We start from the raw sequence: 72,089 nt of genomic DNA, 5'->3' as shown, positions 1-72,089 counted from the left end.
CAACTGAAGGCCTCCCATGAGTTAAGGCAAAAAAGTACAGCATGTTGAAAACGTGGCCTCTTGCCACCCACACAAAGTCTCAGACCGCATTGTGCAGCTCCCTAAACCAAGACTGAGGGATATGTACTGGCAGTGTCTGGAGAAGATACAGGACCCTAGGGAGTACATTAATCTTAATTACACTGAGTCTCTCCAGCCAGGAGAGCCTTATGTTGCCTCAGTCCCTAAACTCTGAGCGAAGTGTGGCAAGTAGATGTTTGAAGTTCTCATCAAAAAGGTATGCAGGACTGGAAGGTATTGTGACTTTCAGGTACTTAAAGCTATTGGGGTGCAAAATTAATTGAAAGGACTGTTTAAGACCTGCCAGGGATTGAGAAGGAGCTGACACATTTACTGCCACTGACTTAGAAATTTTAATTTTAAAATTGGACAGGGAGCCAAAATGATTAAATTTGTGGATGAGTTGGGGATCGAGACTAACAGATATGAAAGAACAACCAACAGATCATCTGCAAATAACACTAGTTTGTATTCCCTACCACCCACAACAAGGCCAGAAATATTGGGATTACATCTAATAGAACCAGCCAAACCTCCATGCAAAGAATAAAAATGAGGGGCGAAAGAGGGCAACCCTGTCTGGTACTGTTTCTAATTAAAACTGGTGCAAATAAGGCCCAATTAATTTTGAACCTTGCCGTGGGGGAGCTATAGAGCGCCAGAATGCGGTTAAGGCTAACCGCACCTACTCCTAAATGTCTCAAAACCCTTTCAATGAAGACCAAGCTAATTCTATCAAATGCATTCTCGGCATTAGTAGACAGCACCACTGTGTGATTATGGCCCGAGGAGGCTAGGTGCATCAGGTCAATAATTTTAGTTGTATTGTCTCATGCCTCTCTCCCAGGGACAAATCCTACCTGATCTGAATCAATGATATTGGGGATCAACAACTTCAACCTTTTCTTGCTTAGAAATACCCCTCCCTTTCGAGCACCTGAATGATATCACTAAGCTAATTGAGCATCTACCAATATATATGTTTGTTGTGAGAGGCAGAGAGGTTCCTGCATTAGGAGGAGGTGCAGGCCCTGGCATGCCACAAGGAGCATTATGGGGTTGCTCCAAGGTAGGTAGCTCTTAGCTTAGACATATTGTAGTAAGGAGCCATTATCATGTGGCTCCTTGCTGGTTAATCTTAGACCCAGATTGGGGTAATGGAGGTGTGAGGTGTGGTGCCTCTGGACTGGCTGAGCTGGATGGCCTTAATGTGGCATACCTTTACATTCTATTAACACTTTTCACTTATTAATTTTTTAACACTATTTCTCTATTTTAATTGCATTTCATTTTTGTATCACTTTCTCTATAGCTTCGGCTTTCTAAATACTAATTTATTAACACTATAGTTTTTTCACTGGTATGCTACGCTGGGCTTTCTGGCTTATGCTGGTGTTTTGGGGTGCCACACCCTGCACCGAGATATAGCGCTAGGGACCCCAAATATACAGAGACGCCTTGATGCGGCTTTGGGGCTTATTCACACATTTGCGCAAATATGTGTAATGAAGATCTCTGAATTCTATTATCATGTGGAATTTATATCTGGTTACGGTTATCATTCAGTGTGCTGGGGGAAACAAATGCCTTTTTTTCTTGCTCAGAAATACCCCTCCCTTTTGAGCACCTGAATGACATCACTAAGCTAATTGAGCATCTACCAATATATATGTTTGTTGTGAGAGGCAGAGAGGTTCCTGCATTAGTAGGAGGTGCAGGCCCTGGCATGCCACAAGGAGCATTATGGGGTTGCTCCAAGGTAGGTAACTCTTAGCTTAGACATATTGTAGTAAGGAGCCATTATCATGTGGCTCCTTGCTGGTTAATCTTAGACCCAGATTGGGGTAGTGGAGGTGTGAGGTGTGGTGCCTCTGGACTGGCTGAGCTGGATGGCCTTAATGTGGCATACCTTTACATTCTATTAACACTTTTCACTTATTAATTTTTTAACACTATTTCTCTATTTTAATTGCATTTCATTTTTGTATCACTTTCTCTATAGCTTCGGCTTCCTAAATACTAATGTATTAACACTATAGTTTTTTCACTGATATGCTACGCTGGGCTTTCTGGCTTATGCTGGTGTTTTGGGGTGCCACACCCTGCACCTAGATATAGCGCTAGGGACCCCAAATATACAGAGACACCTTGATGCGGCTTTAGGGCTTATTTACACATTTGCGCAAATATGTGTAATGAAGATCTCTGAATTCTATTATCATGTGGAATTTATATCTGGTTACGGTTATCATTCACGGTGCTGGGGGAAACAAATGCCTTTTTTTCTTGCTTAGAAATACCCCTCCCTTTCGAGCACCTGAATGATATCACTAAGCTAATTGAGCATCTACCAATATATATGTTTCTCGGCATTAGTAGACAGCACCACTGTGTGATTATGGCCCGAGGAGGCTAGGTGCATCAGGTCAATAATTTTAGTTGTATTGTCTCATGCCTCTCTCCCAGGGACAAATCCTACCTGAACTGAATCAATGATATTGGGGATCAACAACTTCAACCTGTTTGCCATAAGTTTAGCAAACAGTTTGATGTCCATATTGATGAGTGAGATTGGGCAGTAGCTGTCCCATTGCATCGGGTATTTTCCCTCCTTAGGTATGACTGTAATAAAGGCCTCCAATGTTTGGGGTGAAGCTGTCTGGACCTGGACTCTTCCGAGAAGGCATCTCTTTAACCACTTGCCTGGCATGGTCGCATCAAATGCGACCATGCCTGCAAGTGCTCTATCTGACCTGGTCGCACAGGATGTGACCAGTCAGATAGAGAGTGTTAGCAGTAGCAGGGATGAGAAACTTCCCTCCGCTGCTGCTGTCAGAGGGACCGGAAGGTCCCTCTGCCTCCCTTCACTCTCCCCCTGTGTCTGCCATGCTGCCGATCACTGCTGATCGGTCAGCACGGCAGGATCACCCCCCTCCAGTGGCTGCAGACAATGGCAGCCGCTGGGGAGAGTAAATGAACCCTCCCAAGCCACCCCCAGACACCCCTTGCATACCTGCAGGCTGTCCCAGCTTTCAAAATGAAAGCCGCGATAGTCGCGATGTTTCCGATGTTCCAATGGTCATGATGTTTCCGTTCGATGTTTTGATATTTTAAAAAATATTTTTATAAAAAATATTTTTTTTCCTTTTTTTTAACTAAAATCATTTGGGATAGGGTTAAAGTCATGTTCTTCACTTAATTCACTCATAAAAAAAATGACAATTTTGGAGCGGTTTTTGGCAAAATAAACTGTCATTTAAGTGGTTAAGGGTCTGATCTAATTCTGGCAGGAAAAATGGGGAATCCAACCAGGCACTATCATCGTCATTCAATCGTGGAAGGCCTGAATTGCAAAAATATTTATCTACCAGGTCTTTAGTAGCCAGTAAGGTCTCCGGGGACTTGGGGTCTTGGAGGTTATACAAGCTAGTGTAGTAAGAGTGAAATGTGTCATCTATATATCCCTGGTAAGAGTATGGCGAGTGCCTTTCGAGTCTGCTTTTGTTTGAATATATAGGGAAGCTCTTTGTAAACGCAGTGTCCTTGCCATTAGTTTCCCCAGATTTTTACTCCATTGAAAAAAAACGGTTTTGGAATATCCTATAGTCCTTTCTGACATCCTCAAAAAGCAAGGCGTTAAGAGCTGACATCGTCTTGTTCAGCTCAGTTAAGAGTTGGGAGGACAGATCTGTTTTATGCGCAGTCTCCAGAACTTTCAACCGCTGAAACAGGGCAACTTTTTCCCCAGTTTTTCCTTTTTCCTCAAGGAATCTATTTGAATGAGTTTACCATGCAAGATGCATTTGTGCGCCTTCCAGACAGTGACTCCACTGACGTCCAGACCCTCGTTGATCTAAATATAATCATTGATGGCCTCAGTTAATTAAGGAGCAAACTGTGAGTCCATTAAAAGTTGCTCATTCAGTTGCCAAGTACAGTGTTTGGAATGAGGGTAGGATGTCTCCAAAGTTAGGGAGAAAGGAGCGTGGTCTGACCAGGTGATCAGCCCTATATTGGTATCCCGAATAAGATGCAAAAACCGATAGGGCAGCAAAAAGTAATCTAGTCAGTAGTAGATATCATGTGGCTGGGAGTAAACGTATAATCTCTATCACCTGAGTGCTGGAGCCACAACGTGCCAACCAATTGGTGTTCATGGAGCGCTCGACGGATTTTGCGATGTGAAGCTAGTGATGACCTGACCAGTGTGCCAGAGATGTCCACCTCCAGCTGGAAAGACCAATTTAAATCTCCACCCAAAATCTGAATACTCTCATCCAGGGCAACAACCCGATTCAAGACTTTCAGCAAAAATTTAGGTTGGGATTGCGTGGGAACATACAGGTTGATAAAAGTGTACAATTGATCAAACTGTTTACATTTAACTAGGAGTGTTCTGCCTTCCTCAATGACTATGGATGTCATGTCTGAAAATGGTAATCGTTTGGACAGCAGGATTGCAACTCCCAGGGATTTACTTTTGCTATTGTTATTATAAAAAGAAAACGAGTAGTGCGGTCCTTAAGAGTAGAGGCAGCACTGGCCTTGAAGTGTGTCTCATGAAGAAACGCCACATCGGCCCTGAGAGCAAAAAGGTCCTTGATTACGCTAGAGCATTTTTCATAGACATTTAGGCCTTTTGCATTGAGGGAAACAAATTTAATGACCACTGCCTTGGAATCAACTGCCATTATCTAAAGCAGGGGTAGGGAACCTTTTTTCTACCAAGGGCCATTTGGATATTCATAAAATCCTTCGGGGGCCATACAAATATTATAAACCTAAAAATGACCCTATAGTTATGCTCCTTAGAGGTATGCGCGTGCGCCAAAAAAATGGGTGTGGCCAATTAAAATGGGACATGATACACATATGCCCCCAATAGTGCAGTGCCAAATACACATATGCCAGTGCAGTGCCAGATGCACAAATGCTGCCAGTCTCAGATATACAAATGATCCCACAGTGCAGTGCCAGATACACAAATTCCCCATAGTGCCAGATCCACAAATATCCCCACCTTGCCCCTCACCCCACTGTGCTGCTCCCCACTGCTGCTGCTCCATCCAGCAGCAGTGCGTCTCAGCTGTCAAGGGGTAAAGGCAGGAAGGAGAGCGCGGTTATGTCAGGCAGTGGTGGTTTGTAGGATCTCAAACCAGCAACCGGTTTGTTAGAAAATCAGATCTCGTGGACCGGCAGCAGTGGCTCCTGATTGGCTGCCAGTCCGTGAGCTCTGATTGGCTCATGAACCAGCAGCTGGTTTGAGATCCTACCTGATGCTGCCTCCGGACATATACAGTAGCTGCGCTCTCCTCCCTGCCCTGACAGCTGAGACACGGCGTGTCGCTGACACACAAGCAGGTGGGCCGGAACAAATGGCCTGCAAGCTGGAGGTTCCCCACCCCTGGTCTAAAATGTAGAGAAAAGGAGGAAAGTCATTGAGGAAGGCATAAGCTCTGATAGAGCTATGTACCACACAGGAGGAGGGAAGAGTAGAAGAAAGAAAAGAAAGAAAAATAGCAGAAAACACAGTGTAGAAGAATAAGACAAAAAAATTAGCATCATACACATTATACTAAACAACCTGCAAAAAAGAAAACAAGAACAGCACACAACCACCACTTGGGAGGTCGGACATGTGGAACACATTGGAGATCAAGAAAACTAGGGCAGTGAGGGGGTAACTGGGGATTGGTGATGACATCAACCCTTATTAACACAATTTATAGAACTATAATAAAATGAAGTAACTTCTCAAATACGTAACAGGAGGGGGACAGAAGGTCAAGTAATGTGACTCAGACCCTTCGAGACCAATTGTGCCATATGGACTGACCATTCAAGGTAATACAAAAGTCACGAACAAGTCATATGAGAAATAGCAAATCTTCGTACTCCTATCAGGAGGACTTCACTTAGTGACCGACATTGAAGGGGTTAGCTGTTCCCTAGGCAGTTTTGGATTACACTGGACAAGGTGCCAATTATTGTCGGGATGAGAAAGTTCTGGTGGGACAGAGCAGATCAGGGGTTCCTGCCAATCTGGAAGGGAGATTTCCGGAATACCAAGTGCTTTGAAAAAAGGGGGCATGTCGACTGAGTCCTTAAGTGTGAGGAACTTTCCATTATGCGAGACTTGAAGACTGAACGGAAAACCCCATCTATACTTAATTCCCGTCTTACAGAGTTCCAAGGTGAGTGGTTGCAGAGCTCTGCGTTTTTGAAGGGTTGACCAGGATAGGTCTCGAAATATCTGAATGTGTTGATCGTCAATCTCTATGATGTCCAGACTGTGTACCTTATGAAGAATATCCTCTTTCTATGAGAAATAATGCAAGCAGCAAATAATGTCTCTTGGCCGGTCAGAGGGAGCCCCTCTAGGTCTTAGTGCTCAGTGGGCCCTGTCAAACTCAATCATGGAATAAGGGCCCTGATCCAGGAGCTTATTGAAGGCCCATGTTAGAAATCCAATAGTGGACACCACGAAATGAACAGCGGCTATATCCGAGCTTACTGTTACTCCGAGACTACTCTCCAGGCATTCAAAATTTTGCTTTGTCAACATCGAGTAGAGTAGGTGCAGGATCTGAGAAACACCCGCCATCTCTGGCACCATATTCGAGGAAATCTCTTGATCTCTGACTCAAGAGGGTGAATCTGAGCCAGGTGAAAGGCATGGGGTGGAAGGCACAGAAGTATCATCAGCAATGAAGACAGAGCCCTGAGGGAAGAGAAACTGCCTCACGTCAGCTGAGGAGGGGGTTAAAATGAAATGTGCTGGAGTTCCCCTGTGTGCGGAATTCCCAACCCCTGGTGGGCCCTTCTTTTTACCACCCCTTACCATGAGGCAAATGAGTACCACCAAGAGAACACCTGTATGAGTTACGTGATTAGAGAAGTATGCAGGCAGGACCAACGTCTTACTTTCCCCCAGAACAAATCGTGGCTAGCAGGGCATCATACATGGACAGACGTTCCCTGGAGAGCAGGATAATCACAGCCTGTCACTAGTCGGCATCAGCATGGTGTATGTGAGGAACTACGGCCCATGTAGGGAGAACTCCAGGATGCAGTAGTTTACAGAAATGTGTACGTAGCAGGTGCCAGGATTTTTATGCACCAAGCAAAGCAGGAACTGCGCCTCTGAAACTGCCCGGCCATGTTTGGATGGAGCCTGGTATCCCAGGCTGCAGAGGCCAAGGTATGCACCTGGACCCTCCTCAGGGCTGCACGGAGACTGTTGGAGACAAGATGCCAGCCGCCGCACCTCACTGGGAGTCTGGCAGTGGGGCGTCTGGATATCTGCTAGGTGGCACAGGAGGAGTGAGTGGCGGGCGGTCCGGGCAGGAGACACAGAAGGAGATGTCCATGGAGTAGGAGGAAGGACGTCCCTGAATCCTAGACTCAGCCACGATCAACACGGGTCCAGCAGGTAATTGAGGCCCCAGCTTCCCCTGGGTTGGTAGGCCGCAACCCGCACAGACACCAGAGGTGTCTGCCGGCTCCGTGGCCCAAACTACCCAATTCAGAGAGGTCTCAGCAGGTAGGGATTCGACCCCAAAACTTCCTGGAGATAGCAGGAGAGAGGGATATAGGTGCCCAAGGTAGGAGCTCCAGCTCAGCACGTCTGCCTTGGTCTGTACCAAACCATGCCCCTCACAAAGTATATTTTTATTACACAGATTCTGTCACAGTTATCTTCTCTGTATTTTTCTAATCATTTTATCCTGAAAATGAAGCCAAATATGGACGGGAGTCACTGACAGCTCAACCTCCTGCTGACAATTGAAGCAATGGACAGAACCAAGCCAAGGGCTGTAAAAATCCATAAAAAAAAACGAGAAGGCAGCACCTATTCATCTGCCTTAATGACAGAGATGTGCCTTCAGCCCACATGAAAGTACGCCCTGTCAGTCAGGAAGATGTGATGGGACAGCGGATCCAGTTCTGGATCCACTGTGGTTAGCAGGATCTGCTGTAGTGTTGGGACACGGTGGAGGTTGTGGGTGTTACTGACAGCAGGACCCAGTGGAGATAGCTGGCATGGCAGCAGGCCTGGATTCAAGAGGATGCAGTTTTGCAGAGTTTGGCAATGATTCCAATTTAATAAATGATGCCTCAGCTTCATTTTCTAAATTCAAGATGGCCACCCAGAGCCGATCACAACATACTGTACTGTGACATCACCTTGCCTCCTCTGGCTGGATTATATATGCCAGCGTGAGGCAGTATATGCCAGTCTGCCAGTGGGGAGGGAGCAGGAAAGAGCTCCTGAAGTGAGAAGATGCCCAGGGGTGGCAGTGGCCATGCCAAAAAATTTAAGACCATGGCACACCAGACGAAGATGCTGTATAATAACTATTAAAACATTAAGTGTCTTGTTTTTATTTTAATATTGTCTTTACAGGTGGACTACAGGTGCCATCAGGGCCTTAATGTCCAATCATACTGACACTTGTGGTTCTCAAAGTGCTGGCATGCTGGGGCAAGTTCGCTGGGACCTGCTGGCTCCCTGTAAAGAACAATATTTTCACACCATTTTCCCAGCACCCACTATCACAAGGGTTGCGTGGTATAGCAAAAAGGCTTTCTGCCCAGTGCTGGTTGTTGCATGAGAGGATGGGACTCCATTTTATTTTTTTGGGGCTGGGGTTACAGCTGTTTTCCTTGCCTGAATAAAATTAATGCAATTAAAATGGGTGTGGTATAATAGTAAGACAATAAAAAGATAGTCATTAGGTTGACACCATATGGTCGACAGTCAAAAGTCCGACAGGGTCAAAAGTCTGACAGTCAAAATGTGAACAGTCAAAAGGTTGACAGGGGCAAAAGTCCAACAGCCAAAAGGTCGACAGGGTCAAAACGTTGACACAAAATTACATATTTTTGGGGTGTTATTTTGTATTTAAACATTTTTTTCCAACTTTGTTGAAATTCATCCCCTCACGGGTTCACTTCGCTTACCAAGCATCGGGCTTGGTGGCTCACTCCGCTTTACTCGCCACAAGGTACCTAAAGGTTATATTTTAAAAGTAATCAAAGACTCCTTAGTGTGCACCATAAAAGCAGCTATGTTGTGTGTTATGTCATATAAGGGTACTCTCCAACCCTTCACCAGTATATGTATATCACAAAAAGAATTGACTGACACACATCAAGCGCTATATGTATCAATATAAATATCACCGTCTCCTTCTCAATAGATTGAAACGTTTTATTCCTCGTATGCTCATATGCAGTTTACCAAAAAGACAAGATAAAAGAAATAAGCATATAGTGAAGCACAGTTTTAATGAAAGTAAAAAAAAAATCACAAGTATAAAACATTAATAAAACATCCACAACGTGGGGATCCTAAAGTGGCCAAATGTGACAATTACCGGCTATTCATCTGAAATGAGCACACTAAAAATAACAAGTACTCTATGTACATCAATTGGACATCTACACCGTGGGGATCCGAAAGTGGCTAGGTATTGCAATTACCGGCTGTTCATCTGAACTAAGCGTGTAAGCAGGATTGCTCCTGGGTCCCTATCAGCGGCACACTCTGATCGTCGGCAGTCCGGTCCTCCTCGGCAATCGCCACTAGTCCTCTACAGATTAACCAACGCATTTTGACCCTATAATACAGGTCTTTTTCAAGGTCCAAGGTGACTGTCCTTACTCCATGCAAATCCCCCCCGGTCTGATTTTGGTGGTGGGAGCAGCTGGTTCCTATACATCCATAAACTACATGTCCCGTGAACCCCTGCCGTGCCAATCCTTATTACCTCCATTAATACAACTTCCATTGTTGTCCAGGAGACCAAATGATGCTATGTCCCTTCCTTCGGTTATTATAGTAATATTATATACACTCTTTACCCTTGCTCCGTACTCGTTGGGATCACCTTTATATTCCCAGTTCATTACTGCGCTCTGTCTCTGTATAATCAGGCCGTGATCCATCAGTCTGGGATTTTGATTTTAAGTTGTTATTAATTAAATAGGTGCATTCATTAGTCTCTTTCTCACAGTTACCTCAATAAAATAAAATATAGTGTAAACATCAGTTTAACAAATAGTACAAACAACTTATATTGACAAAAAAACATTCTAAGTTCCCCTTCTGTTACAGGCAAAGTGCACAGTGCTCCAAGGTGAAATGTAAAGTGACAAGTGCAAATCTTTTTAGAGCCCCTTACAGAATCCATTTTACTTCAAAATCAAGATTCAGACCACCTGGCTTTAGGGTGCCTAATTAAAATATTGCTTTCATTTCTGCCTTTGTTAATTGGCTGGGTAGATTTTTTTGTCGCCAGTGTCAATTTATCCACCATAACCCTAAGAATTTTTTTATACCCGTAATACATTTATTATTTCTTAGGTGTTCGCTGATGTGAATTTTCAGGGGTCTGAACATTCGTCCGATATAGAACAGGCCACATTCACATTCTATCGTGTATATTACGCTTTTGGTGTTTCATGTAATGAAGTCCCTAATAGCAAATGATTTATCATTTATTGTCACTTCATTACATTTGTTATTTCCATCCCCTTTAATTTGTCAGCATCCATGACACATTCCACACCTAAAGAAACCTTTTGACTTGATTGTGGTGTTACAGGGTATATCCTCATATCCATTTTAGATGTTTCAATATTTGTATATTGTATTTTGATGTTGCGCATGGAATGGGCTCTGGAGGTTGTAAGTGTTCGGGCTGGTTTCCCACACACACAAAGACTGTCCGACTCTAATTAGCATTTAAACAAGCAAGCCCAGCTCACTGATACAGCTATCTCACATGGCCTTAAGATAGACAATAGCTTCCGCACACTTCCTGTGGAAGACACACCAACCCACAAATTGAATGTACTACCTGAACAGCTGAGAGACACAGACTTCCTGTAGCAAATGTAGCTGGACACAGCTCACAGACACATTCTACTAGAATGCAGCTTTAATCACTGGGCCTGGATGGCTAAGTATCAATCTCTCTAAGCCTAATTGATAAATGTCATAGAATAGCTAAATTTGTGTTTAGAATAGATTGTGCTGGTTTGTGAATATTATATCTTGTTAATCATGAATACCACCATGCGGTTACTTGATTTCTATGTGTTTCGTAGCAATGGCATATGATGTGATGATTCCTATGACATGGACAGCATTTAATACACTGTGTAGGTTCTTGGAATGTAAAATATACTTGAATATGTATAATTAGATGGATTGGAATGTGAAATTGAATAAGCTGGTTCTTGGAATGTTTGAATAAATTAGTTAAGTTGGATTGGAAGGTGGAATATAATTAGTTAAATTGGACATGGAATATAATTAGTTGGATTGAAATGTGCCTGAATGAGTTAGTTGTTTCGTACAAGATGGTTGCTGGCATTTGTTTCCCCCACAACCATGTGTTGCAGACTTTAGAATCATGGGAACTTCCCAAAATTGAGTCTAGCTTGTGTCCCATGTGGTTTGTACAAAGGAAACATGTGGCCTGAGTTCATGTTGACACTCCTCCGACAATCCACACTGGCAATTACCCCTCTAGGCATACCTCTGTCTCTCTCTCACTCTCACTCACTCACTCACTCACTCACAAACACAAATAAATGTTCTTTAGCATTTGCCAATAAGTCTAGGATTAATATTAATAAGCTTATGATTTGCCGAGCGCATGAAATTAAATTTTCCCAGTAATAAATAAATATACACACACAAACATACATACACTTCTCACACTTGTCTTTCATGCTATTCCTTTCTTATATAGTTTAAACTTGTGAAAATATAATAATGTATGGTGATTTACAATGTGCAAATACTGTTTTATGAGTATCAACTGTACATATATTCTTACATTTTACATTCCATATGGCTGCCATGCATTCTTTCATGAATAGAATATTCCTAGTGATTTAAATGTGTATTTCTATGTACAACCCGTTACGAATATGTTGTTAAAAGGTACATAATTTGTGATTATTATAAAGCACTAAATTGTTAAAGTATGCGTTTGCTTTGAAAATATGAAAAATAGTAATACAAACAAAGGAACAGCAAGAAGGAGAAAAAACAACCCCTTTATCAAGTGGGTAAAAAAATTGATTTGAGGCAATGTACTCCTCACCAGACCTGAGCCCAAATTCGGGGCTTTTTTATAGATGCATTTAGGTCTTGAGGGAAGATGCTGGCCTGTTATGGGATCCTTCCTCAGGATTCCCCAATGCTTACATAGAGAATGTTCAATATCCTTGTACTGACTATTAATTATAGTAACCAAAGCCCATTCATAAGGTGTCTGCTCCTTTCCATTTGTCTGTTCCATACCATTTCTCAACAATTTTTCTCTTAGTATATTTTTCACCAGTTCAGCTGTTTTACTGGTATTCTTGTAACTGGATGCTGTAAAACGTAATTGCACCTCAGCTGCTTTTTTATCTTATATCCTCATGTCGGTGCAGTTCTATTTAAGCCTCCCCATTTGGCCCCCTGGAATGGATTTTAACCATTCTGGGTTATGGCAACTGTCCTGTCTCAGGAAAGCTTTGGAATCTGTAGATTTACTATAGTTCTTTGTGTGTATCTTGTCACTCTCAATGTATACACATATATCAAAAAATTAAGACTTTTTTCACTTTTCTCAAATGTGAAAAATATATCCACAGTATTTTGATTTAGATAATTAAAAAATGTTTCTATAATAATCTGTCCTCCACTCCAAATAAAAAAGTAACTGTTGATATATCTCGAACAGGACACCAGGTTCGTTCTGATGGGGTTGTTGTTCCACACACATTCATTTTCACAAGCCCCCATAAACAAATTTGCATAGCTCAGAGCGAACCTGGTGCCCATCACAGTCCCAATGTTATGTATATGAAAAAACTGTCCTTTAAGGCAAAATAATTATTAATTAAAATTAATTATACACCTTCCAAAATAAAATCTTGTAGACCCTGTTTAAGGTACTTAATGCAGAAGAAAAAAAGGGATTTGGCTTTAAATAGCAAAAAAAATTGTTTCCCATCATAGGAATTTTCTTTTTATATCATATATTTTCAAGTATCATCTGCATAGCTTAATATCTTTTAATTACTAATTGTCACTCAGATTGATTCTAATTAGCTGCTGTTGGTCGCAGTGTATGGATTCATAATCAATTACACTCCTTTTTTCTTTTCTTTATTCTATATACCCAATTTATGCCATATTGGCATTTATTGCTATCAATATTCTTTTCTTGTACTCCTGCACACCTGTGCTAAGGTGCATTCTCATCCAGTTTTGGTCACTATTTGGTAAGTGACCATTTTTCAGTGAAGCCTCGTTCTGGACAGCAGAAGCACTTTTCTATTTATCGTGAATTAGTATTCTCTCATCCAGCTGTTTACGGCCATACTCCACAGGAGACGCCTAATTCCGTCTGATCTTGGAAGCAAAGCTCTGGTAGGCCTGGTCAGTACCTGGTGGGAGACTGCCAAGGAACACCAGGTGCAGTAAACTGCACTGGAAAGCAGAAGGAACATTCCCTTACTTTTGTTTCTTTTCTTCCTTCAACAGTGCTAATAGATTAATCTTTATAGGGATTATAGGAGAACATTTTAGTCTCTCTTTAATTTATGGTGGCTTTAGTCCACTCTTCATGGCTCAATCAATAATCTGTCAATAATTATTACTTACCTAGCAGGCTATACACCTCTGTCTATCCTGCTGCATCAAAACACCTATGGTGACACCACTGTCAAATATTTATACATTAGGTGGACCAATACCACATTAGGCAACAAACTATCTAATCCATTGGTTCCAATATTGACATGTGGGATATCATTATAGGAGATTTTTAGCTAATTGTTGTCAGTGAACACATGTTAAGCTACTCCTGCCATTATACAAAATAATTTATCACCTTGGCAGTATTTACTGTCCATCAGTCTTATATATTTTTTATTTTAGATTTTTCTTGTCAGTCACACCTTATTTTATAAGATTTATAATAAAAGTTACATTTTATTGTCTATCAATTTTTCAGATAAGAGTGCCCCAGCATAGAGTCTTTCTTTTTTCTTTTTCTTTCCTGACCCTGTTTAAGGTCACTGGTGCCTTATTGCAATCCCAAGCATGAAATTCAGATTTGAAATCCGAATTCTGGACCACAATAAAATTCAAACGAGGACTCGGATCAGATCTCAGATCAAAACCAGACATGTTTTATATTGAACAGAATTGCCCTTTAAGATCCAGCAGCTGAACCCACTGAAGATATGCCTTCTTTGAAAATTGTTGCTTAGTACATTTAGCACATAGTCTTAAAACAGGAAAACATGTACAGTATAATCCTTAATTATCCATTACCTTTAGGCATTCACCCCTACAATAGACTATAAATTAATATTTTCCATTTTCACTCACTCTAATCTGTCTGAGATATTTGTCACTTAATACTGTAAGTCCTTACACCTTAAATAACCTATATAACAATTACAGTATGATACAGTTGGTATTAAAGGGTTAAATTTATATCTCCTACCATCAGTGTCGGACTGGTGGCATGGAGGGCCCACTGGGGAATGTAGTGATGGTGGCCCATACTTAGGGGTTTGGCCAGCCACCACAGAGGCTTGGCTAACTATTAAATATTGTATGATGTGGGTCCCTTTATAAATAAATATAGTAAATAATGCTAGTGCATGCATGATAATGTAGCAGATTAATCAGAGCAATGCACTGTAGTGAATATATTGAACCATAGTCCTGTGCAGTATAATGTAACATACAGTATGTATAATGTATAATTTAAGTGGTGTCAAAAACCTGATCCCTAGAGAAGAGGGTGTGCACTCAGGCAGTGGGGCACACCCGGGGTTTCGTCTGCACTATGGGCCAGTCCGACCCTATCTACTGTATACCTCTTCTTCTGGAACTGAACTCTGCAATTATTGTATCATGCTCACACTGCATTTTTTTTAGCATCCATATTTTTTATGAATGTACATGAAATGTGTCTCATTTATTTGTATAGAATCATTCACAACAGTTACTTGGTTCACTTTTAAAGAAAGCAAAATGATGGTTCTGATAGGTCCCTGACTCTCTGCAATAAATGTTTATGATCACAATCATTAATATGCTAAACCCTGTTTTTTAATATTTGGATTATAAGAGGATATAGAAGAGGAGACATTGGTTTGCAAACACTATGCACTCTTTATTTTACATATATTTCAGAATGATTACATAATGATTTATTTTAGATTTTGATATTCAATTAAAGTATAATCAACATAATTTGTATAATCTTCCTTTACTAATTAGATTCAATTATACACAGAGAACATGCAAATTTCCTTTGAAGAAAAATATTGTTTTCTTGACAGAGAAATATTTAAAGTATCATTGTAGAAAGTTGAAATATGATTCTTTTTTCTAGTGTACTACAGCATCAGCCTCCATTAAAGCCTCTCCATGCTTGCATCTCCTACAAAATACATAAAAGAACATTTATAGGGATATTTAAAATATTCTTCTGATATTGTCACATATGATATTAAAAAAAGCTTTTCTTTACAGCTATGCTCAGTGTCAGACTGGGTCTTGCAGGGGTATCCAGTAGTAATTGGCCATGATTAAGGGTGTTGCTATTCCCCACTAAGGTTTGTCAAGCCATTAGAGACCATGTAACTGACCATCTTACAGAGTCCCAATGTATAATTTAAACACAGTCTGGAATCTTAAATTAGTGGAAAGGTTGGGGACCTCAGGCAGTAGGGCCCACCAGGGATGTCCTCGGTATGCCTTTGGGCCAGTCAGATCCTAGATATGCTACCAGTACATTCCCCTAGATGGCGTTGCTGCAGGCACCCATTTTTTTCAAGAGCTCCTCCATTTTTATAGAAAGATCTAGATGAAAACTAAGGCTGTATAAAGCAATATGTCAGGGATATGTGGAGTGTGAGTACTAGAGAGAAGTCACAGCTAAGGGAGTCACCAAGTTACTAAAATGTAGGTGTATAGGAGCAATAACACTACATTAATATGTTGAGGGAGCATTAGACACTGAGGTACTGATTCTGAGCCAGACATAGCCAGTTTGATGTCTGCCACTACTGGTGGTTTCCCATTTGAGAAAATGCTACTACAAAGCCCTTCCCTGGTGTGCATTTGTGCATCCAAAAGTAGTGATATGCCCACTGTCAGTGACAGTGGGGGTCATTCTGAGTTGATCGCTAGCAGTCGTTGTTCGCTGCGTAGCGATCATTGAAAAAAACAGCTAATCTGCGCATGCATATGCACCGCAATGTGCACGCGCATCGTACGGGTACGAAGTCCTTTGTGGTTTTGCACTGGTATTAGCGATGATTCCAATTGCACAGCCGAACACAAGGAGATTGACAGTAAGAGGGCGTTTATGGGTGTCAACTGACCGTTTTTTGTTTTCTGGGAGTGTTTGGAAAAACACAGGCAAGGTCAGGCGTTTGCTGGGCGGGTATCTGACGTCATTACCCTGTCACTCATTGCAGCAATCATCGCACAGGATAAGTAACTACAGAGCTGGTCTTGTTTTGCACAAAATGTGTTTGCAGGTGCTCTTCTGCACAGGCGTTTGCACTCCTGCAAAGTGAAAATACACTCCCCCGTGGGCGGCGACTATGCATTTGCACGGCTGCTAAAAACTGCTAGCAAGCGATCAACCCTGAATGACCCCCAGTATACACTGGAATACTGATTGTTGCATCTTTAGACATACCACGGTTCACATCATCAAAACTTTCACTAGCCCTATGGCAGGTGCAGTTTCTCCATTTGAGTATGGTCTCCTTTGTGAGCAGTCCAGCATCTATGTATGTAACCACCTTCACTGACACACACAATATTCCAATAACATTCCCATAAGAAGGATCATCATTGTGTGTTATAAGCCACCTCCCTATCCCTATCCCTGCTCAGGAATGCTCAATACAGTTTGAACATAAGATTATGCGACTCAATCACAACTCTGAATGTGCACATGCTGCAAGAAGAATAAAATATCTCCACTGCTTACTACAGATGTAGCCATGCTCATTATGGCTGAGATCCGACAGCACAGGTAGTCCCAGCATGCCTAAATGCACCCGTGCCTTAGTATGCCAGGCAGCACTTTTTCCAGCTGAATGTAATGTCAATGTGGAGCAAGTGCAACTAAGATGCACATGCATACTGATGTGTGTGCCATCATGCCAAATGAGGTGTACCCGTGCCTAGTCACAGCCACAATGAGCATTGCTACATCTTTACATTGTCAGGGCATGCAACTCAGAGGATGACACAGTGCTAAAAATCACAAGGTCCATGGACAAAACTCTCAGTCAGCCCTTGAGTGTCTACATATGTATTAATTCATTTGTTAAATGAAAGTAAATGTTCTTTGTGATCTACAGACAAGATATTGTATGTTATGACATCCTGTGGTGAGCTGCAGGATCTGCACAATCATGGAATAAGATTTCTATAATGGGCGTAGGGATGGCCGACATCACTGCACGATATGAATGATCTCATTCATTAATGAACGAGATAACGTTCATATCGTGCAGTGTGGAGGCACCAGTGCTCGTTCATTGCTGGTGCCCTGTCGGCTGTGCATGCAGGCCAATATGGATGAGATCATCCTTATTTGCCTGCACGTCTACGGAGCCAGGTGACGGGGGAATGAAGAAACTTCACTCCCCCCGTCACTGCCCCCCCTACCCCCTCCGGGTCACCCGTCTGCCATATCGGTGGTCGGGCAGCTCGGCGGCACATCGCCGAGTCTGTGGGGCCCATTATTCACAAAATGATTGAGCTGCTAATTCACAGATTTGTGTGCGCTTTGGAATAAACACATGCAGTCTATGCAACAGGGAATTTGAGTAACTATGTATCCTACATTAACCCACTCTGTCCCAACATACATGTCAGTTCCTACTCAAACTAACATTGCACTACATATTCATCACATTAATCCCAAAAGCATCCCACCCAATTGCAAGAACTACTTCCCTTTGTGAACCAATCAGCAGGCAGAACCATTTTACTCAATTACCACAACTCCTTCCACTCAGTCGGAACTCTTGCTCATTAAGTCCAACACCAGTCCTCATATCTTAATTAATGCATACTTCTCAACTTCCAATGCATACTTCTCAACTCCCAATGCAAACTTCTCAACTGAGATGCTCTGAGAAGTCTACCCTACCATGTTTTTCTGTAAATTCTGCATCTCATTTGCATTGCTGTGCCTGCAAAACACCATTCACAGTGTAATAGAGATGCTGGGCTGCGACTTTAACAGCATAGCATAGGAATTGGTTGTAAACATGTACAAAGAAACCTTGATGGGCATGATCTAAGTATGTCTGCCTAAGGAGTATGCCCATTGGTGTGCAGCCTATATTTGACCTGGTAATGGAATATTCTGCCTCAACATCACACCTCTTCACAACTGATGAATGCAAACACGGAGTGGAGTCCACTACTTGGTGTTCTCTACAGAAAATAATTGTTTTAAGATGTAATTCACTAATGAGGTTTTTTCTTTTACATGTGAGAATAAAAGAAGCTGCTGCTCTCCTCTCTCTCTCTCTCACTCTGCAAAACAGCCCCCTCCCCCAGATCTGCCCCTGGCAGAGCAGCACGCACTGTCCCCCAGACTAGTGCAAGTTACTGGTTTTAAAAAGAAAATTTGTAGGGGCCATGGCCACGCCTATCCAATCCCTGCAATGTGCATGTGTAGTATGTGTGGGTTGCCATGCAAGAATGCCCGTGGTTTTAAAGGCTGATTTGCCTTGTAAAGGATTGCTGCTATAAAAATGTGGCCATTATCGCAAGGTGTCTCTCACTTCCGGCTTCTTGAACCATATTATATTTACCCCCCCAAGGCTGAAGAACAAACTGTGTGTTCACAATTCCCTGAGGAGAGTCTAGGGGTGTCCATATTAGCTGTGTGTGAGTCTGACATTGCTAATACTGTACTTGTAGAGATGCCTCCTTGAGGATAATATTGTGGAAGTGGGACAGGATAAGGGGGATATTTGTGCACTGTCTGATGCTACTGAGGATGGAGATGATTATAATGTTGTTTGTGCAAATCAACCACCAGCAGCAGCAGTTCTTGTCCTTGATAAAAAGAAAGCCATTGTGATGCCTGGGTATAAGACCTAAAACACCACCTCTTGGGTGTGGGATTATTTTTACCCAAATTCTGACATTTGTGAAAGCATCTGTTCCATTTGTGAAGTTAGTAGAGGTAAGCACATTAAGCATCTAGGCACCTCTTCCATGTTATGTCATTTTATTTTACAAAAGTATAACGTAATTAACACCATAATCATCAACTTCCTTATTAGTGATTGGAGGTAGTCCTTCCCCAAAAATTTTTTGTGGGGCCACAAACAAACCAAGCACTTAAGCCACAAAAGTGGCAATCTCTGTTATTAAAGTGCTTGTTAGGTTAAACTGTGTATGTTTATTTTTTAATCTATTTAAAATTGACTATTTTGCAGTAACTGAGGAGACAAAAGTCCATAACTGAACACTAGAATGATTGATTGATTGATTGATTGATTTAAATTAACATGCGAGGCCTCATTTGAGAGCTGTGGCATTTTACAGCAACTGAGGTGAGAAAAGACAATACAATTTGAATGATCAATACCCTTCCCAATGCCCTCCTTGATTAAGATTTTTGGAATTAAATATTTACAGTAAATTCAATTAACTTCCAAAGCAATCCTTCCTTCCTACTGATCTCTTATATAATGTAAACATTATTGGTAACATTTTTGGTGTTGTATAGTTTATTAAACTAACATCCTGTCTGACATTGCAGTAAACACCAGGAATCCTGTCTCAATTTCTCCCTTCAGCCAGTGCTCCAGCCAGTAACGGAGCTGCAGGCTGTAGCTGCACACTCCATTGGTCAGCTGAGCTGTTGCCCAGCAACCCAGCAAAGGTCTGCAGTGCAGGCAGCTGTTACAGCACTGGTAAACTCAAACCTGTGGAAAGAATCTGTAACAGTGATCTAATCTGTGGCTGGTGGCAGGGGGACCCTCTTAGACCAGGGGTACAGACCCCTGTAGCCCCCCCTTAATCCAGCTCTGACTATTATGTGTTTGTGCCGCCCACTGCTGTTGCTTAGCTTAGTCAGACAGCTAGCTTGGTGCAACCTTTAGGCCTAAACTGGATGAAAACAATATTGTAAGCTGTGAGGTAGTCAAAATTGATTGTAAATGACTTTAAATGAATGATATTAAGGGTAAAATTCTGTAGAAACAAGAAAAGGTCCAAATTATGTGATTTTACCAATTTTTTTCAATTTTTTGGGAAAAAATATAGATCCACGGCCAAAACCAGCCAAGGTGGTTTTGACAGAACCAGAAGCCGACAACAAATTTGAACTAGAGATAAGTGGGTTTGCCTCTCAGAGAACCGATCCCCCCCCCCCTCCCCCCAGCCCAAAATTCACGATCCGAGCTGGGAACCGAGTCTGGTGGGAAGTCCCGAGAATGGGGCAAAACATCATCATCCCACTGTTGGATTCTCACAGGTTTTGGATTCCATATAAAGAGCCGTGCATCGCCGCCATTTTAACTCCAGACTTGGAGAGTAGAGGAGACAGACCTCCGTCTCTTTCTTTGGGTGGTGGAGTCAGGTGGGGTCAGTGTGTGCTTTCTAGGGGTGCTGTCCTGTGTGCTGTTAGGCGTGTGGTCCTGTCACTCTGCTGTCTTGTACTGTTGGGGGTGCTGTCCTGTCACTGGTGTTTCATGTGCTGTTAGTGGTGCTGCAGCTGTACATGGGTGTTGCTGTCCTGGCTGGCACTATGCTGCACAGGGGCAATGTCCTATATGCTGTGAAAATACATGGGTGCTGGTTCTGTTCTGTATGCTGTAAAAAATACAGGGGTGGTGTAAAGGTACACAGGCCCTATCTTGTATGCTGTAAAATTACAGGGGTGCTGTGAAAATACAGGGGTGCTGTCCCTGTCTTGTATGCTGCAAAATTACATGGGTGTTGTTAAAATACAGGGGAGCTGGCCTGGGTGCTATTGTTAATATATAGGTACACTGGCCCTGTCTTGTATGCTGTAAAAATACAGGGGTGCTGTGAAAATAAAGTTATACTGGCCCTGTCTTGTATTCTGTAAAAATGAAGGTGTGTTGTTAAAATATATGGGTGCTGGCCTTGTCGTGTATGCTGTAAAAATACAGGGATGCTGGTTATGTCCTGTATTCTGTAAAAAAAAATACAGGGGCCCTGCCTTGTATGCTGTTAAAATACAGGGGTGATCTCAGGGGTGCTGTGAAAATAAATGTACACTGGCCCTGTCCTGTATGTTGTAAAAATGCAGGGGTGCTGTGAAAATAAATGTACATTGGCCCTATATTGTATGCTGTAAAATTACAGGGGTGTTGTTAAAATACAGGGGTGCTGGCCCTTTCCTGTATGTTGTAAAAATACAGGAGTGCTGTGAAAATGCAGGGGTGCTGGTTCTGTCCTGTATGCTGTAAAAAACAAAGGGGTGCTGTGAAAATAAATGTACACTGGTCCTGTCTTGTATGCTGTAAAAATACAGGGGTGCTATGAAAATAAATGTACATTCTCCCTGTCCTGTATGCTGTAAGAATACAGTGGTTCTGTGAAATAAATGTACACTGACCCTGTCTTGTATGCTGTAAAAATTCAGGGGTGTTGTTAAAATATAGGGGTGCTGGCCCTGTCTTGTATGCTGTAAAAATAAAGGGGTGCTCTCAGGGGTGCTATGAAAATAAATGTACACTTGCCCTGTCCTGTATGCTGTAAAAATTCAGGGGTGCTGTGAAAATAAATGTACATTGGCCCTGTCCTGTATGCTGTAAAATTACAGGGGTGTTGTTAAAATATAGGGGTGCTGGCCCTGTCCTGTATGTTGTAAAAATACAGGGGCACTGTGAAAATACAGGGGTGCTGGTTCTGTCCTGTATTCTACAAAAAATACAGGGGCCCTGTCCTGTATGCTATAAAAATACAAGGGTGCTCTCAGGGGTGGTCTTCAGTATGCTGGCTGTTGGGATCCCGGCACACAGTATTCCGGCGCTGGAATCCCGACAGCTGGCATACCAACGCTTTTTCTCCCTCTTGGGGGTCCACAACCCCCCTGGAGGGAGAATAAATAGCGTGGGCTGTGTAGTGTGCCACTGTGCCTGCAGCGTGGCGAGTGCAGCAAGCCCACAAGAGGCTCATTTGCACTCGCCTAGCTGTCAGTATGCCAGCGGTTGGGATTCCGGCGCCGGTATGCTGGCCGCCGGAAGCCCGGCCGCTGACATACCCTACTACACCCGCTGTCAGGGGTGCTGAGAAAATAAATGTACACTGGCCCTGTCCTGTATGTGGTAGAAATTCAGGGGTGCTGTGAAAATAAATGTCCACTGGCCCTGTCTTGTATGCTGTAAAATTACAGGGGTGTTGTTAAAATACAGGGGTGCTGGCCCTGTCCTGTATGTTGTAAAAATACAGGGGTGCTGTGAAAATGCAGGGGTGCTAATTCTGTCCTTTATGCTGTAAAAAATACAGGGGTGCAGTAAAAATAAATGTACACAGGCCCTGTCTTGTATGCTGTAAAAAAACAGGGGTGCTGTGAAAATAAATGTACACTGGCCCTGTCCTACATGCTGTAAAAATACAGGGGTGCTGTGAAAATAAAGGGGCACTGTTCCGTGTCCTGTAATAATAAATGGGAGCTATCCCGTGAAATGGAAAACAAAACTTTGGAGGAAAAAATTGTGAAAGATCAGGAACCACTTCCAGTTCCTAGTACTAGTGCTGAGGCTTCTGCTGCCACTAGTCATGACATTGATGATGCAATTCCATCAACGTCATCTGCTACCGGCGATGCCTAATGTCATAGAGGGAATGTAAAATCTAAAAATTTAAAATTAATAACAAAAAAGAAATTATCTAAAAAGAAACGTAAAATTGCCAATATGCCATTCACGACACAAATTGGCAAGGAAAGGCTAAGGCCTTGGCCTATGTTCATGACTGGAGGCTCAGCTTCTCATGAAGATGGAAGCCCTCATCCCTCTCAAAAAATTTAAAATATAAAGCTTGTTAAAGCACAGGCTAAGAGAAATCACAAGTCCCCAAGGAGAGTCCAAGTGTGTCCGTGGTTGTAATGTCTAGGCCTGAACTTCCCAAGACTGTATGGGAAGAGGAGGCTCCTACCACCATTTGCACGCTCTCTGCAAGTGCTGAGAGGAGCACCTCCAGTCCAGTTGCTGATGTTGAGATTGAGGATGTCACTGTAGAAGTACACAAGGATAATGAGGATATTGGTGTAGCTGGTGCTGAGGAGGAAGTTGATGATGAGGATTCTGATGGTGATGTGGTTTGTTTGAATAAGACACCAGTGGAGACAGTTGTTGTCCATGGGATGAAAAAGCCCATTGTCATGCCTGGGCAAAATACCAAAAAAGCCACCTCTTCGGTGTGGAATTATTTCTACACAAATCTGGACAACAGGTGTCAAGCGATGTGTTGCCTTTGTCAATCCAAAATAAGTAGGGGCAAGGATGTTAACCACATAGGAACATCCTTCCTTATACATTACCTGTAGCGCATTCATCATGTCATTGTCAAGTTCAGAAACTTTGGGTAATAGCATAAGCAGTCTACTGACACCTAAATGTTGGGGTTTGTTTGAAAAAGGCACCAGTGGAGACCAATCTTTGGCCATGGGATGAAAAAGCCCATTGTTATGTCTTGGCAAAATACCAAAAAATCCACCTGTTCAGTGTGGAATAATTTCTCTGTGAGGATGAGGATGTAAACACTGAAGGGGGAGAAATCGGAGGATGAGAACAACATCTTTCCTCTGTAGAGCCAGTTGTTGCAAGGAGAGATTAATTGCTTATTTTTGGCGGGGGCCCAAACAAACCAATCATTTCAGCCACTGTCGTGTGGCAGACCCTGTCACTGAAATGATTGGTTTGTTAAAGTGGGCATGTCCTGTTTATAAAACTTAAGGGTGAGATGGGAGGGCCCAAAGACAAATCCATCTTGTGCCTCTTTTTTTTCTTTACATTATTTTTTCTTTGGGGCCTAGTTTTTAAAAGTGCCATCCTGTTTGCCACTCCTAGATGAGCCGCCCTCTTAGCATAGTCATCCAGCTACCTCGGTGAACCCTTTTGGACTAAAAACAATAGAGGTGTGAGGTGTCCAGAATAGACTGGAAATGAGTGGAAATGAATGTTATTGATGTAAACAATACCGTAAAAAATAATAATAATAATAATAATAATAATAATAAAACCAAAAATACAAATTCTGTGATTTTAGCTATTTTTATGATTTTTGCCCAAAGAGATCCAGATCCAAAACTAGAACCAAAACCCGAAACTGTGTTTTTGGCAAAATCAATCCAGATCCAAAACACAGAGTTCCATATCCAAAACCAAAACACACGCCATACATCTCTAATTAGAACCAATAACATCAAAAATATGGCCGGCACACATCTTTAGTGTTAAATGGTTAAAATAAGTAAAACGGGCTGTAAATTGAATATTGTAGCTCTGGGTCTTAACCACTTGCCTGGCATGGTCGCATCAGATGCCTGCAAGTGCTTTATCTGACCTGGTTGCACAGGATGAGATCAGTCAGATAAACTGTATTAGCAGCAGCAGGGAAGGGAAACTTCCTCTGCTGAAGCTGGCAGAGGGACCCCCACCAACAGCAGCTGCAGACAATAGCAGGAGAAGTGTAAATTAACCACCACAGGCTTTAAAAATGAAAGCCGTGATGGTTACGATGTTTCTGATGTTCCGATGGTTGGAATGTTTCCAATCGATGTTTCGATGTTTAAAGAAAATAACAAAACTTTTTTTAACTAAAATTATTTTGGATAGGGTTAAATTCATGTTCTTCTCCTAATTCACTCATAAAAAAAGAACAATTTCTGAGCGTTTTTTTTTTTTTTTTTGGGGGGGGGAATCATCAGTTAAGTGGTTAAAGCTAACACCCATGGTAAAATACTGCTGATAACTGAATTCCCTCCAAATTAGTGATTTCACCTGCACAAGGGTGTTAAAAATCTATCAGCCTGGACATTCTCTCACTGCCTGGAGGAAAACAGACAACAGAAGAATCTCTGTGAGAGAAAGCTACACTTGCTGAAACTTTTCATATATGTTGTACAGTAGTGGATTGTCCGCCATGTTTAGTCTAGACTGACCATAATATCCCTTTAAACTGGGACACTCATAAATTACACAGGTTCTGTGGCTGCTTAAACCAGGTAAAATGCAGGCTTGTAGTCAGTCAGCCAGCCACAGTACTTGTGTAATTCATAAGTGTCCCAGGTTAAAGGGATAATATGACCAGCCTAAGTATAGCTAGTGCCCAACATGCAAGGTGTTTGTTTTGATATTTTATGTTTCTACTTAATAAAACTGGCTTTTAAGTATTTTTTAATATATGTGGGTGCTACATGTTGTTCCATGTTAATGTGACTGTATTGTAAGTATTTGATATTAAACATTTAAATGTTGTTACCATATCCAGAGAGCGGTAAATAAAATTATTTATTGTACAAATTATATTTCATTACATTATCACACCTCCAAACATTTGGAGATGGGGAAGCGGGACTCCCTCGTCCGGCAAAGGTGCACCATGGTTTAAAGGGGGTAGGGCTTCATGAGAGTACCGCAATCACAAACCATGCCACACGTTTTATGTCACTGTGGTGGCATGCACAGCGCTCTGTGAGCTGCTGGCATGCCCCCAGTCCATCTTTCTCCCATGAATAGATGCTGTGCACCGGTACATTTGGGAGGTATGCAATATTGTATGACTCAGCAACATTGTTTTTCTACTTTCTTATATATGTGCAGTTACTGATAGTCAGCACATGACATGGAACACACTGCATTCTGCCACTTTGCCAGCATCCAGCACAACACAAGGCCATACACACTGCCCTGACACTGTTCCAATATTGTATATAGTATGTACAGTTATTTATACTCCGCACATTACAAAGGTCACATTTTGGTTGACACAATGGGGATAATTCAGAGTTGATCACAGCAGCAAATGTGTTAGCAGTTGGGCAAAACCATGTGCACTGTAGGTGGGGCAGATATAACATTTGCAGAAAGAGTTAGATTTGGGTGGATTATTTTGTTTCTGTGCAGGGTAAAGACTGGTTGCTACACTGCAATTTAGATTTCAGTTTGAACACAACACAACCCACCCAAATCTAACTCTCTTCACATGTTATATCTGTCCCCCCCACCCTGCAGTGCACATGGTTTTGCCCAACTGCTAACAAATTTGCTGCTGCAATCAACTCTGAATTACCCCCAATGCCTGCAGCATCATATATGTACCCAGTGGTGTAATTCCCAGAGACAACACAGACATTTGCTGCTGACCATGGGTGCTTCTGAACTAGAAAAGATCTCTCTCCCCTCATTTCATAGTGACTTGCTGCAGTCACTGCTGACTGCTGTCTACCCTCAGTAACCTCCTATGAAGACCCCTTTAGCTGAAGAGTCTGGAATGTGTCTGACAGCAGATCAAAGTGTGTATAATGATCTACAGCTCTGCTGTTGTGTCTATGAGGAAAGAAAGGAAAGCAGAAATTGGTTTTAAGAAAATGCACTAATTATTAGAATAAAACTTTTAAGGGGTTATTTATCAAAACTTGCAGAGAGATACAATTGTGAGAGATAAAGTACCAACCAATCTGCTCCTGTAATTTTTCAACCACAGCATGTAAAATGTAAGGAAGAAGCTGATTGCCTGGTACTTTATCTCTTTCCAAACTTTGATAAACCTTCTCATTGCTCCATTTATTATCATTTGCAGCCAGCACCTTAAAATACAAATTCCTTATCACAATTACTGTAGCTTCAATAAGGAATCTTTATTCTCCCAGATGTACCATTGGCAAGTCACTGGAAAGTCAGCACATGTGCAAGCAAACTGGAACCACTGGGTGAGCACCACCTTCTATTTTGCCTCCGGGCTCCTGGCATGAACTTATGCCCCTGTATGTACCTCATATTTTTACAGTATCACCATAGGGTTAAAAATGATTTGTTGAATGGTGATTCCTGCATCACTAGCAGATATACTGAGACCCAGTAAAGAATTTATCACTGTAGACATACTTTTAACTAGAGATGTGTGCTGGACCATTTTTGCTGGTTTTGCATCTAATTCATCATCAGGTTTTGGTTTTGCCAACACATCCTCATTGGTTTTGGTTTTTGATCTGTATTTTTTCTAAAATTTATAAAAAAAACTATCAGAGAATCTGTGCCTTTTTTGTTCTTACAGTATTTTAACCTCAAGAACATTAATTTCTAGTCATTTCCAATAAGTTTTGACCAATTCAAAGCTCACAAAATTATTTTCATCCAGTTTAGGCCAAAGGCTGCAGTGAGCTGGCTGGTTACTAAGCTACAGCAGTGGGTGGCACAAACACATGCCAGTTTAAAGCACATTTAGCCCTACTAGATTTAAAAGCTAAATTTACGTTAGACCCTTCTGCATGATTCCATTACTTCCAGCTTAAACATTGGGTAGATGGTGTGGCCATTAACGCTAAAGTTTTCCAAATGCCTTCAGATCATATTTTGGATAGGTAAACCCAATCCTCATCACGTGGTGCTATTTCATATTGGTATAGTTTACTTTTACCTCCAGATTTAACAATTAAAAATTCTTCTCAACTTAATTGAGAGAGTGATCTCCATCGGACATTTACTCTGAAACAGTGGGAAACTATCCACCTCTCCTCTTTTTCGCTATCAAAATGTACTAACCATGCTGAAAAGCATGTTAAATTAATACACAGACTGTATTTTACCCCGCCTAAATTACACAAGATTTGGCCTGCTACCTCTATGTTTTGTTGGCATGTGTGTCACTCCAAAGGTACCATTTTCCATGTTTTCTGGAATTGCCTTGTCCTTTGTCCCTTTTGGAATAAAGTATTTGAGTTTATTCAGGATGTTCTAGAACTTATTTTACCTCAGGATCCTTCTTTAGCTCTTTTCCATTGGTATCCTAGTGTCCCTAAATCCTACCGTTATGTTCTGGGTTACATTTTAATATCCGCAAGGGCTACTATTGCTCAACATTGTAAATCTCCTTCTCCTCCTCCTTTTGAGAATGTTGTCTCCAAAACCAAGTTTCATTTTGACATGGAGACTAGAGAGGCCTCATATTCCTCTGCCCCCTCTTCGCCTAATATGAAGTGGCTTCCATGGCACATTTATATTACAGAGGGCAAAAGTACCCCTCTTATACTTCCCACCTCATTATGCCTTCCTTTTGATTTTGACTTGAATGAATCTCCGACTGTGGAAGATATTTGAACTGTATGCAACACCCAATGTATTTGTTTGATGATGTTGGAAGACCTGTCCTCCCCTTTTTTTCTTTCTATTTTTGGCTTATTGCCTTCTTTGTTCTGTACCCTTGTTGGGTTCGAATAATCTTAATAAAAATGTAATGTTTTAAAAAAAATACAAATAAAGCACATCTATGAAACCTTGCCACACAGCAGTGACAGAAATAAAAATATTGCAAATGGAATTGTCCTTGGGCCCTTCTGCCCACCCTGATGTTGGATATTAAAAAGTAATGTACAGTTTAACAAACCAAGCACTTCAGTGACAGGGACTGCCATTTTTGTGCTGAAATGCTTGGTTTGTTTGTCCCCCATATAACAAGCTACCAATGGGCTGAAAGAAGCTAAGCTAACAACTCTACTGTGCCAAGATGCCAGCTCAAATCACATTGCAGGTATTCAAAGGGATTTTCTATGTACGGAAACAAAGTCACACTGGTGTACAGTGCGCAGAATAGTGCAAACAATAGAACATTATATATTTTTATTTTTTACATTCACAGCTCAGATCACACTATGAGGATGCGAAGAGCTTTTCTATATATATGAACTATGTCACACTGAGGTACAGTGCACAGAACAGTGCAAACAATAGAACAATATATATTTTTATTTTTTACATTCACAGCTCAGATCAAATGCGAGGAAGCAAACGGCTTTTATATATACATGAACAAAGTCATGCTGGGGTACAGTGCACACAGGTTTCACAAACTTTTAAAAATAGATTTTTTATTACTTTTTTAATTTTGTTTATCTTTTTTCGCAGCTGACACTGAAGTCACACTGCAGTGCTTATATGTGAACGCAGTGGTGTAAAGCCACAGAATCAGTGTAGTGCCACTGTGTAACAGAATTGGACTAAGGGGACTGGACACAGCATAGCCACTTGATGGACACAGCACAGCTTGTGGATGGGTACAACAGAGCACAGCCACTTGTGAATGAGCACAACAGAGCACAACACTTGCGGATGGACACGGTAGACCACAGCACTTGTGGTTGGACACAGCAGAGCACAGCACTCGTGGATCAACACAGCAGGCAGTTATGGATGGACATAGCAGATTACAGTACAGCATACAGTGGCGTGACTGAAGTCCCCGCCATGGGTTACTTATAAAAAATCCAAAAACCATGAGAATCTAATGCCAGGGTGATGACATTTTGTCTCAATTTGGAATTTTAAATTTGATGGATCTGCACAAAATAGTTTAAGTTAGTGAAGTGAAATGAGTAAAATGTATTTAAAAAATAATTAGTATAAATACAAATGTAAAAATCGGCATGTGCATATGTATTCACCCCCTTTGCTATGAAGCCCTTCAATAGTTCTGGTGCAACCAATTACCTTCAGAAGTCACATAATTAGTGAAATGAAGTCCACCCGTATGCAATGTAAGTATCACATGATCTGTTAGTATAAACACACCTTTTCTGAAAGGCCACAGAGGCTACAACACCACTAAGCAAGAGTCATCACACCATGAAGACCAAGGAGCTCTCCAAACAAGTCAAGGACTAAGTTGTTGAGAAGTACAAGTCAGGGTTAGGTTATTAAAAAATATCCAAATCTATGATGATCCCTGGGAACACCATCAAATCCTTCATCTTCAAATGGAAAGAACATGGTACCACAACAAACCTGCCAAGATAGGGCAAGCCACCAAAACTCACATACCGGGAAAGGAGTGCATTAATCAGAGAGGCAGCACAGAGACCAAAAGTAACCATGAAGGAGCTGCAGAGTACCACTGCAGAGACTGGTGTATCTGCGCACTTAACCACAGTAAGCTGTACACTCCATAGAGCTAGAAGAGTGGCCAAAAAAAGGCTGTTGATTAATGTTAAAAATAAGAAGGCACATTTTGAATTGCCAAAAGGCATGTGGACAACTCCCCAAACATATGGAGGAAGGTGCTCTGGTCACATGAGACTAAGGTTTAACTTTTTGTCTACCAAGGAAAATGCTATGTCTGGCGTAAACCCAACACATACCATCACCCCAAGAACACCATCCCTGCAGTAAAACATGCTGGTGGCAGCATCATGCTGTGTGGATGTTTTTCAGCAGCAGGGACTGGTAAACTGTTTGGAGTCGAGGGAAAGATGGATGGTGCTAAATACAGAGTTATTCTTGAGCAAAACCTGTTTCAGTCTGCCTGTGATTTGAGACTGGGATAGAGGTTCACCTTCCAGCAGGACAATGACCCAAAATATACTGCTAAAGCAACACTCAAGTGGTTTAAGGGGAAACATTTAAATATGTTGGAATGACCTAGTCAAAAGCCAGATCTCAATCCAATTGAGAATCTGTGGTCAGACTTGAAGATTGCTGTTCACAAGTGGAAACCATTAAACATGAAGGAGCTGGAGCAGTTTTGCCTTGAGGAATGGCCAAAAATCCCAGTGGCAAGATGTGGAAAATTCATATAGACTTATAAAAAGTGACTTGAAGTTGTAATTGTCACAAAAGGTGGCTCTACAAAGATAACGAAATCAGGGAGGTAAATAGTTAGGCATGATGAAGTTTTCTGTTATTTTGTCCTATTAGTTGTTTGCTTCACAATAAAAAAAATCTTCAAAGTTGTAGGCATGTTCTGTGAATAAAATTATGTAAACCTTCAAACAATCCATTTTAATTCCAGGTTGTGAAGTAATAAAACATGATAAATGCAAAGGGGAAAATACTGTTATATATATATATATATATATATATATATATATATATATATAAAAAAATATCTCTGTGGAGCGCTCTTATTTCATAAACTGATATAATTAAATAGTTATTGGCGGATGTTATATAAAGTGAGGATGACCTTACACATTTAGACACCCATATTAGAATCACATATATCTCTTTATTAAAAGATTTAGATTTAAAATGAATTAGTCATGAAAATTTATTTTACATTGAAGATACAATTGTGTATTTCAGCATTATTCGTATAAGAAATATGTATAAAACAATATAATGAGCTTTCACCAACGCGTTTCGTCTGTATCGACTTCTTCAGGGGTGTTCTTCAGGGTGCAATCAAAAAACAAACAATATGTAAAACATGTATGAATAAAAGGAACATTGATAAAGAGAAGAATATGCATATCACAATATGGTCATATTATCCATATTTGAACAAACTGATATTGTATGTAACAGCAATGATTTTATGAGTTATACAAGAAACTACTCACATACTTTCTTGTACATTATTTTTTTTACCATCAAAACACATATTATTATAATAATGGTTGTCTGCTGAATCACTCCGTAATCAGTAGGCCATACAATTGACCCATCTGTATAAAAGTACTCACTTCTAATAACAGCTCTCTGTTTAAATTGGAATAACTGTAGCATTCATAAAAGGTATGGAGTTCTAATTGGACCAAAGTTGTACCTAAGTTGGAAAAGGGGAGACCAAATCTTTATATAACCCACTTTCATTAATATATTAGCTTAATTATACACATTTATTTTGATATACTTACTGAAAAGTATTTAAAACTAAGTTGAAAAACTTGAAGATTAATCCCAGAGTATGATAGCATTTAATGGGGTTCCTTATTGTAGGCCACCTAATGAATTATATTCTTCTCCAACATGTAGATATATAATTAATTCATTTATCTTGACTCATTAGGTTGTCATTTCTAACGAGAACAGAACAATAATTAATTATCTCCTACGATACTTAATTCATAAATGCTATAATTTATAACTATTTGTAATTTATTTGCAATTATTTTTAATTTATAAAGAATAGCTTACCCGCAATTTTTCAAAGTATCAGTGAAGTCCAAAAGAAGGGATCCACTTGTAAACTTGGGATAAAAATATCCCTTTAATTTTCCTAATAAGGACAGAGTATTACTTAACATCTTATTTCCAAACAGACTGCAATAGAGTAAAGAGTGGCCTGATTTACTTACCAGCAGTTGTCCTATAGGTCTGCCTGCATAGGGATCCAATGTTGGAATGAAGACTGGGCTCACATTCTCCCTATTTAAGCTCCTCAGCCTGTTACATCACTTCCTGTCATAGCTTATTAATTGCTTAATTGATATTTTTATTCTAATCATTTGTTATGTATTATAAATTGAAATAAAAAAACCTTTACTTAATGAAACGGTTTTATTTATGATACCTGATTGGAGTAACTGTTTTTTTAAGTAAGATTAAATTCATAGTAAAGAATTTGAACCAAATTGAAGTTTCTAATTAGCATAGAAGCAAAGAAATGCTTCCTATATGAGTTCCAAGCCTCCCTGTGGCTGGGGTGATAAGCACGTTCGGTTGCTTAGCAACTGTTAGAATACTTATTACATGTCCCCAATGCGGAAAAACTGCTTCCTATGGACATAAGACACTCAAGAGGCTTGGAACTCATATAGGAAGCATTTCTGTGCTTCTATGCTAATTAGAAACTGCAATTTGGTTCAAATTCTTTACTATGAATTTAATCTTACTTAAAAACACAGTTACTCCAATCAGGTATCATAAATAAAACCGTTTAATTAAATAATGGTTTTTTTATTTCAATTTATTATACATAACAAACGATTAGAATAAAAATATCAATTAAGCAATTAATAAGCTATGACAGGAAGTGATGTAACAGGCTGAGGAGCTTAAATAGGGAGAATGTGAGCCCAGTCTTCATTCCAATATTGGATCCCTATGCAGGCAGACCTATAGGACAACTGTTGGTAAGCAAATTAGGCCATTTTTTACTCTATTGCAGTCTGGTTGGAAATAAGATGTTAAGTAATACTCTGTCCTTATTAGGAAAATTAAAGGGATATTTTTATCCCAAGTTTACAAGTGGATCCCTTCTTTTGGACTTCACTGATACTTTGAAAAATTGCGGGTAAGCTATTCTTTATAAATTAAAAATAATTACAAATAAATTACAAATAGTTATAAATTCAAGCATTTATGAATTAAGTATCGTAGGAGATAATTAATTATCATTCTGTTCTCGTTAGAAATGTTAACCTTATGAGTCAAGATAACTGAATTAATTATATATCTACATGTTGGAGAAGAATATAATTCATTAGGTGGCCTACAATAAGGAACCCCATTAAATGCTATCATACTCTGGGAATAATTTTCTTCAAGTTTTTCAACTTAGTTTTAAATATTTTTCAGTAAGTATATCAAAATAAATGTGTATAATTAAGCTAATATATTAATGAAAGTGGGTTATATAAAGATTTGGTCTCCCCTTTTTCAACTTAGGTACAACTTTGGTCCAATTAGAACTCCATACCTTTTATAAATGCTACAGTTATTCCAATTTAAACAGAAAGCTGTTATTAGAAGTGAGTACTTTTATACAGATGGGTCACTTGTTTGGCCTACTGATTACGGAGTGATTCAGCAGACAACCATTATTATAATAATATGTGTTTTGATGGTTAAAAAAATAATGTACAAGAAAGTATGTGAGTAGTTTCCTGTATAACTCATAAAATCATTGCTGTTACATACAATATCAGTTTGTTCAAATATGGATAATATGACCATATTGTGATATGCATATTCTTCTCTTTATCAATGTTCCTTTTTATTCATACGTGTTTTACATATTGTTTGTTTTTTTATTGCACCCTGAAGAACACTCCTGAAGAAGTCGATAAAGATGAAACGCGTTGGTGAAAGCTCATTATATTGTTTTATACATATTTCTTATACGAATAATGCTGAAATACACAATTGTATCTTAAATGTAAAAGAAATTTTCATGACTAATTCATTTTAAATCTAAATCTTTTAATAAAGAGATATATGTGATTCTAATATGGGTGTCTAAATGCGTAAGGTCATCCTCCCTTTATATAACATCCGCCAATAACAATTTAATTATATCAGTTTATGGAATAAGAGCGCTCCACAGATATTTTTTCTTTTCTATCTACTTTTGATCCTTAACGACAAAGGATCCACTCTGTGTTGAAGCTTGCTTTCCACATGGAAATACAACAGTATTTATGTTAGCAAATTCAGACACTAACTGACATATAATAACTAAATATTTCAGTAGTGAACACTAAGAGCACACTAAGGGATCATATTAATATATATATATATATATATATATATATATATATATATGTCTTTGTTTTTAATGCACTTTATATTTTGCATGCAATAGCTATTTATAGGAACGATGTTAATTTTATATAGTTGCCAAAGCGATACTAACTTCAATATAAAAATTGAAAAGTACTTATAAACTTATTTTAAAATATATGTACTCACTAGTTATCACCTCCTGGGATACTTCCTCCTGTGTTTTAACTGTAAAGAGAGAAGAATTTAGTATAATTCATGAGAAATAAGGATATTTATTGTTGGTGTAGAGTGAATAGAGTATATATAATGTGTATCTGAAGATTAAGAGACAAAATTATTTGCCACTGGTGATAAAGTAATACTCAGAGATATAGGGAAATATTATGGAATAAGTCATAACTATATGGTCGATTGGTGTAATGGATAATAATTGGACACATTTGTTATAGTTTCTATTATCAGTAATAGAAACTATTTAGTGCAAGCATTACATCCAAACATGATTGCATTGAAAATTTCTCCAGGGAGGATTCAGCTTTTGTGGCCTGATGTAAGTAATATTGGCAGAGAAGAAGCTACCCAGAGAGAGAACAATGGAATAGGAGAACCATTTTGAGGGGATTGCTTTTATATGGCTAGATGTAGAGCCACAAATAACTAATAAAGAACATATAGGGCCTCAGGTAGAAACAGTCATAATTAAAGTGGTTAATCATCTTGAGAGGTTGTGTTTTATAAGGAAGGAAACCATCACCTAAGAATATTCTTTGATATAACATCAGTGCCTGATTTATATATTATGGCAGGTGGCTGAAATACTGCACTCCGAGGAATGGCAGTGTCCGATATATTTTTGAATAACCCAATACTGGAAATGGCAAGAGAAGGAAGAACACTCCAAGGAAAATACCCTCTCAGTTGGAAAACCACAATGTGTGCTATATGGACCCCTCATAAATCTGTCAATTATAAATATCAGTGCAATGAGGAGTGCCCTGTGGTCCAATAATAATCCAGCTAGCAAGATGGGACAAGATCCGCTGGTTAAAGTTATGATTAATGGACATGAATGTAATATACTCATGAATAGTGGACCTCAAGTATTTATATGTCTAAATCTTGGTACAATTCTCACCTGAGTGAGTACTAGCATCCATACTTGGGGTATATTTGTACACAGATTTCTTTTTAACCTAGGTTAATTAAACCAAATTCAAATGTTCATTTTATTATTGTAGTCTGCCCTGATTCCCCAGGAACAATGGTGAATTGGCTGTCATTGTAGGTATCAGCATCAATATGTTTCAAAATCTAATTAAGTGATGTTAGAAACAAGATTAAAAAAACAAGAGCATTGTAGATAATAGAATAAAATATTAAAAATTATATATGTCAAAGGGTAGACATGGAAACTACTAAAAAGGCAAATTATAGAGAACTCTGTTTTCAAGGCAGCATTATCAACATTGACTGTAAAAGGCAGTTAATGAATCCACTGCAGTTAAGAGAACTCATATATATATATATATATATATATATATTAGTCTATATAAAAAACCTTGTTTGTAATGCAAATAATGTAATACATGCAAGAGATATTGTATAGGAAATATTTTAATTTGATATAGTTGCCAATGTGTTACTCATTTCAGTGTTAAAATTAAAATATACTTATTAACCTATTTTAAAATATATGAACTCAATTTTCATAACCTCCTTGGAGAATTCCTACTGTAGGTTGACTGTGAAGAGAGAAGAATGCTAGTATATTTCACGTGAAATAAAGATATTTATTGTTGGTGATTTAGTTATACTCAGGAATATAGGGAAATTGTATGGAATAAGCCATCCCTATATTGTCGTTCAGTGTAAGGGATAATAATGGGACACATTTACTAGAATTATCAGGAATAGAAACTATTTAGTGTAAGCATTACATCCAAACATGATTGCATTGAAAAGTTTCCCAAGCAGGATACAGCTTCTGTGGCCTGATGGAAGTAATATTGGAAGAGAAGAAGCAACCCAGGGAGAGAAAAATGGAATATGAGAACAATTATCTGGGAATTGCTTTCATATGCATACTTGCAGAGCCATAAATTAGTAAAGAAGAACCTATAGGAACTTGGTTAGAAACAGTCACAATTAAAGTGGTTAGTCATCTTGAGAGATTGCTTTATGAGGCAAGAAACCATCACCTAAGAATATTCTCTGAGATAACATTTGTGCCAAACTTATAAATTGTGGCAGGAGGCTGAAATCCAGGACTCTGAGGAATAGCAGTGTCCAGCACATACTAAGAAACATTGGTTAGTAAAAAGCTTAAGGGGACCTACAATGGATGTGATTCAGGATACCAGTAGAAGCAATTCCCAGGCTACTTTAAAAGATTATATAGAGGTTTTACATTTTTATTATAGCACCTTGGAGATTGTGAGGGATTTCTAAGCTATATTCACCAGTACTTATCAAGATCATGGGACAACCTTGACCCATTAAACATAGAGTTGATAAGTTATATGTATTAGATTGTCGATAAAAGAAGTATAGAGAAGGAATTGTGGATGAGTATAGAGAAAGAATTGTGATTAAGTGCCAAATGAAGCAAGTACTTAATGGAGCATTAATCACTAATCCTATTACCCAGTGATTGAGATGTACTATGTCTAATGTCTCTCTTCCTATCTTAAAAGAGTTGGCCAGGAAAGTGAAAGTGGAGGAAGCAATGATTGCCCATAGGTAAAACAACATAAAGAAAGTAAAAGTGGTTCTTTCGGTCCCTGACCCACTATCATTGGATGAGAATCTTATGAAATTACTGGAGGAGCAGAATAAAAAAATGATCAGCTTATAATTTAACAGACCAGTCAGATAACTATATTTAACTGCCATCCGGCATTGGATGAGAGACAAACAGAAAAAGGTATAGCCAACTGTTCATTATATGTCATAATGGTGGGCAAGCTAGTCTTAGATTTTTTTTTATATCCCAATGCTGGAAAAAGCAGGAGAAGGAATATCAACACTCCAAGAAAATTACCCTCTCAGTTGGAAAACCACAAGGTGCATTTTATGGACCACTCACAAATCTGTAAATTATAAAAATCAGTAAAATGGGGAATACCCAGTCATCTAATAACATCCCAGCTAGTATGATGGGACAAGCTCCACTGGTAAAAGTTCTGATTAATGGACATGATTGTAATATATTTATGGATGGTAGTACTCAAATATTTATTATGTTTAAATCTTGGTACAATTCTCACTTTACAGATGTACCAATCCAACTCCTAAGTGGACTCACAATATGGGGCCTGAGTGAGTACTAGCATCCATACTTGGGGTATATTTCTACACAGATTTCTTTTTAATCTGGATTCATTACACCAAATTAAAATGTTCCTTTGATTACTTTAAGGGCTGTAAACACTAGGAGTGATGTGTGTTGAGCAAGGGGGGTGGGGCGGAGGGGCACTAATTTCACTCAGCGGTTGAAATTAGTGATGTGCTAGATTGTGCCTATATGCAGGCGAATCAAAACCGGTGATAGCGATGCGCGGACTATCGCTGAAGGGCATACACACAAGAGATACATGGTTAAAATCTAAGCAATCTAGTCAGATTGCTTAGATTTTATGAATGGATCTCTCCGTGTGTACCCTCTTTAGTCTGCCCTGATTCCTCAGGGGACAATGGTGATTTGCCTGTCATTGTGGGTACCAACACCAATATGTTTCAAAATCTAATTAAGTGGTGTGAGAAACAAGATAAAAAAACATAAGAGCATGGCAGATAAAAGAACAAAAGATTAAAAATTAAATTTGGCAAAGTGTCAACTGTAAAGCTGAATTTTCACTGTCAGAATCTAGTACTGTTATAGATACTACTAAAAATGCAATTTTTAAATAACTCTGATATCAAGGAAGCCCTATCGTCTTACACTGTAAAAGGCAGTTAATGAGCCAACTGCAGTTAAGAGAACTTTCTCTCTTTATCTCGCACTCTCTCTCTCTCTCTCTATATATATATATATATAGATATATATATATAATAAATATATATAGAGAGATATAGAGATATATATTTGGTCTATGTAAAAGACTTTGTTATTAATGCTATTAATGTTATGCATGCATGAGATATTGTATAGGAAAGATGTTAATTTAATATAGTTGCCAAAGTGATTCTAATTTCAATGTCAAAATTGAAATTTACGTATGAACTTATTTTAAAAAATATGTACTCACTTATTATAACCTGCTGGGGGACTACCTTGTTGGGGACTTCCTGCTGTGGGCTGACTGTGAAGAGAAAAGAATGCTAGTATATTTCATGTGAAAGTATATTTATTGTTGGTGTAGAGAGAATGGATTAGATATACGGTATAGCTGGAGATTAAAGAAAAAATTATTTGCCACTGGTGATGAAGTTATACTCAGAGATATAAGGAAATTGTATGGAATAAGTCATCCCTATATTGTCGTTCTGTGTAAGGGATAATAATGGGACACATTTTTTATAATTATTAGTAATAGAAACTATATAGTGCAAGCACTACATCCAAACATGATGCATTGAAAATTTTCCCAGGGAGGATACAGCTTCTGTGGACTGATGGAAGTAATATTGTCAGAGAAGAAGCTACCCAGGAAAAAAACAATGGAATAGGAGAACCATTTTCTGGGGTTGCTTTCATATGGCTGATTGCAGACCCACAAATGACTAAAGAAGAACTTATAGGGCCTGAATGAGTACTAGCATCCATACTTTGGGTATATTTTTAAACAGATTTCTTTTTAACCTGGGTTAATTACACTGAATTAAAATGTTCCTTTTGATTACTTTAGTCTGCCCTGATTCCCCTGTTATTGTGGGTACCATGACCAATACAGTATGTTTCAAAATCTAATTAAGTGTTGTGAGAAACAAGATAAAAAAAAATAAGAGAATTGAAGATAAAAGAACAAAAGACTAAAATTAACATATATAAAAGGGTAGACTGTAAAGCTGAATTTTCACTGTCAGATTCTAATACTGATACTACTAAAAAGGCAATTTATTTAGAACTCTGTATTTAAGGCAGCAGTATCGACACTGACTGTAAAAGGCAGTTAATGAATGAACTGCAGTTATGAGAACTCTCTCTATCTCCTATATAAAATAAGTTGTTTTTAATGCAATTAATATTATACATTCAATAGATACTATATAGGATAGATGTTAATTTGATATAGTTGCCAAGGTAATTTAAATGTCAAAATTGAAATATACTTATGAACTTATTTTAAAATATGTGTAGTCACTTTTCATAACCTCCTGGGAGACTTCCTACTATGGGTTGACTGTGAAGAGAAAAGAATGCTAGTATATTTCATGTGAAATAAGGATATTTATTGTTGGTATAGAGAGAATGGAGTAGATATACGGTATAGCTGGATATTAAGAAAAAAATGAGTTGCCACTGGTGATTTAGTTATACTCAGGAATATAGATAATTGTATGGAATAAGCCATCCCTATATTGTCGTTCAGTGTAAGGAATAATAATGGGACACATTTACTAGAATTATCAGTAATAGAAACTATTTAGTGTAAGCATTACATCCAAACATGATGGCATTGAAAAGTTTCCCAAGCAGGATACAGCTTCTGTGGCCTGATGGAAGTAATATTAGAAGAGAAGAAGCAACCCAGGGAGAGTAAAATGGAATATGAGAACAATTATCTGGGAATTGCTTTCATATGGATAATTGCAGAGCCATAAATTAGTAAAGAAGAACCTATAGGAACTTGGTTAGGAACAGTCACAATTAAAGTGGTTAGTCATCTTGAGAGATTGCTTTATGAGGCAAGAAACCATCACCTAAGAATATTCTCTGAGATAACATTTGTGCCTAACTTATAAATTGTGGCGGGAGGCTGAAATCCAGGACTCTGAGGAATAGCAGAGTCCAGGACATACTAAGAAACATTGGTTAGTAAAAAGCTTAAGGGGACCTACAATGGATGTGATTCAGGATACCGGTAGAAGCAATTCCCAGGCTACTTTAAAAGATTATTAGAGGTTTTACATTTTTATTATGGCACCTTGGAGATTGTGAGGGATTTCTAAGCTATATTCACCAGTACTTATCAAGATCATGGGATAACCTTGACCCATTAAACATAGAGTTGATAAGTTATATGTATTAGATTGTCGATAAAAGAAGTATAGAGAAGAAATTGTGGATGAGTATAGAGAAAGAATTGTGAATAAGTGCCAAATGAAGCAAGTACTAAATGGTGCATTATTCACTAATCCTATAACCCAGTGATTGAGATGTACTATGTCTAATGTCTCTCTTCCTATCTTAAAAGAGTTGGCCGTGAAAGTGGAGGAAGCAATGATTGTCCATAGGGAAAACAACATAAAGAAAGTAAAAGTGGTTCTTTCGGTCCCTGACCCACTTTCATTGGATGAGAATCTTATGAAATTACTGGAGGAGCAGAATAAAAAAATTATCAGCTTAGAATTTAACAGACCAGTCAGATAACTATATTTAACTGCCATCCGGCATTGGATGAGAGACAAACAGAAAAAGGTATAACCAACTGTTCATTATATGTCATAATGGTGGGCAAGCTAGTCTTAGATTTTTTTTTTATATCCCAATGCTGGAAATAGCAGGAGAAGGAATATCAACACTCCAAGAAAATTACCCTCTCAGTTGGAAAACCACAAGGTGCATTTTATGGACCCCTCACAAATCTGTCAATTATAAAAATCAGTAAAATGGGGAGTACCCAGTCATCTAATAACATCCCAGCTAGTATGATGGGACAAGCTCCACTGGTTAAAGTTCTGATTAATGGACATGATTGTAATATACTTATGGATGGTAGTCCTCAAATATTTATTATGTTTAAATCTTGGTACAATTCTCACCTTACAGATGTACCAATCCAACTCCTAAGTGGACTCACAATATGGGGCCTGAGTGAGTACTAGCATCCATACTTGGGGTATATTTTTACACAGATTTCTTTTTAATCTGGATTCATTACACCAAATTAAAATGTTCCTTTGATTACTTTAAGGGCTGTAAACACTAGGAGTGATGTGTGTTGAGCAAGGGGGGTGGGGCGGAGGGGCGCTAATTTCACTCAGCGGTTGAAATTAGTGATGTGCTAGATTGTGCCTATATGCAGGCGAATCAAAACCGGTGATAGCGATGCGCGGGCTATCGCTGAAGGGCAAACACACAAGAGATACATGGTTAAAATCTAAGCAATCTAGTCAAATTGCTTAGATTTTAAGAATGGATCTCTCTGTGTGTACCCTCTTTAGTCTGCCCTGATTCCCCAGGGGACAATGGTGATTTGCCTGTCATTGTGGGTACCAACACCAATATGTTTCAAAATCTAATTAAGTGGTGTGAGAAACAAGATAAAAAAACATAAGTTCATGGCAGATAAAAGAACAAAAGATTAAAAATTGCATTTGTCAAAGTGTCGACTGTAAAGCTGAATTTTCACTGTCAGAATCTAGTACTGTTATGGATACTACTAAAAACGCAATTTATAAATAACTCTGATATCAAGGAAGCCCTATCGTCTTACACTGTAAAAGGCAGTTAATGAGCCAACTGCAGTTAATAGAACTTTCTCTCTTTATCTCTCTCTCTCTATACATATATATATATATATATATATATATATATATAGATATATATAGATATATATAGAATAAATATATATAGAGAGATATATAGATATATATTTGGTCTATGTAAAAGGCTTTATTATTAATGCTATTAATGTTATGCATGCATGAGATATTGTATAGAAAATATGTTAATTTAATATAGTTGCCAAAGTGATTCTAATTTCAATGTCAAAATTGAAATTTACTTATGAACTTATTTAAAAAAATATGTACTCACTTATTATAACCTGCTGGGGGACTTCCTTGTTGGGGACTTCCTGCTGTGGGCTGACTATGAAGAGAAAAGAATGCTAGTATATTTCATGTGAAAGTATATTTATTGTTGGTGTAGAGAGAATGGATTAGATATACGGTATAGCTGGAGATTAAAGAAAATTTTTTTTGCCACTGGTGATGAAGTTATACTCAGAGATATAAGGAAATTGTATGGAATAAGTCATCCCTATATTGTCGTTCTGTATAAGGGATAAAAATGGGACACATTTTTTATAATTATTAGTAATAGAAACTATATAGTGCAAGCACTACATCCAAACATAATGCATTGAAAATTTTCCCAGGGAGGATACAGCTTCTGTGGACTGATGGAAGTAATATTGTCAGAGAAGAAGCTACCCAGGAAAAATACAATGGAATAGGAGAACCATTTTCTGGGGTTGTTTTCATATGGCTGATTGCAGACCCACAAATGACTAAAGAAGAACTTATAGGGCCTGAATGAGTACTAGCATCCATACTTTGGGTATATTTTTAAACAGATTTCTTTTTAACCTGGGTTAATTACACTGAATTAAAATGTTCCTTTTGATTACTTTCGTCTGCCCTGATTCCCCTGTCATTGTGGGTACCAATACCAATACAGTATGTTTCGAAATCTAATTAAGTGTTGTGAGAAACAAGATAAAAAAAACATAAGAGAATTGAAGATAAAAGAACAAAAGACTAAAATTAACATATATAAAAGGGTAGACTGTAAAGCTGAATTTTCACTGTCAGATTCTAATACTGATACTACTAAAAAGGCAATTTATTTAGAACTCTGTATTTAAGGCAGCAGTATCGACACTGACTGTAAAAGGCAGTTAATGAATAAACTGCAGTTATGAGAACTCTCTCTATCTCCTATATAAAATAAGTTGTTTTTAATGTAATTAATATTATGCATTCAATAGATACTATATAGGAAAGATGTTAATTTGATATAGTTGCCAAGGTAATTTAAATGTCAAAATTGAAATATACTTATGAACTTATTTTAAAATATGTGTAGTCACTTTTCATAACCTCCTGGGAGACTTCCTACTATGGGTTGACTGTGAAGAGAAAAGAATGCTAGTATATTTCATGTGAAATGTGGATATTTATTGTTGGTATGGAGAGAATGGAGTAGATATACGGTATAGCTGGATATTAAGAAAAAAATGAGTTGCCACTGGTGATTTAATTATACTCAGGAATATAGGGAAATTGTATGGAATAAGCCATCCCTATATTGTCGTTCAGTGTAAGGGATAATAATGGGACACATTTACTAGAATTATCAGTAATAGAAACTATTTAGTGCAAGCATTACATGCAAACATGATTGCATTGAAAAGTTTCCCAAGCAGGATACAGCTTCTGTGGCCTGATGGAAGTAATATTGGAAGAGAAGAAGCAACCCAGGGAGAGAAAAATGGAATATGAGAACAATTATCTGGGAATTGCTTTCATATGGATAATTGCAGAGCCATAAATTAGAAAAGAAGAACCTATAGGAACTTGGTTAGGAACAGTCACAATTAAAGTGGTTAGTCATCTTGAGAGATTGCTTTATGAGGCAAGAAACCATCACCTAAGAATATTCTCTGAGATAACATTTGTGCCTAACTTAGAAATTGTGGCGGGAGGCTGAAATCCAGGACTCTGAGGAATAGCAGTGTCCAGGACATACTTAGAAACATTGGTTAGTAAAAAGCTTAAGGGGACCTACAATGGATGTGATTCAGGATACCGGTAGAAGCAATTCCCAGGCTACTTTAAAAGATTATATAGAGGTTTTACATTTTTATTATGGCACCTTGGAGATTGTGAGGGATTTCTAAACTATATTCACCAGTACTTATCAAGATTATGGGACAACCTTGACTCATTAAACATAGAGTTGATAAGTTATATGTATTAGATTGTCGATAAAAGAAGTATAGAGAAGGAATTGTGGATGAGTATAGAGAAAGAATTGTGAATAAGTGCCAAATGAAGCAAGTACTTAATGGAGCATTAATCACTAATCCTATTACCCAGTGATTGAGATGTACTATGTCTAATGTCTCTCCTCCTATCTTAAAAGAGTTGGCCAGGAAAGTAAAAGTGGAGGAAGCAATGATTGTCCATAGGGAAAACCACATAAAGAAAGTAAAAGTGGTTCTTTCGGTCCCTGACCCACTATCATTGGATGAGAATCTTATGAAATTACTGGAGGAGCAGAATATAAAAATGATCAGCTTATAATTTAACAGACCAGTCAGATAACTATATTTAACTGCCATCCGGCATTGGATGAGAGACAAACAGAAAAAGGTATAACCAACGGTTCATTATGTGTCATAATGGTGGGCAAGCTAGTCTTAGATTTTTTTTTTTATATCCCAATGCTGGAAATAGCAGGAGAAGGAATATCAACACTCCAAGAAAATTACCCTCTCAGTTGGAAAACCACAGGGTGCATTTTATGGACCCCTCACAAATCTGTCAATTATAAAAATCAGTAAAATGGGGAGTACCCAGTCATCTAATAACATCCCAGCTAGTATGATGGGAGAAGCTCCACTGGTTAAAGTTCTGATTAATGGACATGATTGTAATATACTTATGGATGGTAGTCCTCAAATATTTATTATGTTTAAATCTTGGTACAATTCTCACCTTACAGATGTACCAATCCAACTCCTAAGTGGACTCACAATATGGGGCGTGAGTGAGTACTAGCATCCTTACTTGGGGTATATTTTTACACAGATTTCTTTTTAATCTGGATTCATTACACCAAATTAAAATGTTCCTTTGATTACTTTAAGGGCTGTAAACACTAGGAGTGATGTGTGTTGAGCAAGGGAGGTGGGGTGGAGGGGCGCTAATTTCACTCAGCGGTTGAAATTAGTAATGTGCTAGATTGTGCCTGTATGCAGGCGAATCAAAACCGGTGATAGCGATGCGCGGGCTATCGCTGAAGGGCATACACACAAGAGATACATGATTAAAATCTAAGCAATCTAGTCAGATTGCTTAGATTTTAAGAATGGATCTCTCCGTGTGTACCCTCTTTAGTCTGCCCTGATTCCCCAGGGGACAATGGTGATTTGCCTGTCATTTTGGGTATCAACACCAATATGTTTCAAAATCTAATTAAGTGGTGTGAGAAACAAGATAAAAAAACATAAGAGCATGGCAGATAAAAGAACAAAAGATTAAAAATTACATTTGTCAAAGGGTCGACTGTAAAGCTGAATTTTCACTGTCAGAATCTAGTACTGTTATGGATACTACTAAAAATGCAATTTATTAATAACTCTGATATCAAGGAAGCCCTATCGTCTTACACTGTAAAAGGCAGTTAATGAGCCAACTGCAGTTAAGAGAACTTTCTCTTTATCTATCTATCTATCTCTCTCTCTCTCTTTCTCTCTCTCTCTCTCTCTCTATATATATATATATATATAATATATAGAGAGAGATATAGAGATATATATTTGGTCTATGTAAAAGACTTTGTTATTAATGCTATTAATGTTATGCATGCATGAGATATTGTATAGGAAAGATGTTAATTTAATATAGTTGCCAAAGTGATTCTAATTTCAATGTCAAAATTGAAATTTACTTATGAACTTATTTTAAAAAATATGTACTCACTTATTATAACCTGCTGGGGGACTTCCTTGTTGGGGACTTCCTGCTGTGGGCTGACTGTGAAGAGAAAAAAATGCGAGTATATTTCATGTGAAAGTATATTTATTGTTGGTGTGGAGAGAATGGATTAGATATACGGTATAGCTGGAGATTAAAGAAAAAATTATTTGCCACTGGTGATGAAGTTATACTCAGAGATATAAGGAAATTGTATGGAATAAGTCATCCCTATATTGTCGTTCTGTGTAAGGGATAATAATGGGACACATTTTTTATAATTATTAGTAATAGAAACTATATAGTGCAAGCACTACATCCAAACATGATGCATTGAAAATTTTCCATGGAGGATACAGCTTCTGTGGACTGATGAAAGTAATATTGTCAGAGAAGAAGCTACCCAGGAAAAAAACAATGGAATAGGAGAACCATTTTCTGGGGTTGCTATCATATGGCTGATTGCAGACCCACAAATTACTGAAGAAGAACTTATAGGGCCTGAATGAGTACTAGCATCCATACTTTGGGTATATTTTTAAACAGATTTCTTTTTAACCTGGGTTAATTACACTGAATTAAAATGTTCCTTTTGATTACTTTAGTCTGCCCTGATTCCCCTGTCATTGTGGGTACCAATACAGTATGTTTCCAAATCTAATTAAGTGTTGTGAGAAACAAGATAAAAAAAACATAAGAGAATTGAAGATAAAAGAACAAAAGACTAAAATTAACATATATAAAAGGGTAGACTGTAAAGCTGAATTTTCACTGTCAGATTCTAATACTGATACTACAAAAAGGCAATTTATTTAGAACTCTGTATTTAAGGCAGCAGTATCGACACTGACTGTAAAAGGCAGTTAATGAATGAACTGCCGTTATGAGAACTCTCTCTATCTCCTGTATAAAAGAAGTTGTTTTTAATGCAATTAATGTTATGCATTCAATAGATACTATATAGGAAAGATGTTAATTTGATATAGTTGCCAAGGTCATTTAAATGTCAAAATTGAAATATACTTATGAACTTATTTTAAAATATGTGTAGTCACTTTTCATAACCTCCTGGGAGACTTCCTACTATGGGTTGACTGTGAAGAGAAAAGAATGCTAGTATATTTCATGTGAAATAAGGATATTTATTGTTGGTATAGAGAGAATGGAGTAGATATACGGTATAGCTGTATATTAAGAAAAAAATGAGTTGCCACTGGTGATTTAGTTATACTCAGGAATATAGGGAAATTGTATGGAATAAGCCATCCCTATATTGTCGTTCAGTGTAAGGGATAATAATGGGACACATTTACTAGAATTATCAGTAATAGAAACTATTTAGTGCAAGCATTACATCCAAACATGATTGCATTGAAAAGTTTCCCAAGCAGGATACAGCTTCTGTGGCCTGATGGAAGTAATATTGGAAGAGAAGAAGCAACCCAGGGAGAGAACAATGGAATATGAGAACAATTATCTGGGAATTTCTTTCATATGGATAATTGCAGAGCCATAAATTTGTAAAGAAGAACCTATAGGAACTTCTTTAGGAACAGTCACAATTAAAGTGGTTAGTCATCTTGAGAGATTGCTTTATGAGGCAAGAAACCATCACCTAAGAATATTCTCTGAGATAACATTTGTGCCTAACTTATAAATTGTGGCGGGAGGCTGAAATCCAGGACTCTGAGGAATAGCAGTGTCCAGGACATACTAAGAAACATTGGTTAGTAAAAAGCTTAAGGGGACCTACAATGGATGTGATTCAGGATACCGGTAGAAGCAATTCCCAGGCGACTTTAAAAGATTATATAGAGGTTTTACATTTTTATTATGGCACCTTGGAGATTGTGAGGGATTTCTAAGCTATATTCACCAGTACTTATCAAGATCATGGGACAACCTTGACCCATTAAACATAGAGTTGATAAGTTATATGTATTAGATTGTCGATAAAAGAAGTATAGAGAAGGAATTGTGGATGAGTATAGAGAAAGAATTGTGAATAAGTGCCAAATGAAGCAAGTACTTAATGGAGCATTAATCACTAATCCTATTACCCAGTGATTGAGATGTACTATGTCTAATGTCTCTCCTCCTATCTTAAAAGAGTGGGCCAGGAAAGTGAAAGTGGAGGAAGCAATGATTGTCCATAGGGAAAACCACATAAAGAAAGTAAAAGTGGTTCTTTCGGTCCCTGACCCACTATCATTGGATGAGAATCTTATGAAATTACTGGAGGAGCTGAATAAAAAAATGATCAGCTTATAATTTAACAGACCAGTCAGATACCTATATTTAACTGCCATCCGGCATTGGATGAGAGACAAACAGAAAAAGGTATAACCAACTGTTCATTATATGTCATAATGGTGGGCAAGCTAGTCTTAGATTTTTTTTTTTATATCCCAATGCTGGAAAAAGCAGGAGAAGGAATATCAACACTCCAAGAAAATTACCCTCTCAGTTGGAAACCCACAAGGTGCATTTTATGGACCCCTCACAAATCTGTCAATTATAAAAATCAGTAAAATGGGGAGTACCCAGTCATCTAATAACATCCCAGTTAGTATGATGGGACAAGCTCCACTGGTTAAAGTTCTGATTAATGGACATGATTGTAATATACTTATGGATGGTAGTCCTCAAATATTTATTATGTTTAAATCTTGGTACAATTCTCACCTTACAGATGTACCAATCCAACTCCTAAGTGGACTCACAATATGGGGCCTGAGTGAGTATTAGCATCCATACTTGGGGTATAATTTTACACAGATTTCTTTTTAATCTGGATTCATTACACCAAATTAAAATGTTCCTTTGATTACTTTAAGGGCTGTAAACACTAGGAGTGATGTGTGTTGAGCAAGAGGGGTGGGGCGGAGGGGCGCTAATTTCACTCAACGGTTAAAATTAGTGATGTGCTAGATTGGGCCTGTATGCAGGCGAATCAAAACCGGTGATAGCGATGCGCGGGCTATCGCTGAAGGTCATACACACAAAAGATACATGATTAAAATCTAAGCAATCTAGTCAGATTGCTTAGATTTTAAGAATGGATCTCTCCGTGTGTACCCTCTTTAGTCTGCCCTGATTCCCCAGGGGACAATGGTGATTTGCCTGTCATTGTGGGTACCAACACCAGTATGTTTCAAAATCTAATTAAGTGGTGTGAGAAACAAGATAAAAAAACATAAGAGCATGGCAGATAAAAGAACAAAAGATTAAAAATTACATTTGTCAAAGGGTCGACTGTAAAGCTGAATTTTCACTGTCAGAATCTAGTACTGTTATGGATACTACTAAAAATGCAATTTATTTTTAACTCTGATATCAAGGAAGCCCTATCGTCTTACACTGTAAAAGGCAGTTAATGAGCCAACTGCAGTCAAGAGAACTTTCTCTCTTTATCTCTCTCTCCCTCTCTCTCTCTCTCTCTATATATATATATATATATATATATATATATATATATAGAATAAATATATAGAGAGAGATATAGAGATATATATTTGGTCTATGTAAAATACTAAAATACTTTGTTATTAATGCTATTAATGTTATGCATGCATGAGATATTGTATAGGAAAGATGTTCATTTAATATAGTTGCCAAAGTGATTCTAATTTCAATGTCAAAATTGAAATTTACTTATGAACTTATTTTAAAAAATATGTACTCACTTATTATAACCTGCTGGGGGACTTCCTTGTTGGGGACTTCCTGCTGTGGGCTGACTGTGAAGAGAAAAAAATGCGAGTATATTTCATGTGAAAGTATATTTATTGTTGGTGTGGAGAGAATGGAATGGAGAGAATGGATTAGATATACGGTATAGCTGGAGATTAAAGAAAAAATTATTTGCCACTGGTGATGAAGTTATACTCAGAGATATAAGGAAATTGTATGGAATAAGTCATCCCTATATTGTCGTTCTGTGTAAGGGATAATAATGGGACACATTTTTTATAATTATTAGTAATAGAAACTATATAGTGCAAGCACTACATCCAAACATGATGCATTGAAAATTTTCCATGGAGGATACAGCTTCTGTGGACTGATGAAAGTAATATTGTCAGAGAAGAAGCTACCCAGGAAAAAAACAATGGAATAGGAGAACCATTTTCTGGGGTTGCTTTCATATGGCTGATTGCAGACCCACAAATTACTGAAGAAGAACTTATAGGGCCTGAATGAGTACTAGCATCCATACTTTGGGTATATTTTTAAACAGATTTCTTTTTAACCTGGGTTAATTACACTGAATTAAAATGTTCCTTTTGATTACTTTAGTCTGCCCTGATTCCCCTGTCATTGTGGGTACCAATACAGTATGTTTCGAAATCTAATTAAGTGTTGTGAGAAACAAGATAAAAAAAACATAAGAGAATTGAAGATAAAAGAACAAAAGACTAAAATGAACATATATAAAAGGGTAGACTGTAAAGCTGAATTTTCACTGTCAGATTCTAATACTGATACTACAAAAAGGCAATTTATTTAGAACTCTGTATTTAAGGCAGCAGTATCGACACTGACTGTAAAAGGCAGTTAATGAATGAACTGCCGTTATGAGAACTCTCTCTATCTCCTATATAAAAGAAGTTGTTTTTAATGCAATTAATGTTATGCATTCAATAGATACTATATAGGAAAGATGTTAATTTGATATAGTTGCCAAGGTCATTTAAATGTCAAAATTGAAATATACTTATGAACTTATTTTAAAATATGTGTAGTCACTTTTCATAACCTCCTGGGAGACTTCCTACTATGGGTTGACTGTGAAGAGAAAAGAATGCTAGTATATCTCATGTGAAATAAGGATATTTATTGTTGGTATAGAGAGAATGGAGTAGATATACGGTATAGCTGGATATTAAGAAAAAAATGAGTTGCCACTGGTGATTTAGTTATACTCAGGAATATAGGGAAATTGTATGGAATAAGCCATCCCTATATTGTCGTTCAGTGTAAGGGATAATAATGGGACACATTTACTAGAATTATCAGTAATAGAAACTATTTAGTGCAAGCATTACATCCAAACATGATTGCATTGAAAAGTTTCCCAAGCAGGATACAGCTTCTGTGGCCTGATGGAAGTAATATTGGAAGAGAAGAAGCAACCCAGGGAGAGAACAATGGAATATGAGAATAATTATCTGGGAATTGCTTTCATGTGGATAATTGCAGAGCCATAAATTAGTAAAGAAGAACCTATAGGAACTTCTTTAGGAACAGTCACAATTAAAGTGGTTAGTCATCTTGAGAGATTGCTTTATGAGGCAAGAAACCATCACCTAAGAATATTCTCTGAGATAACATTTGTGCCTAACTTATAAATTGTCGCGGGAGGCTGAAATCCAGGAATCTGAGGAATAGCAGTGTCCAGGACATACTAAGAAACATTGGTTAGTAAAAAGCTTAAGGGGACCTACAATGGATGTGATTCAGGATACCGGTAGAAGCAATTCCCAGGCGACTTTAAAAGATTATATAGAGGTTTTACATTTTTATTATGGCACCTTGGAGATTGTGAGGGATTTCTAAGCTATATTCACCAGTATTTATCAAGATTATGGGACAACCTTGACCCATTAAACATAGAGTTGATAAGTTATATGTATTAGATTGTCGATAAAAGAAGTATAGAGAAGGAATTGTGGATGAGTATAGAGAAAGAATTGTGAATAAGTGCCAAATGAAGCAAGTACTTAATGGAGCATTAATCACTAATCCTATTACCCAGTGATTGAGATGTACTATGTCTAATGTCTCTCCTCCTATCTTAAAAGAGTTGGCCAGGAAAGTGAAAGTGGAGGAAGCAATGATTGTCCATAGGGAAAACCACATAAAGAAAGTAAAAGTGGTTCTTTCGGTCCCTGACCCACTATCATTGGATGAGAATCTTATGAAATTACTGGAGGAGCAGAATAAAAAAATGATCAGCTTATAATTTAACAGACCAGTCAGATACCTATATTTAACTGCCATCCGGCATTGGATGAGAGACAAACAGAAAAAGGTATAACCAACTGTTCATTATATGTCATAATGGTGGGCAAGCTAGTCTTAGATTTTTTTTTTTTATATCCCAATGCTGGAAATAGCAGGAGAAGGAATATCAACACTCCAAGAAAATTACCCTCTCAGTTGGAAAACCACAAGGTGCATTTTATGGACCCCTCACAAATCTGTCAATTATAAAAATCAGTAAAATGGGGAGTACCCAGTCATCTAATAACATCCCAGTTAGTATGATGGGACAAGCTCCACTGGTTAAAGTTCTGATTAATGGACATGATTGTAATATACTTATGGATGGTAGTCCTCAAATATTTATTATGTTTAAATCTTGGTACAATTCTCACCTTACAGATGTACCAATCCAACTCCTAAGTGGACTCACAATATGGGGCCTGAGTGAGTATTAGCATCCATACTTGGGGTATATTTTTACACAGATTTCTTTTTAATCTGGATATATTACACCAAATTAAAATGTTCCTTTGATTACTTTAAGGGCTGTAAACACTAGGAGTGATGTGTGTTGAGCAAGAGGGGTCGGGCGGAGGGGCGCTAATTTCACTCAACGGTTGAAATTAGTGATGTGCTAGATTGGGCCTGTATGCAGGCGAATCAAAACCGGTGATAGCGATGCGCGGGCTATCGCTGAAGGTCATACACTCAAAAGATACATGATTAAAATCTAAGCAATCTAGTCAGATTGCTTAGATTTTAAGAATGGATCTCTCCGTGTGTACCCTCTTTAGTCTGCCCTGATTCCCCAGGGGACAATGGTGATTTGCCTGTCATTGTGGGTACCAACACCAATATGTTTCAAAATCTAATTAAGTGGTGTGAGAAACAAGATAAAAAAACATAAGAGCATGGCAGATAAAAGAACAAAAGATTAAAAATTACATTTGTCAAAGGGCCGACTGTAAAGCTGAATTTTCACTGTCAGAATCTAGTACTGTTATGGATACTACTAAAAATGCAATTTATTTTTAACTCTGATATCAAGGAAGCCCTATCGTCTTACACTGTAAAAGGCAGTTAATGAGCCAACTGCAGTCAAGAGAACTTTCTCTCTTTATCTCTCTCTCCCTCTCTCTCTCTCTCTCTCTCTCTCTCTCTATATATATATATATATAGAATAAATATATAGAGAGAGATATAGAGATATATATTTGGTCTATGTAAAATACTTTGTTATTAATGCTATTAATGTTATGCATGCATGAGATATTGTATAGGAAAGATGTTAATTTAATATAGTTGCCAAAGTGATTCTAATTTCAATGTCAAAATTGAAATTTACTTATGAACTTATTTTAAAAAATATGTACTCACTTATTATAACCTGCTGGGGGACTTCCTTGTTGGGGACTTCCTGCTGTGGGCTGACTGTGAAGAGAAAAAAATGTGAGTATATTTCATGTGAAAGTATATTTATTGTTGGTGTGGAGAGAATGGATTAGATATACGGTATAGCTGGAGATTAAAGAAAAAATTATTTGCCACTGGTGATGAAGTTATACTCAGAGATATAAGGAAATTGTATGGAATAAGTCATCCCTATATTGTCGTTCTGTGTAAGGGATAATAATGGGACACATTTTTTATAATTATTAGTAATAGAAACTATATAGTGCAAGCACTACATCCAAACATGATGCATTGAAAATTTTCCATGGAGGATACAGCTTCTGTGGACTGATGAAAGTAATATTGTCAGAGAAGAAGCTACCCAGGAAAAAAACAATGGAATAGGAGAACCATTTTCTGGGGTTGCTTTCATATGGCTGATTGCAGACCCACAAATTACTGAAGAAGAACTTATAGGGCCTGAATGAGTACTAGCATCCATACTTTGGGTATATTTTTAAACAGATTTCTTTTTAACCTGGGTTAATTACACTGAATTAAAATGTTCCTTTTGATTACTTTAGTCTGCCCTGATTCCCCTGTCATTGTGGGTACCAATACAGTATGTTTCGAAATCTAATTAAGTGTTGTGAGAAACAAGATAAAAAAAACATAAGAGAATTGAAGATAAAAGAACAAAAGACTAAAATTAACATATATAAAAGGGTAGACTGTAAAGCTGAATTTTCACTGTCAGATTCTAATACTGATACTACAAAAAGGCAATTTATTTAGAACTCTGTATTTAAGGCAGCAGTATCGACACTGACTGTAAAAGGCAGTTAATGAATGAACTGCCGTTATGAGAACTCTCTCTATCTCCTATATAAAAGAAGTTGTTTTTAATGCAATTAATGTTATGCATTCAATAGATACTATATAGGAAAGATGTTAATTTGATATAGTTGCCAAGGTCATTTAAATGTCAAAATTGAAATATACTTATGAACTTATTTTAAAATATGTGTAGTCACTTTTCATAACCTCCTGGGAGACTTCCTACTATGGGTTGACTGTGAAGAGAAAAGAATGCTAGTATATTTCATGTGAAATAAGGATATTTATTGTTGGTATAGAGAGAATGGAGTAGATATACGGTATAGCTGGATATTAAGAAAAAAATGAGTTGCCACTGGTGATTTAGTTATACTCAGGAATATAGGGAAATTGTATGGAATAAGCCATCCCTATATTGTCGTTCAGTGTAAGGGATAATAATGGGACACATTTACTAGAATTATCAGTAATAGAAACTATTTAGTGCAAGCATTACATCCAAACATGATTGCATTGAAAAGTTTCCCAAGCAGGATACAGCTTCTGTGGCCTGATGGAAGTAATATTGGAAGAGAAGAAGCAACCCAGGGAGAGAACAATGGAATATGAGAACAATTATCTGGGAATTGCTTTCATATGGATAATTGCAGAGCCATAAATTAGTAAAGAAGAACCTATAGGAACTTCTTTAGGAACAGTCACAATTAAAGTGGTTAGTCATCTTGAGAGATTGCTTTATGAGGCAAGAAACCATCACCTAAGAATATTCTCTGAGATTACATTTGTGCCTAACTTATAAATTGTGGCGGGAGGCTGAAATCCAGGACTCTGAGGAATAGCAGTGTCCAGGACATACTAAGAAACATTGGTTAGTAAAAAGCTTAAGGGGACCTACAATGGATGTGATTCAGGATACCGGTAGAAGCAATTCCCAGGCGACTTTAAAAGATTATATAGAGGTTTTACATTTTTATTATGGCACCTTGGAGATTGTTAGGGATTTCTAAGCTATATTCACCAGTACTTATCAAGATCATGGGACAACCTTGACCCATTAAACATAGAGTTGATAAGTTATATGTATTAGATTGTCGATAAAAGAAGTATAGAGAAGGAATTGTGGATGAGTATAGAGAAAGAATTGTGAATAAGTGCCAAATGAAGCAAGTACTTAATGGAGCATTAATCACTAATCCTATTACCCAGTGATTGAGATGTACTATGTCTAATGTCTCTCCTCCTATCTTAAAAGAGTTGGCCAGGAAAGTGAAAGTGGAGGAAGCAATGATTGTCCATAGGGAAAACCACATAAAGAAAGTAAAAGTGGTTCTTTCGGTCCCTGATCCACTATCATTGGATGAGAATCTTATGAAATTACTGGAGGAGCAGAATAAAAAAATGATCAGCTTATAATTTAACAGACCAGTCAGATAACTATATTTAATTGCCATCCGGCATTGGATGAGAGACAAACAGAAAAAGGTATAACCAACTGTTCATTATATGTCATAATGGTGGGCAAGCTAGTCTTAGATTTTTTTTTTATATCCCAATGCTGGAAATAGCAGGAGAAGGAATATCAACACTCCAAGAAAATTACCCTCTCAGTTGGAAAACCACAAGGTGCATTTTATAGACCCCTCACAAATCTGTCAATTATAAAAATCAGTAAAATGGGGAGTACCCAGTCATCTAATAACATCCCAGTTAGTATGATGGGACAGTTCCACTGGTTAAAGTTCTGATTAATGGACATGATTGTAATATACTTATGGATGGTAGTCCTCAAATATTTATTATGTTTAAATCTTGGTACAATTCTCACCTTACAGATGTACCAATCCAACTCCTAAGTGGACTCACAATATGGGGCCTGAGTGAGTATTAGCATCCATACTTGGGGTATATTTTTACACAGATTTCTTTTTAATCTGGATTCATTACACCAAATTAAAATGTTCCTTTGATTACTTTAAGGGCTGTAAACACTAGGAGTGATGTGTGTTGAGCAAGAGGGGTGGGGTGGAGGGGCGCTAATTTCACTCAACGGTTGAAATTAGTGATGTGCTAGATTGGGCCTGTATGCAGGCGAATCAAAACCGGTGATAGTGATGCGCGGGCTATCGCTGAAGGTCATACACACAAAAGATACATGATTAAAATCTAAGCAATCTAGTCAGATTGCTTAGATTTTAAGAATGGATCTCTCCGTGTGTACCCTCTTTAGTCTGCCCTGATTCCCCAGGGGACAATGGTGATTTGCCTGTCATTGTGGGTACCAACACCAATATGTTTCAAAATCTAATTAAGTGGTGTGAGAAACAAGATAAAAAAACATAAGAGCATGGCAGATAAAAAAACAAAAGATTAAAAATTACATTTGTCAAAGGGTCGACTGTAAAGCGGAATTTTCACTGTCAGAATCTAGTACTGTTATGGATACTACTAAAAATGCAATTTATTTTTAACTCTGATATCAAGGAAGCCCTAACGTCTTACACTGTAAAAGGCTGTTAATGAGCCAACTGCAGTCAAGAGAACTTTCTCTCTTTATCTCTCTCTCTCTCTCTCTCTCTCTCTATATATATATATATATATATAGAATAAATATATAGAGAGAGATATAGAGATATATATTTGGTCTATGTAAAAGACTTTGTTATTAATGCTATTAATGTTATGCATGCATGAGATATTGTATAGGAAAGATGTTAATTTAATATAGTTGCCAAAGTGATTCTAATTTCAATGTCAAAATTGAAATTTACTTATGAACTTATTTTAAAAAATATGTACTCACTTATTATAACCTGCTGGGGGACTTCCTTGTTGGGGACTTCCTGCTGTGGGCTGACTGTGAAGAGAAAAGAATGCGAGTATATTTCATGTGAAAGTATATTTATTGTTGGTGTAGAGAGAATGGATTAGATATACGGTATAGCTGGAGATTAAAGAAAAAATTATTTGCCACTGGTGATGAAGTTATACTCAGAGATATAAGGAAATTGTATGGAATAAGTCATCCCTATATTGTCGTTCTGTGTAAGGGATAATAATGGGACACATTTTTTATAATTATTAGTAATAGAAACTATATAGTGCAAGCACTACATCCAAACATGATGCATTGAAAATTTTCCATGGAGGATACAGCTTCTGTGGACTGATGAAAGTAATATTGTCAGAGAAGAAGCTACCCAGGAAAAAAACAATGGAATAGGAGAACCATTTTCTGGGGTTGCTTTCATATGGCTGATTGCAGACCCACAAATTACTGAAGAAGAACTTATAGGGCCTGAATGAGTACTAGCATCCATACTTTGGGTATATTTTTAAACAGATTTCTTTTTAACCTGGGTTAATTACACTGAATTAAAATGTTCCTTTTGATTACTTTAGTCTGCCCTGATTCCCCTGTCATTGTGGGTACCAATACAGTATGTTTCGAAATCTAATTAAGTGTTGTGAGAAACAAGATAAAAAAAACATAAGAGAATTGAAGATAAAAGAACAAAAGACTAAAATTAACATATATAAAAGGGTAGACTGTAAAGCTGAATTTTCACTGTCAGATTCTAATACTGATACTACAAAAAGGCAATTTATTTAGAACTCTGTATTTAAGGCAGCAGTATCGACACTGACTGTAAAAGGCAGTTAATGAATGAACTGCCGTTATGAGAACTCTCTCTATCTCCTATATAAAAGAAGTTGTTTTTAATGCAATTAATGTTATGCATTCAATAGATACTATATAGGAAAGATGTTAATTTGATATAGTTGCCAAGGTCATTTAAATGTCAAAATTGAAATATACTTATGAACTTATTTTAAAATATGTGTAGTCACTTTTCATAACCTCCTGGGAGACTTCCTACTATGGGTTGACTGTGAAGAGAAAAGAATGCTAGTATATTTCATGTGAAATAAGGATATTTATTGTTGGTATAGAGAGAATGGAGTAGATAGACGGTATAGCTGGATATTAAGAAAAAAATGAGTTGCCACTGGTGATTTAGTTATACTCAGGAATATAGGGAAATTGTATGGAATAAGCCATCCCTATATTGTCGTTCAGTGTAAGGGATAATAATGGGACACATTTACTAGAATTATCAGTAATAGAAACTATTTAGTGCAAGCATTACATCCAAACATGATTGCATTGAAAAGTTTCCCAAGCAGGATACAGCTTCTGTGGCCTGATGGAAGTAATATTGGAAGAGAAGAAGCAACCCAGGGAGAGAACAATGGAATATGAGAACAATTATCTGGGAATTGCTTTCATATGGATAATTGCAGAGCCATACATTAGTAAAGAAGAACCTATAGGAACTTCTTTAGGAACAGTCACAATTAAAGTGGTTAGTCATCTTGAGAGATTGCTTAATGAGGCAAGAAACCATCACCTAAGAATATTCTCTGAGATAACATTTGTGCCTAACTTATAAATTGTGGCGGGAGGCTGAAATCCAGGACTCTGAGGAATAGCAGTGTCCAGGACATACTAAGAAACATTGGTTAGTAAAAAGCTTAAGGGGACCTACAATGGATGTGATTCAGGATACCGGTAGAAGCAATTCCCAGGCGACTTTAAAAGATTATATAGAGGTTTTACATTTTTATTATGGCACCTTGGAGATTGTGAGGGATTTCTAAGCTATATTCACCAGTACTTATCAAGATCATGGGACAACCTTGACCCATTAAACATAGAGTTGATAAGTTATATGTATTAGATTGTCGATAAAAGAAGTATAGAGAAGGAATTGTGGATGAGTATAGAGAAAGAATTGTGAATAAGTGCCAAATGAAGCAAGTACTTAATGGAGCATTAATCACTAATCCTATTACCCAGTGATTGAGATGTACTATGTCTAATGTCTCTCCTCCTATCTTAAAAGAGTTGGCCAGGAAAGTGAAAGTGGAGGAAGCAATGATTGTCCATAGGGAAAACCACATAAAGAAAGTAAAAGTGGTTCTTTCGGTCCCTGATCCACTATCATTGGATGAGAATCTTATGAAATTACTGGAGGAGCAGAATAAAAAAATGATCAGCTTATAATTTAACAGACCAGTCAGATAACTATATTTAATTGCCATCCGGCATTGGATGAGAGACAAACAGAAAAAGGTATAACCAACTGTTCATTATATGTCATAATGGTGGGCAAGCTAGTCTTAGATTTTTTTTTTATATCCCAATGCTGGAAATAGCAGGAGAAGGAATATCAACACTCCAAGAAAATTACCCTCTCAGTTGGAAAACCACAAGGTGCATTTTATAGACCCCTCACAAATCTGTCAATTATAAAAATCAGTAAAATGGGGAGTACCCAGTCATCTAATAACATCCCAGTTAGTATGATGGGACAGCTCCACTGGTTAAAGTTCTGATTAATGGACATGATTGTAATATACTTATGGATGGTAGTCCTCAAATATTTATTATGTTTAAATCTTGGTACAATTCTCACCTTACAGATGTACCAATCCAACTCCTAAGTGGACTCACAATATGGGGCCTGAGTGAGTATTAGCATCCATACTTGGGGTATATTTTTACACAGATTTCTTTTTAATCTGGATTCATTACACCAAATTAAAATGTTCCTTTGATTACTTTAAGGGCTGTAAACACTAGGAGTGATGTGTGTTGAGCAAGAGGGGTGGGGCGGAGGGGCGCTAATTTCACTCAACGGTTGAAATTAGTGATGTGCTAGATTGGGCCTGTATGCAGGCGAATCAAAACCGGTGATAGTGATGCGCGGGCTATCGCTGAAGGTCATACACACAAAAGATACATGATTAAAATCTAAGCAATCTAGTCAGATTGCTTAGATTTTAAGAATGGATCTCTCCGTGTGTACCCTCTTTAGTCTGCCCTGATTCCCCAGGGGACAATGGTGATTTGCCTGTCATTGTGGGTACCAACACCAATATGTTTCAAAATCTAATTAAGTGGTGTGAGAAACAAGATAAAAAAACATAAGAGCATGGCAGATAAAAAAACAAAAGATTAAAAATTACATTTGTCAAAGGGTCGACTGTAAAGCGGAATTTTCACTGTCAGAATCTAGTACTGTTATGGATACTACTAAAAATGCAATTTATTTTTAACTCTGATATCAAGGAAGCCCTAACGTCTTACACTGTAAAAGGCTGTTAATGAGCCAACTGCAGTCAAGAGAACTTTCTCTCTTTATCTCTCTCTCTCTCTCTCTCTCTCTCTATATATATATATATATATATATATATAGAATAAATATATAGAGAGAGATATAGAGATATATATTTGGTCTATGTAAAAGACTTTGTTATTAATGCTATTAATGTTATGCATGCATGAGATATTGTATAGGAAAGATGTTAATTTAATATAGTTGCCAAAGTGATTCTAATTTCAATGTCAAAATTGAAATTTACTTATGAACTTATTTTAAAAAATATGTACTCACTTATTATAACCTGCTGGGGGACTTCCTTGTTGGGGACTTCCTGCTGTGGGCTGACTGTGAAGAGAAAAGAATGCGAGTATATTTCATGTGAAAGTATATTTATTGTTGGTGTAGAGAGAATGGATTAGATATACGGTATAGCTGGAGATTAAAGAAAAAATTATTTGCCACTGGTGATGAAGTTATACTCAGAGATATAAGGAAATTGTATGGAATAAGTCATCCCTATATTGTCGTTCTGTGTAAGGGATAATAATGGGACACATTTTTTATAATTATTAGTAATAGAAACTATATAGTGCAAGCACTACATCCAAACATGATGCATTGAAAATTTTCCATGGAGGATACAGCTTCTGTGGACTGATGAAAGTAATATTGTCAGAGAAGAAGCTACCCAGGAAAAAAACAATGGAATAGGAGAACCATTTTCTGGGGTTGCTTTCATATGGCTGATTGCAGACCCACAAATTACTGAAGAAGAACTTATAGGGCCTGAATGAGTACTAGCATCCATACTTTGGGTATATTTTTAAACAGATTTCTTTTTAACCTGGGTTAATTACACTGAATTAAAATGTTCCTTTTGATTACTTTAGTCTGCCCTGATTCCCCTGTCATTGTGGGTACCAATACAGTATGTTTCGAAATCTAATTAAGTGTTGTGAGAAACAAGATAAAAAAAACATAAGAGAATTGAAGATAAAAGAACAAAAGACTAAAATTAACATATATAAAAGGGTAGACTGTAAAGCTGAATTTTCACTGTCAGATTCTAATACTGATACTACAAAAAGGCAATTTATTTAGAACTCTGTATTTAAGGCAGCAGTATCGACACTGACTGTAAAAGGCAGTTAATGAATGAACTGCCGTTATGAGAACTCTCTCTATCTCCTATATAAAAGAAGTTGTTTTTAATGCAATTAATGTTATGCATTCAATAGATACTATATAGGAAAGATGTTAATTTGATATAGTTGCCAAGGTCATTTAAATGTCAAAATTGAAATATACTTATGAACTTATTTTAAAATATGTGTAGTCACTTTTCATAACCTCCTGGGAGACTTCCTACTATGGGTTGACTGTGAAGAGAAAAGAATGCTAGTATATTTAATGTGAAATAAGGATATTTATTGTTGGTATAGAGAGAATGGAGTAGATAGACGGTATAGCTGGATATTAAGAAAAAAATGAGTTGCCACTGGTGATTTAGTTATACTCAGGAATATAGGGAAATTGTATGGAATAAGCCATCCCTATATTGTCGTTCAGTGTAAGGGATAATAATGGGACACATTTACTAGAATTATCAGTAATAGAAACTATTTAGTGCAAGCATTACATCCAAACATGATTGCATTGAAAAGTTTCCCAAGCAGGATACAGCTTCTGTGGCCTGATGGAAGTAATATTGGAAGAGAAGAAGCAACCCAGGGAGAGAACAATGGAATATGAGAACAATTATCTGGGAATTGCTTTCATATGGATAATTGCAGAGCCATACATTAGTAAAGAAGAACCTATAGGAACTTCTTTAGGAACAGTCACAATTAAAGTGGTTAGTCATCTTGAGAGATTGCTTAATGAGGCAAGAAACCATCACCTAAGAATATTCTCTGAGATAACATTTGTGCCTAACTTATAAATTGTGGCGGGAGGCTGAAATCCAGGACTCTGAGGAATAGCAGTGTCCAGGACATACTAAGAAACATTGGTTAGTAAAAAGCTTAAGGGGACCTACAATGGATGTGATTCAGGATACCGGTAGAAGCAATTCCCAGGCGACTTTAAAAGATTATATAGAGGTTTTACATTTTTATTATGGCACCTTGGAGATTGTGAGGGATTTCTAAGCTATATTCACCAGTACTTATCAAGATCATGGGACAACCTTGACCCATTAAACATAGAGTTGATAAGTTATATGTATTAGATTGTCGATAAAAGAAGTATAGAGAAGGAATTGTGGATGAGTATAGAGAAAGAATTGTGAATAAGTGCCAAATGAAGCAAGTACTTAATGGAGCATTAATCACTAATCCTATTACCCAGTGATTGAGATGTACTATGTCTAATGTCTCTCCTCCTATCTTAAAAGAGTTGGCCAGGAAAGTGAAAGTGGAGGAAGCAATGATTGTCCATAGGGAAAACAACATAAAGAAAGTAAAAGTGGTTCTTTCGGTCCCTGACCCACTATCATTGGATGAGAATCTTATGAAATTACTGGAGGAGCAGAATAAAAAAATGATCAGCTTATAATTTAACAGACCAGTCAGATAACTATATTTAATTGCCATCCGGCATTGGATGAGAGACAAACAGAAAAAGGTATAACCAACTGTTCATTATATGTCATAATGGTGGGCAAGCTAGTCTTTGATTTTTTTTTTATATCCCAATGCTGGAAATAGCAGGAGAAGGAATATCAACACTCCAAGAAAATTACCCTCTCAGTTGGAAAACCACAAGGTGCATTTTATAGACCCCTCACAAATCTGTCAATTATAAAAATCAGTAAAATGGGGAGTACCCAGTCATCTAATAACATCCCAGTTAGTATGATGGGACAGCTCCACTAGTTAAAGTTCTGATTAATGGACACGATTGTAATATACTTATGGATGGTAGTCCTCAAATATTTATTATGTTTAAATCTTGGTACAATTCTCACCTTACAGATGTACCAATCCAACTCCTAAGTGGACTCACAATATGGGGCCTGAGTGAGTATTAGCATCCATACTTGGGGTATATTTTTACACAGATTTCTTTTTAATCTGGATTCATTACACCAAATTAAAATGTTCCTTTGATTACTTTAAGGGCTGTAAACACTAGGAGTGATGTGTGTTGAGCAAGAGGGGTGGGGCGGAGGGGCGCTAATTTCACTCAGCGGTTGAAATTAGTGATGTGCTAGATTGGGCCTGTATGCAGGCGAATCAAAACCGGTGATAGCGATGCGCGGGCTATCGCTGAAGGGCATACACACAAAAGATACATGATTAAAATCTAAGCAATCTAGTCAGATTGCTTAGATTTTAAGAATGGATCTCTCCGTGTGTACCCTCTTTAGTCTGCCCTGATTCCCCAGGGGACAATGGTGATTTGCCTGTCATTGTGGGTAACAACACCAATATGTTTCAAAATCTAATTAAGTGGTGTGAGAAACAAGATAAAAAAACATAAGAGCATGGCAGATAAAAGAACAAAAGATTAAAAATTACATTTGTCAAAGGGTCGACTGTAAAGCTGAATTTTCACTGTCAGAATCTAGTACTGTTATGGATACTACTAAAAATGCAATTTATTTATAACTCTGATATCAAGGAAGCCCTATCGTCTTACACTGTAAAAGGCAGTTAATGAGCCAACTGCAGTCAAGAGAACTTTCTCTCTTTATCTCTCTCTCTCTCTTTCTCTCTCTCTCTCTCTCTCTCTCTCTCTCTCTCTATATATATATATATATAGAATAAATATATAGAGAGAGATATAGAGATATATATTTGGTCTATGTAAAATACTTTGTTATTAATGCTATTAATGTTATGCATGCATTAGATATTGTATAGGAAAGATGTTTATTTAATATAGTTGCCAAAGTGATTCTAATTTCAATGTCAAAATTGAAATTTACTTATGAACTTATTTTAAAAAATATGTACTCACTTATTATAACCTGCTGGGGGACTTCCTTGTTGGGGACTTCCTGCTGTGGGCTGACTGTGAAGAGAAAAGAATGCGAGTATATTTCATATGAAAGTATATTTATTGTTGGTGTAGAGAGAATGGATTAGATATACGGTATAGCTGGAGATTAAAGAAAAAATTATTTGCCACTGGTGATGAAGTTATACTCAGAGATATAAGGAAATTGTATGGAATAAGTCATCCCTATATTGTCGTTCTGTGTAAGGGATAATAATGGGACACATTTTTTATAATTATTAGTAATAGAAACTATATAGTGCAAGCACTACATCCAAACATGATGCATTGAAAATTTTCCATGGAGGATACAGCTTCTGTGGACTGATGAAAGTAATATTGTCAGAGAAGAAGCTACCCAGGAAAAAAACAATGGAATAGGAGAACCATTTTCTGGGGTTGCTTTCATATGGCTGATTGCAGACCCACAAATGACTAAAGAAGAACTTATAGGGCCTGAATGAGTACTAGCATCCATACTTTGGGTATATTTTTAAACAGATTTCTTTTTAACCTGGGTTAATTACACTGAATTAAAATGTTCCTTTTGATTACTTTAGTCTGCCCTGATTCCCCTGTCATTGTGGGTACCAATACCAATACAGTATGTTTCGAAATCTAATTAAGTGTTGTGAGAAACAAGATAAAAAAACATAAGAGAATTGAAGATAAAAGAACAAAAGACTAAAATTAATATATATAAAAGGGTAGACTGTAAAGCTGAATTTTCACTGTCAGATTCTTATACTGATACTACTAAAAAGGTAATTTATTTAGAACTCTATGTTTAAGGCAGCAGTATTGACACTGACTGTAAAAGGCAGTTAATGAATGAACTGCAGTTATGAGAACTCTCTCTATCTCCTATATAAAAGAAGTTGTTTTTAATGCAATTAATGTTATGCATTCAATAGATACTATATAGGAAAGATGTTAATTTGATATAGTTGCCAAGGTAATTTAAATGTCAAAATTGAAATACACTTATGAACTTATTTTAAAATATGTGTAGTCACTTTTCATAACCTCCTGGGAGACTTCCTACTATGGGTTGACTGTGAAGAGAAAAGAATGCTAGTATATTTCATGTGAAATAAGGATATTTATTGTTGGTATAGAGAGAATGGAGTAGATATACGGTATAGCTGGATATTAAGAAAAAAATGAGTTGCCACTGGTGATTTAGTTATACTCAGGAATATAGGGAAATTGTATGGAATAAGCCATCCCTATATTGTCGTTCAGTGTAAGGGATAATAATGGGACACATTTACTAGAATTATCAGTAATAGAAACTATTTAGTGCAAGCATTACATGCAAACATGATTGCATTGAAAAGTTTCCCAAGCAGGATACAGCTTCTGTGGCCTGATGGAAGTAATATAGGAAGAGAAGAAGCAACCCAGGGAGAGAACAATGGAATATGAGAACAATTATCTGGGAATTGCTTTCATATGGATAATTGCAGAGCCATAAATTAGTAAAGAAGAACCTATAGGAACTTCTTTAGGAACAGTCACAATTAAAGTGGTTAGTCATCTTGAGAGATTGCTTTATGAGGCAAGAAACCATCACCTAAGAATATTCTCTGAGATAACATTTGTGCCTAACTTATAAATTGTGGCGGGAGGCTGAAATCCAGGACTCTGAGGAATAGCAGTGTCCAGGACATACTAAGAAACATTGGTTAGTAAAAAGCTTAAGGGGACCTACAATGGATGTGATTCAGGATACCGGTAGAAGCAATTCCCAGGCGACTTTAAAAGATTATATAGAGGTTTTACATTTTTATTATGGCACCTTGGAGATTGTTAGGGATTTCTAAGCTATATTCACCAGTACTTATCAAGATCATGGGACAACCTTGACCCATTAAACATAGAGTTGATAAGTTATATGTATTAGATTGTCGATAAAAGAAGTATAGAGAAGGAATTGTGGATGAGTATAGAGAAAGAATTGTAAATAAGTGCCAAATGAAGCAAGTACTTAATGGAGCATTAATCACTAATCCTATTACCCAGTGATTGAGATGTACTATGTCTAATGTCTCTCCTCCTATCTTAAAAGAGTTGGCCAGGAAAGTGAAAGTGGAGGAAGCAATGATTGTCCATAGGGAAAACCACATAAAGAAAGTAAAAGTGGTTCTTTCGGTCCCTGACCCACTATCATTGGATGAGAATCTTATGAAATTACTGGAGGAGCAGAATAAAAAAATGATCAGCTTATAATTTAACAGACCAGTCAGATAACTATATTTAACTGCCATCCGGCATTGGATGAGAGACTAACAGAAAAAGGTATAACCAACTGTTCATTATATGTCATAATGGTGGGCAAGCTAGTCTTAGATTTTTTTTTTATATCCCAATGCTGGAAATAGCAGTAGAAGGAATATCAACACTCCAAGAAAATTACCCTCTCAGTTGGAAAACCACAAGGTGCATTTTATGGACCCCTCACAAATCTGTCAATTATAAAAATCAGTAAAATGGGGAGTACCCAGTCATCTAATATCATCCCAGTTAGTATGATGGGACAAGCTCCACTGGTTAAAGTTCTGATTAATGGACATGATTGTAATATACTTATGGATGGTAGTCCTCAAATATTTATTATGTTTAAATCTTGGTACAATTCTCACCTTACAGATGTACCAATCCAACTCCTAAGTGGACTCACAATATGGGGCCTGAGTGAGTATTAGCATCTATACTTGGGGTATATTTTTACACAGATTTATTTTTAATCTGGATTCATTACACCAAATTAAAATGTTCCTTTGATTACTTTAAGGGCTGTAAACACTAGGAGTGATGTGTGTTGAGCAAGAGGGGTGGGGCGGAGGGGCGCTAATTTCACTCAACGGTTGAAATTAGTGATGTGCTAGATTGGGCCTGTATGCAGGCGAATCAAAACCGGTGATAGCGATGCGCGGGCTATCGCTGAAGGTCATACACACAAAAGATACATGATTAAAATCTAAGCAATCTAGTCAGATTGCTTAGATTTTAAGAATGGATCTCTCCGTGTGTACCCTCTTTAGTCTGCCCTGATTCCCCAGGGGACAATGGTGATTTGCCTGTCATTGTGGGTACCAACACCAATATGTTTCAAAATCTAATTAAGTGGTGTGAGAAACAAGATAAAAAAACATAAGAGCATGGCAGATAAAAGAACAAAAGATTAAAAATTACATTTGTCAAAGGGTCGACTGTAAAGCTGAATTTTCACTGTCAGAATCTAGTACTGTTATGGATACTACTAAAAATGCAATTTATTAATAACTCTGATATCAAGGAAGCCCTATCGTCTTACACTGTAAAAGGCAGTTAATGAGCCAACTGCAGATAAGAGAACTTTCTCTCTTTATCTCTCTCTCTCTCTCTCTCTCTATATATATATATATATATATATATGTATATATATATATATATATATAAAATATATAGAGAGAGATATAGAGATATATATTTGGTTTATGTAAAAGACTTTGTTATTAATGCTATTAATGTTATGCATGCATGAGATATTGTATAGGAAAGATGTTAATTTAATATAGTTGCCAAAGTGATTCTAATTTCAATGTCAAAATTGAAATTTACTTATGAACTTATTTTAAAAAATATGTACTCACTTATTATAACCTGCTGGGGGACTTCCTTGTTGGGGACTTCCTGCTGTGGGCTGACTGTGAAGAGAAAAGAATGCGAGTATATTTCATATGAAAATATATTTATTGTTGGTGTAGAGAGAATGGATTAGATATATGGTATAGCTGGAGATTAAAGTAAAAATTATTTGCCACTGGTGATGAAGTTATACTCAGCGATATAAGGAAATTGTATGGAATAAGTCATCCCTATATTGTCGTTCTGTGTAAGGGATAATAATGGGACACATTTTTTATAATTATTAGTAATAGAAACTATATAGTGCAAGCACTACATCCAAACATGATGCATTGAAAATTTTCCCAGGGAGGATACAGCTTCTGTGGACTGATGGAAGTAATATTGTCAGAGAAGAAGCAACCCAGGAAAAAAAACAATGGAATAGGAGAACCATTTTCTGGGGTTGCTTTCATATGGCTGATTGCAGACCCACAAATGACTAAAGAAGAACTTATAGGGCCTGAATGAGTACTAGCATCCATACTTTGGGTATATTTTTAAACAGATTTCTTTTTAACCTGGGTTAATTACACTGAATTAAAATGTTCCTTTTGATTACTTTAGTCTGCCCTGATTCCCCTGTCATTGTGGGTACCAATACCAATACACTATGTTTCGAAATCTAATTAAGTGTTGTGAGAAACAAGATAAAAAAAACATAAGAGAATTGAAGATAAAAGAACAAAAGACTAAAATTAACATATATAAAAGGGTAGACTGTAAAGCTGAATTTTCACTGTCAGATTCTAATACTGATACTACTAAAAAGGCAATTTATTTAGAACTCTGTATTTAAGGCAGCAGTATCAACACTGACTGTAAAAGGCAGTTAATGAATGAACTGCAGTTATGAGAACTCTCTCTATCTCCTATATAAAATAAGTTGTTATTAATGCAATTAATGTTATGCATTCAATAGCTACTATATAGGAAAGATGTTAATTTGATATAGTTGCCAAGGTAATTTAAATATCAAAATTGAAATATACTTATGAACTTATTTTAAAATATGTGTAGTCACTTTTCATAACCTCCTGGGAGACTTCCTACTATGGGTTGACTGTGAAGAGAAAAGAATTCTAGTATATTTCATGTGAAAAAAGGATATTTATTGTTGGTATAGAGAGAATGGAGTAGATATACGGTATAGCTGGATATAAAGAAAAAAATGAGTTGCCACTGGTGATTTAGTTATACTCAGGAAAATAGGGAAATTGTATGGAATAAGCCATCCCTATATTGTTGTTCAGTGTAATGGATAATAATGGGACACATTTACTAGAATTATCAGTAATAGAAACTATTTAGTGCAAGCATTACATCCAAACATGATTGCATTGAAAAGTTTCCCAAGCAGGATACAGCTTCTGTGGCCTGATGGAAGTAATATTGGAAGAGAAGAAGCAACCCAGGGAGATAACAATGGAATATGAGAACAATTATCTGGGAATTGCTTTCATATGGATAATAGCAGAGCCATAAATTAGTAAAGATGAACCTATAGGAACTTGGTTAGGAACAGTCACAATTAAAGTGGTTAGTCATCTTGAGAGATTGCTTTATGAGGCAAGAAACCATCACCTAAGAATATTCTCTGAGATAACATTTGTGCCTAACTTATAAATTGTGGCGGGAGGCTGAAATCCAGGACTCTGAGGAATAGCAGTGTCCAGGACATACTAAGAAACATTGCTTAGTAAAAAGCTTAAGGGGACCTACAATGGATGTGATTCAGGATACCGGTAGAAGCAATTCCCAGGCTACTTTAAAAGATTATATAGAGGTTTTACATTTTTATTATGGCACCTTGGAGATTGTGAGGGATTTCTAAGCTATATTCACCAGTACTTATCAAGATCATGGGACCACCGTGACCCATTAAACATAGAGTTGATAAGTTATATGTATTAGATTGTCGATAAAAGAAGTATAGAGAAAGAAATGTCAATAAGTGCCAAATGAAGCAAGTACTTAATGGAGCATTAATCACTAATCCTATTACCCAGTGATTGAGATTTACTATGTCTAATGTCTCTCCTCCTATCTTAAAAGAGTTGGCCAGGAAAGTGAAAGTGGAGGAAGCAATGATTGTCCATAGGGAAAACAACATAAAGAAAGTAAAAGTGGTTCTTTCGGTCCCTGACCCACTATCATTGGATGAGAATCTTATGAAATTACTGGAGGAGCAGAATAAAAAAATGATCAGCTTAGAATTTAACAGACCAGTCAGATAACTATATTTAACTGCCATCCGGCATTGGATGAGAGACAAACAGAAAAAGGTATAACCAACTGTTCATTATATGTCATAATGGCGGGCAAGCTAGTCTTAGATTTTTTTTTTATATCCCAATGCTGGAAATAGCAGGAGAAGGAATATCAACACTCCAAGAAAATTACCCTCTCAGTTGGAAAACCACAAGGTGCATTTTATGGACCCCTCACAAATCTGTCAATTATAAAAATCTGTAAAATGGGGAGTACCCAGTCATCTAATAACATCCCAGCTAGTATGATGGGACAAGCTCCACTGGTTAAAGTTCTGATTAATGGACATGATTGTAATATACTTATGGATGGTAGTCCTCAAATATTTATTATGTTTAAATCTTGGTACAATTCTCACCTTACAGATGTACCAATCCAACTCCTAAGTGGACTCACAATATGGGGCCTGAGTGAGTACTAGCATCCATACTTGGGGTATATTTTTACACAGATTTCTTTTTAATCTGGATTCATTACACCAAATTAAAATGTTCCTTTGATTACTTTAAGGGCTGTAAACACTAGGAGTGATGTGTGTTGAGCAAGGGGGGTGGGGCGGAGGGGCGCTAATTTCACTCAATGGTCGAAATTAGTGATGTGCTAGATTGTGCCTGTATGCAGGCGAATCAAAACCGGTGATAGCGATGCGCGGGCTATCGCTGAAGGGCATACACACAAGAGATACATGATTAAAATCTAAGCAACCTAGTCAGATTGCTTAGATTTTAAGAATGGATCTCTCCGTGTGTACCCTCTTTAGTCTGCCCTGATTCCCCAGGGGACAATGGTGATTTGCCTGTCATTGTGGGTACCAACACCAATATGTTTCAAAATCTAATTAAGTGGTGTGAGAAACAAGATAAAAAAAAACATTAGAGCATGGCAGATAAAAGAACAAAAGATTAAAAATTACATTTGTCAAAGGGTCGACTGTAAAGCTGAATTTTCACTGTCAGAATCTAGTACTGTTATGGATACTACTAAAAATGCAATTTATTAATAACTCTGATATCAAGGAAGCCCTATCGTCTTACACTGTAAAAGGCAGTTAATGAGCCAACTGCAGTTAAGAGAACTTTCTCTCTTTATCTCTCTCTCTCTCTCTCTCTCTATATATATATATATATATATATATATATATATAGAATAAATATATAGAGAGAGATATAGAGATATATATTTGGTCTATGTAAAAGACTTTGTTATTAATGCTATTAATGTTATGCATGCATGAGATATTGTATAGGAAAGATGTTAATTTAATATAGTTGCCAAAGTGATTCTAATTTCAATGTCAAAATTGAAATTTACTTATGAACTTATTTTAAAAAATATGTACTCACTTATTATAATCTGCTGGGGGACTTCCTTGTTGGGGACTTCCTGCTGTGGGCTGACTGTGAAGAGAAAAGAATGCTAGTATATTTCATGTGAAAGTATATTTATTGTTGGTGTAGAGAGAATGGATTAGATATATGGTATAGCTGGAGATAAAAAAAAATTATTTGCCACTGGTGATAAAGTTATACTCAGCGATATAAGGAAATTGTATGGAATAAGTCATCCCTACATTGTCGTTCTGTGTAAGGGATAATAATGGGACACATTTTT

General features: G+C 37.4%; 3 long non-coding RNA genes and 1 pseudogene across 3 annotated transcripts; 2 read left to right on the top strand and 2 right to left on the bottom strand.

Annotated features, from left to right (window-relative positions):
• The first annotated feature begins 13,440 nt into the window (after positions 1–13,440).
• On the top strand, positions 13,441–13,558 carry LOC134964739 (5S ribosomal RNA; annotated as a pseudogene).
• A 1,684-nt stretch (positions 13,559–15,242) lies between these two features.
• On the bottom strand, positions 15,243–42,539 carry LOC134956780 (uncharacterized). The gene is made up of 3 exons (XR_010186168.1): positions 42,482–42,539; positions 34,747–34,785; positions 15,243–15,533 (listed from the first exon to the last, which is right to left on the bottom strand). It is a non-coding gene; the product is annotated as an uncharacterized LOC134956780 (long non-coding RNA).
• LOC134956779 (uncharacterized) lies at positions 31,333–32,449 on the bottom strand. Its single transcript, XR_010186167.1, has 5 exons — positions 32,412–32,449; positions 32,251–32,332; positions 31,971–32,132; positions 31,797–31,879; positions 31,333–31,502 (listed from the first exon to the last, which is right to left on the bottom strand). It is a non-coding gene; the product is annotated as an uncharacterized LOC134956779 (long non-coding RNA).
• Positions 33,152–34,300, top strand: LOC134956778 (uncharacterized). The gene is made up of 3 exons (XR_010186166.1): positions 33,152–33,188; positions 33,268–33,349; positions 34,102–34,300. It is a non-coding gene; the product is annotated as an uncharacterized LOC134956778 (long non-coding RNA).
• Positions 42,540–72,089: the final 29,550 nt, after the last annotated feature.

The sequence above is a fragment of the Pseudophryne corroboree genome, chromosome 9 (genome assembly GCF_028390025.1).
Source record: "Pseudophryne corroboree isolate aPseCor3 chromosome 9, aPseCor3.hap2, whole genome shotgun sequence".
NCBI lineage: Eukaryota > Metazoa > Chordata > Amphibia > Anura > Myobatrachidae > Pseudophryne > Pseudophryne corroboree.
The sequence above is the reverse complement of the archived record's forward strand: the minus strand, read 5'-3'. Positions and strand labels throughout refer to the sequence as shown.